This window comes from Oculina patagonica, chromosome 11 (genome assembly GCF_052425735.1).
Source record: "Oculina patagonica isolate OP01 chromosome 11, crgOcupat, whole genome shotgun sequence".
Taxonomy (NCBI): domain Eukaryota; kingdom Metazoa; phylum Cnidaria; class Anthozoa; order Scleractinia; family Oculinidae; genus Oculina; species Oculina patagonica.
In genome coordinates this window covers 10,830,893-10,902,981 of record NC_135768.1, presented here as the reverse complement: position 1 = coordinate 10,902,981, position 72,089 = coordinate 10,830,893, and the positions used below count along the sequence as shown (strand labels likewise).

Below are 72,089 nucleotides of genomic sequence, written 5' to 3'. Positions count from 1 at the left end.
TGACACTATGTTCAAGTCAAGTCTGACAGTGGGTTCAAAATGCACCATGCATAGAAACACATATGTATGCATCAAGTTAAACAAATTATTTTGTTATATTGAAAAGAAACCAATCTTGCTATGAAGACTAATAACACAACAAAAATTAAGTTAAACAGTGATCTAAAATTGTATTCCCAACACTAACAGTGCACATTAATATAATGCCGAGACTCTTACGTAACTGCCATACAGAATTTCTTAAGCCCCATTTACACGGCAGAAAATTTGTGACACGGCTCGGATAAAATTGGTACGCGTACCAGAAAAAATGGTTCGGCATGGATGAATTTTGTCATGTAAACACTTTTCCTTACCCATGCCGAACCAAAATTTTACCCGTGCTCAGACCTAGTCGCGAGGTAGTCTGAACGTGGATAAAATTGGTACACATTCTTGAAAATCTAACCCGTCTCGAATAAAATGTGTAGTGTAAACTATTAGCTGCGCTGAACCAACTCTTTTCTTACATTACTTCATTCGATAAATTTGCAGAAATTCCACTCGGCGGTGTGTTAGACATGTATTTTATGAAAAACAGTTGCCAAGAAAATCACATGAACATTCATGGAAGAACTAGCATGACTTTCAGCAGGCTTCTCTGGTTACTTTCTCCTGAGTTCGTGTTCGTTAGTGTCCAGAGTCAAAAGCTAAAAATAATACTACCTTGGAAGAGCATGATGTAAGGAGTTGAACCAAATAATGTGAGAAGAATAAAATAATAATAATTTTTATACATTGTAGTCACTAGCTGTCTACTCATTGGCTAAGAGCCTACAGCTAATTCTGGGAATCTGCGCAACCCCGCACAACCTATTCACTAATTCACTAATCTGTACGTTGCGTGCGCAATGCATGATTTCCAAGAGCAATGTGTCAGGCATCTGGCGGTGAAGGAAATTCATAGTTGGTCGATTCACTTCTTCAATCGAGAAATAGTTTGACCAAAGTTCAAAAATTGCTGACAATAAAGTCTCGGAAAACACAAAATGACTAACAAAAACTGGGAAGGAACTATTCCACGATTTAGTAGGACGACCAGCTGGAATTAGCACAAGTGCTAGTTTTGAAACTGGTTGTAATCGTTTGTCATTACTTCCTTTTCCAGAAAAACAATGAATAATAAAACAATTATTAGATTCGGTTTGTGTGATATTCGGAATAATCAAGGTCTCTGTAAGTGTTATCAGCCTCAGCCTTCGGCTTCGGCTGATAACACTTACCTCAAACTTGATTATTCTGGATATCACAAAAACTTCATCCAATAATTTATTGTTTATAATCGTCGTCATTAATAGGAGAGGAACAAGCCATCACTGCTGCCATCTGAACAAGAACCATACATGTATATACTTTCACCCTTTTCTAGTCTTCTGGGAAAAAGATGAAAAGATGCACGACTCATCACAGGCAGCCCAAGCTCTCTGTAAGATTACCTTTGGATGTGACTCTTGCTTCTGAGTGGTGTTGTGTTACAAAGGTTCCATTTATAATTTTGTCCAAAATAGCTCATCCGCCCCGGGTATTTATACACATATTCCTCAACATTACACAAATAAGTAAAAAAAAAAACATGTATATTTTGTGAATAAAATTGACTGATTCTTTGTTCCTTTGATTCGTTGTTTGCCAGCTTCTCAGGTTGATCCAACGCGTTTTCGGCGAGTTATCGTTATTTAGGTGTCGACCTGAGAAGCTAGCAAACAACAAAGAATGGCACAAAGAATCGGGGTAAGTCAATTTTATTCACAAAATATACATGCTTTTTTTACTTTTAAAGCAAAACCGTTGTTTCCCATGTACAAACTGTTATAAATCAAATCTTTGTAACACAACACCGCTCATAAGCAAGAGTCACGTCCAAAGGTAATCTGATAGAAGGCTTGGGCTGCCTGTGGACTCATGTGACGTTTAAATGAAATAGTGGCATGCGCACTTAGGAAGAATCGCAAACGCTGGACAAGGTTTTGAGCCTTTTACCCGCACCAAAACATTATTTAATGCAGCTTAGCACGGTAGATATCATAGTCTCTTCGAGATACCGACTTTTTTGCATGAAGTATGAATCAAAGGTTTATTCTGTGCATTGTTCTTCACACTTATCATTACAGTTGCTTTGTAGTGTAGTTTAACAATTTCCTATCTTCACAGAGGAAATGCAGCCATATAATTTTGTCCAAAATGACTCATCCGCCCCGGGTATTTATACACATATTCCTCAACATTACACAAATAAACAGTGCAAATTTCACCGAGATCTGACAATTCCATACTTTAAAATTGCAAGGACCTTTTCAGGCAGTCGATTACGACACCCAAATTAGCAAATGAAACAGCAAAATATGCGTTCGACGTTTTGTTTTTGCGACAACATATTTGAATTGTTATAGGTAGACCGCTGTTCAATGTGTTTAAGGCCGTATCATTACGATTGCTCCACAAAAAAATATGGATATTTCTGACTACTGTCAGAGAAAACATTGCGGCGTAAACAAATCGATACACTCGCGCTGCGTTTTGTCTGGGCTCTGCGAGGGTCGGATATTACGACAGCTTATTCGTGGGCTTACGAAGGATTAAACAAAAGCCATATACCTTATTATAGAAAATTAACGCTTCATGAAATTAACGCGAATTTTTAAAGTTGTGCTAATTTTTGTTAACGTTAATTTCCGCGCCGTTAATTAAGTGGAGCGTTAATTTCCGCGACCTTAATTTCCATCATTTTGGCCCCAATTTTTCGATACAGTCCAGACGTTCTTATCTCCTAGGAAAAAGCATCATTTCATCAGGGTGGACGCTCGAAGGGGTCAGATTCCTTCGCGTAACCCATAAGTTTTGTGTTAAGTATCACGAACATTGTTTCCGTCTCGGATTATACGCCTAGTGTTGAAATAAACTTGTTCTTGTTGTCTCAAATAGTGGTGTACATTGCGCTAATTTCCTTCATTTTGAAATGTTACCCTCTCTTTTGCGTTAATTTCCTTTATTGGGAAGTAATTTTTCCTTCGATTCACCTTAATTTAACCCTTTCACCACCACTGGCCGGTAAACCGGCCAAAAGTAAAAGTCCGTGTAACCCCAGTGGCCGGTAAACCGGCCAAACAAAACGCCTGGAAACGATCTCTTTTGTTTTGGGAAAAACTGGGCACTACTTTCCATATTTGGAAAACTAATTTATACAAATGAAAGCACATGTTTTGAAAACAAAATTGCGGTCTGTTTTCACGAGCTGACGGATGAAGAAAGCATTGTAAAACGAAGAAGAAAACTTCCAGCGCGATTTTTTTCGCCATTTTCAGCAACAACCGAAAGTGAAGACAATACTCAAGAGCAAATTTAACCGTGAATTTCAAAAGTTAAAGTCAAATATCTTCAAAATAGTTCGATCGATTACTAGTGAAGATGTGTAAGACATTTCAAGCGAACTGTAGACCGTAAACAACAAGAAATTCACCTGAATGTGACAGGGATGCTCTCAAACGACTTTTACATAATGCGGTAAGAGTTGTGCAGCATTTTCACTGTTTTTTGTAAATGTTTTGAATGAAATAAATATAACTGTTTTAATGTATTTGTTAGCTGTGAAATTATCTTTGCAGTGATGTATTTTTTAGTTAGATACGATGTCTGTAGTACGCGCTAGCTTCGTTTGAAAAATTTGTGCACCATTCCTTCCTGAGAAATCGCCATTTTCTAAATGGCCAGTGTTAGGGGCACTTTTCTGTCAAAACGTGCGGTGGTAAAAGGGTTAAGTCGCGTTAATTTCAAATACCTTAATTTACACAAGCGTTAATTTCCTATAATAAGGTATACAGTGAATGCTTTCGAATTATATTCGAAGATGAAATACAAAAGAATTTTGCTGTCTTTGACTGAAATTTCACTTGCGTTAGTTACGCAATCTATTGTTAGTGCGACGCTTTTTATAGATTGCCTTTCAGACACACGTGCGTTGAGATAAGAAAGCTGACATGTCACTTTTAAAATTGTTATAGAACGTTTGCAAATTTGACAAGTCACGTTTTTTCTATGAGATTGCAAGTGATAACCCACAGCGGAAAGTAATCCCTTGAGAAGTTAAAATATTCCCTTGAGAAATTAAAGCAGTCTCTTGAGAGTTTACAAGAATGTGGTTCGAGATGAACAACTTGCCCTAAATTCTTCTTTTCTTGCTTGTAAACAAGCAAAAAAGTCGAAAAAAGGTTGTGTAAACAGGGCATCAGTGCTATTTTTTTGGTATGTGTACCAATTTTATGCGAGCCATGCCACAAATTTTTTGCCGTGTAAATGGGGCTTTAGTGTTCAAGTTTAAAAAGGACTCACAAGTCATAATAATCAGTTTTACTTTCTAAAATGTGACACAAGCTAGTAACCCTGAAAATTGTGTGAATGTGATCCTCTCAGTCTTACTTTGAAAAGCTTTTAAAAAGCTTATTCTCAATTTGTTTTAAAATCAGTGTAAAATGTAACTTTTCCGTTTTGGAACAATACCAAGAACATGTTCTTTTCCAGGGTCTCCATATTGCAAATTAAATGCATAGAATACTGCAAGCAGTGTAATAAGAGATGAAGTAAACACCGACTGTTTTGCCTGTGACTTGCACTCACAAAGGACATCCTTATCACAAAAATCTGGGCTGTTCCCGACCTCTTTCTTGTAAATGGCTCTTCTTCCATGTTAAACCCGGGCCAAACGAGGATGGGAGTTGATAAGAGTTCAAACTCTCGCTCTCATTTGACATGGAACTCTCATGCACTTTCATCCCAAGCGCAGCAAACAAAAGTACCCAATAATAAGAGTACCATTAGTCACCACCTTCCACCCCATGAACCAGGACGCCTGCAAAATCATTTCAGGAAACTTCAAGATCCTTCACGATGATAGCACGACCACCAATATCTTCAGAAAACCACCATTGATGGCTTTCAGACGTGCCAAGAATCTGAAGGACTTGTTAGTCAGAAGCAGTCTACCGCAGGACCCACCAAACCATCCAACGGGTACATTTCCCTGCAACAGGACCGTTTGCCGCACATGCCCCCATGGTAACTCATCTAACACAATTTCAACACTCAAGGGGCACGTTAACATCACAGGTCACTTCACCTGTACAACGGAGAACGTAGTATACTGTGTATCATGCGAGAGATGTCCATCGACCGTCTACATTGGGGAGACCGGGCGCAGGATGGCAGACCGTTTCAGGGAACACCGCAGGGATGTGATCAACGGCAGGAATGACCTTCCTGTACCAGCACACTTTAACCAGCCGGATCACTCCCTGCAGGATATGATGGTCGCTGTCCTGAAAGCAGGCCTGACAAACCAACAGTACCGCAAGAAACAGGAGATGAGATACATCTTCCAACACGGAACTCTGGCTCCGAGTGGACTTAATCAAGATTTTAGCTTTACGTGAATTGACTTCTTTGTATTATCGTGCGCTCTCGCGCGCGCGGAAACGTGCGCGAGCATTTATTTAAATGCGCGTGTGATACAACAAACTTTTTAACGGCTAAATAGTTTTGTCCCCCTGAAGAAGGCAGCATTGCCGAAACGTCGGGAATAGTTTTTTTTTTTGACTACAGCGTAGTATTTACATTTTTTTTCATTTATATACCCAATAATAAGGGTGGGCCGATACTCGATACCAAATATTCGATACACCGATATTTTGACAATTTTGAAAAGTATCGATACTTTCGAAAAATATCGCACTTTCGATACGTTTTCGATACTGCACACGTGACCTGAGCCTGCAGTCATCTGGTCAGCACGTGAGGTTTGAAAATGCGATTTTGCTCAAAGAAATATTGATGTTCTTGTCAATATTTGAATTTTTCTTGCCTTGACTTGATGTCCACACATTGCTGATGCAACAGTGAACCGAAAAGACCAAAATCAGCATTCTTGGCTAACATTTATAACGCCAGGTCTGTCCTTTGTATGGTCACGTGACAAACCAATGACGTCAGGACGGAAATGACGTCATAATATCGATATCGATATCGATATCGAGAAAAAAGGCAAGTATCGTATCGATATCGTATCGTTTTGAAAAACCTGTATCGGCCCATCCTTACCCAATATTTCTTTCGAGCAGCGCTTTTGTTAAATCTAACCAGTGACGTTATTGGTTGTGATTTCGCGGGTCTCCTCGGCCAATAAGAAGCGTTGTAATATTCGCTTGTTTGTTTTTCGAATTTTTTGCTTGTTTACAAGCGAAAGTAGGGGAATAGCAGTTATGTTGGGCAAAATTCACATTCTTGTTAACTCTCAAGGGACTGTTTTAATTTCTCAAGGGACTGTTTTAATTTCTCAAGGGATTACTTTCCGCTGTGTGTGATCACTTGCGATCTCGTGGAAAAAACGTGACTTGTCACATTTACAAACGTTATATAACAATTTTAAAAGTGACAGAATGTCAGCTTTCTTATCTCAACGCACGTGTGTCTGAAAGGCGATCTATAAAAAGCGTCGGACAAACAATGGATTGCGTAACTAACGCTAAAACACGAATAAATAATTACTAGCACTTACATCGTTTAAAAATTACAAACGTCAAAAATAAACCATACCAAAAAACTCGCTCTTTTCAAAGATATTGTTGAAGTTAAAACAAATGCAAGAGATGGGGGCTTCTTTTTAGATTCAACTTCTTTTCTTCTATTTAATCTTTTCCCCTTCATGCTAATAATTCACTACTCTACAACTAAATACAATGACCTCAAACTAACCAAACCGTCTCCAATATAGTTAAGGCTGGCACTGCACAATACCTTCACAGGTGTCCTTTGCAATAAAATTCGTACTCGCGTTGTTTTCAAATAAATTACTACAGTTAACTATATATTATCTCAATAAAAAGGTAAAGATTTTGTTCAGTGATTTTAAATAAAATGAAAAACATTGCGCAATATGTTAAACCACTACTGTGATCCTAAAATAACGAAAACCTGTCAAACCGGTTATAACAGCCAGGATAAAAATAGAACACTCACAATTTAATTAAATCCACCGCATTTTATTTATAAGTGTATGACGTCACACCAGTTAATGTATTCTTTCGCAAATGAATGAGATTCCTCCGCAAAAAAGTGAAGTAACCGGTGCCTAATATACTACTTAGTTCAGAACATGATTCTAATGATAACTTTCAACATTTTAATATCAATTATTTTTATTTGTCATCAGATTACCTAAGAAAAAGGAACAACAAACAGGTAAGCCGTTAAGCCGTCGCAATGGAGACAGATTAAAAGCTTGAAATCCATCTGTGTTTGCAGGCTTGTTCTTCGCGGGCCCTAGTCATGGAATAAATTATTTAAAAGTTTACTTAATAGAGTTTTTGACAAACTGTGATCTGTTTGGAAACAAGTTGAAACACTGTCTTGAGTAGTAAATTGTTTGAAACTAGTGTTGTGATTGTCTGGGTGAGGTTAGTTATGACAGAGTCCCCTTTACTTTTTTTTTTCGTGATTCGCAATTTTAAGATCTTTTCATGTGCGTGAGAACGCAATTTTTAATAACTACTTTTTTAGCGAAAGGTCATTCCTCCGAAATATAACTGACAATAGATTTCCGCTCAAACTTTGCCTACTGGTTATTTATCCTAAGAGAACTTTTTTTTTTTAAATAAAAAGGAAGGGTCCCGGTATTCTTTCAGTTGGAGCAGGAAGACTTTGATTATACCCTATAATTCTTTACAATATCAGCAATTATATTACATTTCAGTTAATTATTTTTTTTTTCTACAACAGAAATTTGTTCATATTCATTTTAAAGAAAGAAGGTGATTGCTAGACTCAGAGAAATTAAAAACAAAATTATAGGTGCCTGTACTCGTTTACGAGGAAACGACTATTTATCTCTCTTGCGAGCCAAGCTGTATAAAAAAGGCGCCATTTTCTTATTGTGTGCGCGCTAATCACGCATAAAATTATGCGCAGTATGGGATGCGCAATGCAATACATACACCTTATTCGATCGTTTTACATATAATACGTGCGGATATTTTGCGAGTTGGGTAGTAGCAAGTAGCAATGTCCGTTCGTATTATATGTTAAATGATCGAATAAGGGATTTCTTATTCCACTAATTTTTCCACTTTGTTTGGGCCAGTATTCTGTAAGTTTGTCCGCCTGTATTTTTGCCCTGTTCTATTGTGTAATAACGTGGCATATTAAGCGCGTTCTTTTGCCCTAATAATGGTAAAATGGCGCAATAGTGGAATAATAAAGAGGAATTACCTTAAACCCCCGTGAAGAAGAGTTGAATTAGACGTGAATCGTGAATCATCTTCCTTTCTTTAGGCCCGCAGCCCTAATCTTGACAGTGACCAGCGGATTGCGTGTTACGCGTGCGCGCCACGTTTATAAAGGCTATCTGCATACCGGAAGTTGAAAATTTTGTTCTTCCACTAAGAGCGATCGGAATGCAAAAAATGTGTCAATCACGACAGTTTGTCGTAACACCGGAAGAGAAAAATCTTGTTTCCAAGAGCGATAAGAATGCGAAAAATCCGCAGTTTGTCACATTAGATCGAGGATTCTGTCTTGCAGACATTACGTTTTGCAGACGTTGTTTTATAGGTGTTGCTTTTTAGAAGATCTGCTGAGTTGCTCGAAAGTTGCTTCAAAAGATCCAAAACGCTGCTTCTAATCAAGATAATTTCTTTAAATGTATGCTTATTTCCCTTTGATGGTTAGAGTTCTAAACAAAGCAAAGATTTCTAAGCAGTTTTATGCAATTTTACAGCAAAATAAATATCTTAATAACATATCGAGGGGAAAATTTGTAAAATGATGACGTCATGTTTGCTGAAGAGTTTTTGTAATGTTTTAATGCAGAATGAGCCGAAAGTTGAAACGTCTTCAGACGTTTCTCGAAAATCTTCGTAAAACTTCGTAAATCTTCGGAATCGTTCGTTGGCCTTTGAACAACACTGGGATAATCTTCAAAGATGTTCGGTCTTAAAATTGCTCAAAATGCAAACAGTTGTTTGAGAGGAAAAAAGTTGCTCGAAGGGGAAAAAGTTGCTCGAAGGGGAAAAAGTTGCTCGAAACATGAAAAGTTGCCAAAAAGTTGCCGAGCAACTTGTGGAAAACCTTAGATTAACTTCGATTCCTGTACACAAAATTTTAGGAAAATCTGTAAGAGCGTTTTAGAGTAAAGCCTAAAGAATCTCTCGTCAGTACACTCTGTAACAATAGATCATTGCATTGGCCAATATCCTCTGACAATGAAGATTCGCAACAGCTTTTCATCATGTTAAAGGCCCCCCCGGGGGGGGGGTACTCCCTATAATGGCCTATACGGGGAGGCTCCGCCCGCAAGGGGTACCTTTTTCAGGCTTAAGGTATTTGAAAGGGCAGGGATTTTACAAGATTTATTTGGTATACGAAAGGGTATGGAAATCTGTCATTTAGGTATTTAAAAGGGCTTTTAATTAAAATATTTCGAACAGACGCAATTTACGGCTTAAAAAAGGCCCCCGGAAACAAAAAACAAATCAAAAGCAGATACGAGGACGTGAAAATGGAAAAAAAATATTGACTGTAGACCACTGTAGTCTTGACACTGACAGGTTTTTAAAATTGAATGTCTTGTACCTTTTTCCGGTCCACCATTACAAAAACTGTTAAAACTGTTCAGCGGTTCAATACCATTTCATATATGACCGTAACCGAAACTAAACTGAGAACTACCAAAGTACTCAAAATAGCTACAGGTCAGCTAATCTCTCCACAACATTGAGTGACGATCTATAAATACTTCTTTCAATGAAACAGTCTATAAACAGGGTCTGGAAAGTGCATAAACACTGTAAAAACTTTATGACAACAGAAAATCGCATTCAAAAATATCCTCAGACAATGAAACAACGATTAAATCGAACAATAGCACAAACTGTGAAAAAATACATACCTTTACTTCGCAAAAAGGTAGATGACAAGCGACGCGTGGCATTAAACAAATTATACACTGTAGTCTCAAAACACCATCAAAATTGCCTGCCTTGTATCTTTTCTTTTGTTCAAAATTTCCCTTCGAGTAATGAGTGATGACCTAAAAATACTTCTTTCAATAAAAAAAAAATAACACTTAAAATAACACTTATTATAACATAGACGGCAAAATTACTGAATGCTGATTGGCTGAGGCAGAGGGCATTTTCCCTTAATTTTGGTATTTGCCCCGGGCAAAATTACATGATCCTGATTGGAAAAACAGGAAAATTGCTCGTTTCTCATTGGCTGAACAAGACGGCGGGATTTTGAGCAGAATTTTCAAACACAACACTCACTTGTACATAGATCTTTTCGAAATTGGACTTCAGTTTCCGAAGATAAATGAAATGGAAACAGAGTGATAGCTTGAAACGAAGATCCGAAAGCTGAAAAAGAAGATTATTACAGTTGAAAACGGTAAAAAAATTGCATCAGACACTTGCGAGTGTGCGACGATTCAAACTCATTCATAGCGGCCGGCAACTGCCATCTCTGCTTCACTTTTGTCATCTCCTTGTAATAAAGACTCATCACCAGCAACCCAGGATATAAAGAAGGACATATATAGTTTGTTCTGTGAAAGAAGGTCACATTTACCGGACAAATTACTTCTACAAGTTTGAAAAATCTCCTATTTCGAAAATCCCCTATTTTGAAAAATTGGCCGTCCTTAACTTTGAACGGCCGCCTGAATATAAAAGGTTGATGGACATTGTCCTTATATTCTATTTAAATATGTTTATTTTCATTTTTCTGGTTGATCAAGGGGGGTGGCTAGCCACCCAATCCACCCCCCCTGGATCCGCCCCTGTATTCTCTTCCGAACGTCAAGATTTGCTCGATTATGAGGAACGTTTTCGTTTCGCAAGCCAAATTAAGCTTCGCGCTGTACAGTTTTCTTATTAGCATCGACAATTTTCAGAACATTTTGCCCTCTATGTCAAGATCACATGTTTCCTCGTAAAATTAAGGATAAATATCACTTTTGTTTTCAGAAGTTTAGAAATTGCCCTCGTCGCTTCGCGACTCTGGCAATTTCTACAACTTCTGAAAACACGCATGATATTAATCCTTAATTTTACTCGGCCCCATGCGATTACCTATACAAAAATCAGAACTGCTAATGCATTCCTTTCGAACGACGTCTGCTTCACCCACAGCGAAAAGTAATCCTTTGGGAAATTAAAATATTCCCTTGAGAAATTAAAGCAGTCCTTTGAGAGTTTACTACTATTCGGTAAGAGAGTGACAAGCTTGTCCTCATATCATCTATTTTATTTGTAAACAAGCAAATAGCCAAAAAACCCTCTATCAAATTATGGCTCATAGAACTGGCTATCTAAATATTTCATCCATTTAGTGATAAAATAAATTGTTCAATTTTTCACGACGTTTAAATGTGATAGTCGGAATCAGCTATTGACCCGGCTATTGAAAGCTTTAAGTTACAATAGATTTTAAATTTGCTAATTTAATTTGTTCAAGGGGTTCCGTTTTCAAAGCGCTAAAAAAGTGGTCGACGTTTTGTCGTATTCGATCACACTAAACATTTATAGAGCATTTTCTAAGAAGGGCTGAAACTACGTGGATTGATCGTGCAGAAAAGCCGCTCAACACAAGAAAATTAGGGATTTAAAAAAATCGCTGACTTGTTTTTGTTGCTTACATATTAAACTAACTCCTCTGAAAATTTGAGGGCAATTAAATAAAATCGCTTAAAGTTTTAGCCCTTTTAAAGATTCCTTATCAAGAGAAAAATGCTACCAAAGAAAAAACAATCTGTCGCTTTGCAAACAAACACCACCAACAAGCTGCCCACAAACACGTTCTCAGATAACCGGGCAATAAGTGCTTGGCTTGTTTTTGTCCCGTCGTCACCTGGAGGAAATTTTCACGCAATTCTATCTTCACTCAAAGCCTCAAATTTCTGCTAGAAGTGCAAGGACGAAATTCAGGTTTGGGGAATTCAATTTTAGCGGGCGACCGAATTCGACGCGACGAGCTTACAAAGGTCTACAAAGCCATACATGAGCCGGGCTGGCTCGGTTTGCCGAGATGACTTTCAGCTCGGTATTACATGAGCCCCGACATGAGCCCGGTTAGCCGGGCTGGCCCGGTTTGCCGAGATGACTTTCAGCCTGGTTTTAGCCGACGAATGATCTTAATCACCTTTTCCCGGCAATTTGGTGGTTAATGTTTTGCACTTATGCATCTGGATGGGTTACGTTACCTCTACATCCCATTTTAGAAGGAGTAGCATTGATTTTTTTCGTCGGATATTGTGCTCGGAAGAGAAATTTAATGCTGGCCTGCTTAGCCGGGCTGGCCCGGTGAACGCGATTACATGGACAATTTTCAGCCCACCTAGCCGAGATCCCGGCAACGCGATACCGGGATCTAGGCCTACTCTGGGACCCAAAGTCGCTGTAACTTTGGGCGACTGGGATCTCGGCTAACCGGGCTGGCCCGGTTGTCAATGTTATCGCGAAATCGATTTTTGTTGCGTTTAACAGACATGTAATCAGGCCCTTGATCAAACGTTTTCATCAAGTATCGCTTTGGGTGTTTATTCTCGACCTACAAAAGTTTAGATTGTTGTGTGATAATTACATGCAAGTCTGCAGATGTCGAAAAAGATGTCACGTAGGCTCTGCGGTTGAACGACTAAAAAGGTTGTGTTGAAAAAATACGTTTTTGTGGATAACTCACACACATTTCAAGTTTATAAAATAATTTTTTTTTGAAAAATGGATATAAACTGGAAATCTTCCATTTGGCTTGAAAAAAAATATCTTGGAAAAAAATCACCCCTTGAAGGTATACAGTAACCTTAACACATTGGTCTTAGGGCCAAAAACATCACAGCTTAACTGACCAATTTAATAGCTTCAGTGAGCCAAGTTCATTTCATGTGTCACTTGATAATTCAGTTTCTTTTAACTGCAAAGAGTTTAAAAAACTATTATATTATTGGCTCCGATGATGACTTCCGCTCAGGTTGTCAAAACTCTAGCCACTGAGAAGAGTTCTTTTCAGAACTTCTTTACCTGGACAATAATACTAAAAACAAATTACTGTCTTAAGTGTTAAAAACATACATGTAGGGATGGTGAATGGTCCTCCCAAAAAATGCATTTCTCAAAGAATCTTAGCCAAATTTCAGAGAACTTAACGTCTCAATTTTTCTGAAACACCTTCTCAGTGTCTCAATCTCTTTTGCAAGACAAAAATGTTCTGTAGCGCAGCCACAGAAAAGATATCAATCTCCCACAGTCTCACAGGGTTTTGACTTAACCAAAATTTCAACCTTGGTTACTAAAATTCTAGCTAAGACTACATTTCACCAGACTCGTACCCAGTCGTTACTCTTTTTTCGTTTTGGCTACGTTCGAAGAGGATGATGGGAAGGACGTAGAAAGAGTAAGTTCGTCCTTCCCTTGATGCCTTGCGCGCCGCTCAAAAAGCAAGAGAAGCGACTGGGTACGAGTCTGACATTTCACTAAGTTAAGATGAATAACAACCATTTTTTCAGGTATTGTCATTCAAGAAAATCATATTGGAAATCTTTGCCTCTTAACCATTCAAAATAAGAAAAGAAGTCATATTGCTCCAATCCACCCTTTTGCTTTGCCATAAAATAGCCCTTCGCTTCCAAAAACTTGCAAATGGTAACTCTGTTTGAAATCGCCCTATAATGCATCGCAAACCCTTGAGCATTGATTTCGTCATGTATGCATATGGTTATGTCTCTTGAAGTGCATGGCAATTAATGATCCTTTATACATTAGCTACATAGTTTTTTGTCACAAAATCTTTTGTTTCAGTTTTTGGTACAGTTTTTTAGTTGTAAATCAGTAAGATGGTAAATTTTGAGCTTGGTTATAAATAATAAAGATGTTTTTTCAACAATGACACGAGCATGGGACCGAGCTCAAAATTTATCATCTTTTTTATGGACCACACACTTGACGATTTCGACATTTCTGATCCTAGCAGTATGCAGGACGCATGTCACATATCAACCAAGTAAATGGCCCAGCAGACCACGAGTCTCTCGTAGCTCAGCTTGTTAGAGCATCCAACCGGTATCTGGGAGGCCATGGGTTCGATTCCTGCCGGGGACTCAGAATTTTTCTTTGTCCCATGCTCGTGTTATTGTTGAAAAATACATTTTAAAAGCAACTTTCTACACACATTGGCATATAACTAATTATGCAATTTATCATCGGGCAACTCTTCAAAACTTCCGTTTGGGCTAGTAAAATAAAATGACACATTGCCCAAAGGACAAGCTGAGTTTTTTATTTTCATCTCACCCTGGTAATTTAGAACACATTTCCAAACACTATCACAGCTATGACTTCTTTTGTTTTAACTTCTTGAATTATTAATGTGTTTGAAAATATGATTTATCTCACGCATGAAGTTAAATGTACTTTCTTTTTTTTGCAGCTTGCATTTCTCCTTTCGCATACGTGGATAAAAAACAAAGGGCCAGTAAAAAGGTGACAGTAAACAAGGAAACTTAGAAACTTATGCACAATAAATTAACACAGTCATTTAGATGCTTACAAAATTTTTATCTTCAGCTCCAATTTTATTCCTGAATGTTAAGTTTAAGTATTGACCTGGTTATAGATTAATGTCATGTTCAACTAATTTTGGTTCTAGCAAACTAATATTTTTTGTGAAAGATGTGCTGTGTTACTGAGGGATCGTTGTGACTCAACCTAGGAATTGGACACTCTGAAACAATAATTATGCGGGTTGCGCGAAGCGCAAAGGAAAACTAAACCGCCTGTAGCCACATCATTGTTCATGCTCTACCGCCAACTTTTTTGATTGACATGAAAGACTGAGAAAGGACCAATCGCAGAACGCTTACTTTATTGGCGCAGAAAAACGTTTCAGTACTGCAAAACAGTCAGTCGTCTCCTTTGACCTAGTTCAGTTTGTTTTGGCCTATTTCTATTTGCAAGATACTTCTTAGGCTTCAAAATTTTCGCTCTGAAAGGACAAGGTCTGATAAACATTCTGTAAAAAAGTGTAGATTACTTGCATTTAATTGATGCCGGTCCGGCTAATAATAAATACTGTTCCAAGATGTGATCTTATCACGGATGACATATTTAACTTGGCCTGGCTTCACCAAAGGCTGTTGTAGCTTTACTTCAAGAAAGTAACTAAAAGTAAAGTAAAGTAAAAGCCGCTCGATGAAAATAAACCGACGTTTCGGGGAAACCCCTTCATCAGTGTAAATATGATGTCTTCAAAGGACGCTTGATCGTAAACAGAGCGTGAGATTGCGCGCGCGCGCGCTTAACGCACATTGACAAAAATTTAAACGAACATCAGAATATTTTTGTCTGAGAATACAAATGTGAATTTATAATTTCAAGTCAATGTTCATGCCATTGGGGGCTAGGGTCTTGTACGTGAAGAACATCTTCATCTCCTCTTTTCGTCTTTGGGCCGCCGATCCAACAACTTGCTTATTAACAGATACTGACATGTCGTGGATGGAATTGTGGCTCCCTTGGGGAAAATGTTCGTCCACGGGGAATCCACCATTGTGGTACCGTTGGTTGTTGTGGTAACCTTCAACTGAGCGGAGGTGCTCGCCGAAGCTGTCTGCAAGCCTACGACCAGTCTCTCCGATGTACATTGCTTTACAACGGCAGCATGTGATGGTGTAATTGACTCCGGTCGTAGTGCAGGTTGTTGATGTTTTGAGTTTGTCCGATGAATGCACATGTCCGGCATCTAGGTCGCTGACAGGGAAAGGTCCCGGCTTGGTCCTGTTGAGGGTTTGAGGAGAAGGTGCTATGAACCAGGATGTCTTGAAGGTCCGGGGCGTGGTCGTGAAGGTGTTCTTTGTTCGAGGGTTGTCGGTCAGGATACTAAAGTTCTTAAATAAAATCTTCTTGACTTCCTGGTTCTTTGGATGGTAGGTTAGTATCATGCGGGTCTTTTCTGATTTCTCCTCAGATGTTTGGTTTCTTGAATGCTGTAGTGCGCTCTGACGGTCGATGTCTGCGGCCTCTCTTTGCCCGGCTTCCCCTACTTCACTAGGGTAGCCTCTCGCCTTGAAGAAAGATTCCATCTCATTGGACTTGGTGTTGTAGTCCTACTGGTCGGAACAGATGCGGCGCAGGCGAAGAAATTGGCTGTAAGGGATTGCGTTTTTACAGCCAGGCAGATGGGACGACCCATAGTTGCTCAAGGTAGTTGTGGGTGTCGGTAGACTTATTGTGGATTGATGTTGTTATTTTGTCATCAGTGATGGATAGGTGAAGGTCCAGGAAATGAATCGATGTTTCACTGATTTCGAAGGACGAAGACCCGCATGATACTAACCTACCATCCAAAGAACCAGGAAGTCAAGAAGATTTTATTTAAGATCTTTAGTATCCTGACCGACGACCCTTGAACAAAGAACACCTTCACGACCACGCCCATGTGCGTTTACCGGCGGGATACTAACCTTCAAGACATCCTGGTTCATAGCACCTTCTCCTCAAACCCTCAACAGGACCAAGCCGGGACCTTTCCCTGTCAGCGACCTAGATGCCGGACATGTGCATTCACCGGAAAAAACTCAAAACATCAACCACGCGAACGGAGTTGTGCACCCGAAAGGACACCACACCTGCACTACGGCCGGAGTCATTTACACCATCACATGCTGCCGTTGTCAAGCAATGTACATCGGAGAGACTGGTCGTAGGCTTGCAGACAGGTTCGGCGAGCACCTCCGCTCAGTTGAAGGTTACCACAACAACCAACGGTACCACAATGGTGGATTCCTCGTGGCCGAACATTTTCACCAAGGGAGCCACAATTCCATCCACGACATGTCAGTATCTGTTAATAAGGAAGTTGCTGGATCGGCGGCTCAAAGACGAAAGGAGGAGATGAGGATGATCTTCACTTACAAGACCCTAATGGCATGAACATTATCTTGAAATTCTAAATTCACATTTGTATTCTCAGACAAAAATATTCTGATGTTCATTTAAATTTTTGTCAATGTGCGCTAAGCGCGCAATCTCGCGCTCTGTTTATTTTTAAACGCACGCAAGACATTTAACGTACGATCAAGCGTTCCTTTTAAGACATCATATTTACACTGATGATGGGGTTTCTCCGAAGCGTCTGTTTTTTTTTTGAAAAAAACTGTCTTTGCACTCCAAAAACACTTATTCGAACATTGATAACTATATATAATATTGTAACTATTGAGTGCTACGCAGCAAAACTCTTTTTATGTCGCAAAATAAACCGCCTGTTCTGCAGGCTAATTAAGCGTTGCATACATGACCATTGCCTTCATGATAAAATAATATGCACCATTATTTGATGTTTCATTCAAAAGTTACAAGGATAAGAACAATCGTGTGTAACAAAAATGCAGAAGTCCTTTAAATAAGGCATATGAATACGTCCCTTAATTTTTGTGCGACTTTAAAAAAAAACAAGGATACCGTAAAAATCCGATTAAACTGGGAATAATTTGATAGGATAGGCTGTTGTGTCTGGAACTTGACTTTACCCTGGCAACGGCATTTTGACAGGCATGTTTTCCCAAATTTGTAATTTTTGTGTTCCTATAATAAAAAATTTACCTTAATGCTATTATTTTCACCTTTTTAGAGTTTTATTACTTTATTACTTATTAAGGATTTTGAGTACTTTTCAGTTATTTTGAGCGGTTTTCTGACGTTTCGGAAAAATTTTGAAATCCAAGATGGCAGATCCAAGATGGCTCTTGATGTAATCATCGCACGTAACATATTTTAAAAGATAGATTTTTGGACATACGATATATCCTCTAAGTTTCATTGTGATTGCTCGGATAATCTGGAAGTTACGGTCTGAAAAGATCCAAAAAGCCCGGTCTGAATAGGGATTAATAAATTTTTCAATCTGTATTTGCAGGAGTTAGCAGCTCCCCCGAAAAAAAAAAGATCTGCGTTTGTTATTAACTCGTTACGCATTTCGAGCCTGGACAAGAGGTCAACAACAGGTAAATAAGAATTTTCAATTACCTAAACCGCTGTTCTCATTGACTTCTTGGGACAATTGCTGTTTTTCCATTTGAAACATGAAAATATTTACGAATTCCCCCTCTCCCTTTACAATTTAATATTGACTGTAGTGAGAACATAATGCTTTCCATTGCAACATTGTTTTGGGGAAAAGATACAATCTTTATTTCTTAATTTTCATAACAAATTGTCAAGTTATTATTGTTGAGGTGTCCCAAGACTGTATTTTTTACTCCCACCTCTTGCCCCTTTTCGTAGCTGTTCTTGCTCCTCTTTGTCCCATATCTATTATGAAATACAATGCAATGTTGGGAAATTTTACTCGTTTTCTCTCAGTTTTTCTCCACCTTAGGGATCCCGCTTCCCTCCCTCTCTCCTCCCCCATCCCGCCTCATTTCGTCCGGGCTCCTGCCCTCTGTCCCCCTCCACTATTAATTTTATGACACTTGATTTTACCTTCTCTTTTCTGCGATATGAAATTTTTGCCATTTGAAAAAAAATGATGTCACAAAATTTTTCATGTTATAAGGTACACGTACTGTAATGTGTATGTTTTACATTCAACATAAGCAGAGGGAATCCAAAAAGCAATAATTTATATTCAGTTTTAATTTTGTACTATATACAGCATTGTCCACCTCTGTATCATAAAACCAATAAAGCAGTAACAATTGCTGGATTTCAGATCCAGACAGGGGATTATGCCTTGTTGGACTAACTACTTCTTATAACTAAGATTGAAATGAATATACTGAAATCACAAAGGAGAGTTCATCATTCTAGCATAAGATCGAAGAAAGGCACCTTACGAGGAGGACCTACCAATGCAAATGTTGCAGTTTGTTTTTGATCTTAGTTAATTTCTTTTTTTTTAACTAGTCTTTTTTTCTAACTAGTTGATTTGTTTATACTAGGTAAATAATAGGGTTAGGGTATGGGTTGGAGTCATATATCTAAAAAAAGTAGGGGCTAATCACCCAACGTTTCCAACATGGCAAAGTGGGTGGGGCAAGAGGTTGAGAGTTCAAATCTAGTGCAGGTTAGTAAAAAGAAGAAAAAATAAATGATAGTACAAAGGGGAGGGGGATAATAGCAGATAGTAGGGGAGCGGGGGTTAGTAAGGATGGTGGGGGGGTTAAGAGACAGCAAGGGAGGGAAGGTTTTTTTACTTTTTATACATATTAACCTAGTATAAAAAAACTAGTGAGATAAAAAAGCTAACTAGTTAAAATCAAAAAAATGAACTGAGATAAAAAATTAACTGCTACACAAACACCAACACTCCAAATTCCAATTTGATTAAAACGCAAGTACAAGAAGGTTTTAAGATGGTTCCACCCAACATTCGAGCAATTCAGGCAAAATTAAAGTGACCAAAAAGACCTTTTAGCATGGTATAAGTTTAAGTACACTCACAGATACCTGCCAAAAATTTAGCACTCAAGCTGACCCCGCAAGAGATAAATGGATTCGAAATTATCTTTATTTCAGTTAAAACGGACGTTTCACGCCAGTTCAAAACAAATGGCGCCCGTTTTAAACATTTTTACAAGGTTTGACTTTAATTTTCTCGAGAATGCTTTAGAACTTAATCACGGGATCACTAAGACAAATTAATTTCGATAAGATCTTTTAAATTGTATACAAAATGTTACCGTACTATGAGTAGATTTTTGGTACTTAAATTTTGGACTCGTTGCTTGAACTTTCAGCGGAATCCGTCTTAATGGCTATTACGTGTTTAGTGGCTAAATAAAACTGACAAATCATTTTACATTTCAAAGCCTTTTATTATTTTTGTATTTGGTTGACAATTCTCTGTGATTTTTTTTGAAGGTTTATTGCAACCATGGCTGGAACATGAGGTAGGAGAAGAGATTCCATTTTATTGTTAGCGTTTTTAGACAAAAAATTACTATTTAGAGAGGAAGCTGCTTTTCATGCGGGTCCTCAATCCAGGTTGAATTGGAATTTGAAAAAGTTGTTTTTTTGTGGAGGGAGAAAACCAAAGAACCTGGAGAAAAACCCTCGGAGCAAGGACGAGAACCAACAACAAACTGACAACCCACTCGTATGACGCTGGTTCCGGGAATCAAACTCGGGCCACATCGGTCGGAGGCGAGCGCTCTTGTCACTGTGCCACCACCCTCCTGAGTGATCAGTATCCATTTTCTCCTTAAAACAATTATCAGAGTACATCATCACAAGCTAACAGTGCTGGTTTCTACAGGGTTTGCATGGGTCATGATAAACCTAGAATCTCATTTTCGAGGGCTGGAAAGCGATAGACTTTAAGTGCTGTCCAGTGATGTTGATTGTACAAATTAAGGTTGGCAGTATTGTCTTTTGTGAAAACAAAGTAAAACTTTGTACCAGAAATTAAGAAAATGTTTTAAGAATTTTCAAGAAAATGGTCAAATTTAGGCCATGGAAAACGTCATAGTCCATTTTGCAGATACGGCAGCCATATTGATCTTGCCCCCAGGGCATCCTATAGTGGTTATTGATATGATTTATTCTTTTATTTATTGCGATAATTCTGCAATTACCATGATAATAATAATAACACATATTATAGGATGTTGTGGGGGCAGAATTAACATGGCCACCGTATCTGCGAAATGGACTATGGAAAGTCAATGGACTTTCAAAGCTGAAAGGAGTATGAACCCTTTTTCTGTTAGGTAGTCCAGTCCACGTTGCAAGATAAACATAAACACAGCTCACCAACAGCAAAACCACAACACACAGTCACAAAGTCGCTTGAATTTTAATACTCAAGAGTCGTGCAAGCTGCTTTCCTGTACTCTAGGGAATAGTTAACAGGGGGAAATGGTTAAAAAGCCCGGCAAACATCGAAGGAACAAACAAAGAGGCCAAGATTTAGGTTCAAAGGTCCATGAGATAGCACATCTTTTGTTGTGCCAAGACACTTTGCATGAGTTACGTAATCGGAAGTTTTTATTGGTTAGTTGCACGAACACACGTAACCCCCTATTCTATTTTGTCAGGTTTTGTGCACCCTTAACCCCCAAAATAGCGAATAATAACCTATAACAAAGAACTTTGTCGGGCTTCATAACCATTTCCATCTATTACCTTATTGTTACTTATTTTCGCGGGTACTTAATTTCGCGAAAATGCAACAGGAATATTTCGCGAGACTTAATTTTCGCGATTTGGCCAAAAATACGTAATTAGTATAAAAAAATACAATAGAAATCGTTTAGAATTAATTTTCGCGGGTCTTTAATTTCGCGATTTTTTGAAAATCGCGAAAATCGCGAAAATTAAGTCCCGCGAAAATAAGTAACAATAAGGCAACTATGTCTAGGGTAACTAAAAGTTCAATCTTGTGACACCCCCACTCAGTTTTGATTAACCGGCTTCTGCACTCTTTTTTATTTTTAATCATAACATTAGTGACTGGCGCGATTAGTTTTGCGCCGTTTGCTTTTTAGGTTTACGACCCGCGCTCTCCGTTTTGTATTTGAATATTACGCTGGTGTGTACTGTCGTGAATTGTAATAAACGTCGTGAATTGTAATACCTGTCGTAAATTGTAATAACAGTTGTCGTGAATTGTAATACCTGTCGTAAATTGTAATAACAATTGTCGTGATTTGTAATAACGCACCTATCGCAAATTGTAATAACACATTGCCGTATTTTGTAATACTCCGAGCTGTCGTAAATTGTAATAACGCATTGTCGTGTTTTGTAATAATCCTTTTATATGAGAATTAGCAATCATACAGAAATCTGGTTTTCGTTTTCTATAACTGGGGAAAAACAGTTAAAGATTTCGTGGTGTAAATTTATTCCTGCTTTGTATCGTCATGAGAGTTATTCAACATTATTAACTACTCACCGGAACTGCGACAAATTTGCAGCAAAGCACGTTGTAAGGGAACGTGAAGTTACATTTGTTATTCCTCCAGTCGGTTTTTAACAAGTCATTGGTCTTCATTTTTGTGAGGGAAAAACCATCTAAAATATTTTCATGATATTTAGCTTGTCTTTTAAGTGTTGAGCCACTCCACCCTTTATCTCCCTTCGTGTCGTCTGACCGACTTAAATTTTCACGTTAAAAAAAGTAAAACGAGCTATGAGGAAGATAATGACGTAGTCAAACACAACAATTAACGGCATTTCTTAACACTCAAAAAGTATGGCGGTTCTTCTTTCTTTTCTCCGTGTTTTCGTTTGATTTTTACAACCACATCGACCTTGTCTTCCTCAAATTTATGCCGTCATTTGATTTTTTCAGGCTCCACGGCATGATGTTGTGGTATCAGACCACCATTGTATTCCGACTCCTCCATTTTCACTGAAGTGATGTAAAAAATTTTGTTTGGATGGCTTTTTTATTTTATTTTGGCTGAGTTGTCCGGTGAATATCCCTTTTAATAAATCATCGGCGGAGAAAGGTTGAAGCCAGATAACTAAAAATAAATGTTAAAGGTAAAAACTAAGAAACAGCGAAGTTAACCTTTCACACTCCGTGCCAACACTCCTGAGAGTGAGGGGCTGGGCAATGCAATTAAGTACTAATAAGGTACCATTTCTACCCTTTTATTTAGAAAAAAAAAACAGCTGTGAACTTGAATTTTTTTTGTATTTTCTTTCTTTTATCAAAATAATGCACAATTAAAAAAAAAAAAAAATTGCCGGAGCCTCTCACTAATTCCCTCGATGTACGTCGCCAGAGTTTAGGGGGTCCCTCTTGGACTGGCACTAGTTACGAGCGCGAAATATTATGTTTTCAATGTAGTTTTTCTCGTTCCAACAAATTCACATAAAGCATTACCAAACGATCACAAAGGGCCTGCCAGGCTGTCATTAGAAACTGCTCTAGATCTGAAGTTAAGAATAGAGTGTGATAATACTGCTTATTACAAAACACGACAATGTGTTATTACAATTTACGACAGCTCGGAGTATTACAAATTACGGCAATGTGTTATTACAATTTGCGATAGGTGCATTATTACAATTCACGACAACTGTTATTACAATTTGCGACAGGTATTACAATTCACGACAACTGTTATTACAATTTACGACAGGTATTACAATTCACGACGTTATTACAATTTACGACAGTACACTGGTGACTCACACACTCCGTTTCGTGTTATATTATTACGTTACTTTGTAACTCGCGCACAATCTTTTGTGTGTGATCGTTACGTACTGTATTTTGTGTTCCATTATTACATGAGTGACTCGCGACTTCTGTTTTGTATTTAATTAATTTAAAACTATAACACAATTGTCGCATGTCGCAGATAAAGTTTGTTTGTTTCACGAATTTTGTCATAGTTTTGATCAATTGGTAACAGGACTTGTTAATATGTGTAAAAAAATCATAGTTTACAAGAGCCGTTGAGTACTGAAACTCACAAGACGTTTTCATCCAAAGAGGTGAGAAAAACTTGCAGTATTTTTGACAAATCAGTTCCAAACAAGTCAAAGCTGATGCTTTCCGCTTCCAGGCCAAGAAAATGACTTGAAAAACAATTGTAAGCATAGGAACACCTTTAAATACGATCAACATTTAATTCTCCTTCTGCTGCAACATGAAAACTAAGGCTAAAAACAGGAAGTTGCTGTTTACGGCTGTTTTATTAGCATAAATCATGCCTTTTCTTCATCCTCCCCCTGCCGCTGCTTTACTTAAATAAAGGCAACTACTACTACTACTACTTGCAGCTAGACGGGCATGGTGTGAAATCGGGCCGCTGCTGCACTCGGGGAGATTGTGGCTGCTTTTCACCAAAAAGTGACACGAGTGCTTTTTCACCTGCAGCAACAACGTAAGATACAGCCGAATGGCAGCTGAACGTGTTATCTTGCTCTCTTAAGTATGGTGCATTGTCAAATTTCTTCAGCGCCGTTGCCTTGCCAACTCCATACAGGCGCGAAGTGGTTTGCATCCGGTCATGGCGTGAAGCAACAAGAGATTCCTGAAAACTTCCCTACCCAGCTGATCTTTGACATTCTTTATATGCCAAACTCGTGCCTCTCTCGCGTTTGCCTTTGGCTCTGTTCTAAAATAGAGATCACAGCCATCTTCACAGCCGTCCCCTACAAGAACCGTGGTCTTCATTGGGGCAGACTCTACGGCAGTTTTTACTTTAAGTAAATCAGCGTCACCATCGGAGTGGTGGAACCTGCATTCTGTAGGCAGCATCACCAGAAAGCGTTGCTTGTTCTTTGGGTTAGAGAAAGTTATCTTTCTTCACCGTGACAGGCGTGCTTTCTGTAAAGGTGACAGTTGCTTAAATAAGATTCTTAAATCTATAAAAATACGCAAAGCGCGTAGACAGCGTCTTCGCGGTTGCCTATCCAGTTGGAGGTATTTAGCGTAGAAATTTGTCTTCCGCTAGCAAAGTTAAAATGAAAAAAAAGAATTTTTATTAATTAAGCTAGAAGAAACGTGGAAGAAACGTGGATGTTATGTGCTAAGGTCATGCGGTGAAAAAAAATCCATTATGACCTGAGTAGTGATCCCAAATTGGGTTTCAACTCAGTGCACGAAAAACCGATATTCCACTCATCGCTTCATAACTTAGACATCTCTGAATAAAAAACGTTTCTAAAATAAAAAAAATTATCCGAGCAATAAATTTATGCACTTTGATTTTGGCAAGTATAGAACCAAGCTTTAACAAAAAAAAAAAAAACAAGAAATCCAAAAAGTCACACTTACGCAATCAGCCTAGACGCTTCCGAGTACCACATAACAAAGCTGTCAATAGAATAGAGATTTGTTTTGGGGAAAAAAGCGCTTTTTATACATCTATCATTGTCTTGATGTCTTTTGCACGTTCCGATCTGCCTAAATATTCAGAAAAAAAGATTTTCGACTATGGATGAAACAGAAAAGTGTTTTTTTGTAAAAAAAAAAAAAAAACGAGGGCGGGATCGTAACATTAAGAGAAAAGGGAAGCGTGGAAATAAAGGGACGAACACAGAGCTTCACGTAATTGGACTAAACTATCAAGAAAATACGGAAAATTCATTCTCTCTCTGCTAGCCCATGCTGCATGTGGTATTAAACTCATGCGACACAGCAGATAGTACAGGCAGCCTCGTTTCCATGCTGCATTATACACGGTTCTAAAAAAACCCGTTTTTGTCACCTTCCCCTGCTCAGATTTCAGAGACGTTTTAATATTTTTAAGTTTTCATATTGTAATGCGCTTTTGCTCATTTATATGTTAAAAAGCTCAATATAAATTCATAAATTATTATTATTATTATTATCATTATTATTATTATTATTATTATGTTATAGAGGACATGTTTCTGAATTAAGGAGGTACAAGTATGATGAAAGTAACGGGAACCTAGCATGAAATATCAGTGGTATCTGAGGGCGAGAGACTACTGACATTTCACTCGCCAACGGAATCCAATTTACTTGGATTGTTATTATTCCTGTAGCGCGTTAAACATTATTATATTTAAGTTTCAAAAATCGGCGTTTAGTTAAAAAAGTAAAGAAGACAAACCAACCCAAATTAGCTAGAATGAACTTTCAAATCTGTATGCGACTTAATGTAATTCCTGATTGTAAGTTTCTTGAAAGCAATTGCCTGATATGGTAACGAAATAAAGTGCAACACTAGTCGTCGAGTTGGGAATAAACTGGTAATATAGACAGTACTTTCTTGTAAATTGTGGTGTTTATTTTTTAATTCGCAGCTGGCGGATGATGCGGAGATGCAGATACCAACTCTAAAGGTAAACTGTCTGGCTGACTGACTGACTGACTGACTGACTGACTGAATGATTGACTGACAATCTGTCCGTCTTTATCTTTCTGTTAGCCTCTGTCTGCCATCAGTCCACCTGTCTGTCTGTCTGTCTGTCTGCTTTTTTTTTATCTATTTGTAACTATCAATGAACCATTCGAATTTTTTCTCCTTTTCTTTCTTTGTTACTTCCAGGCCAAGATTTCTTTACTCAAAAGAGCGTGTAAAGAAAAGGACGAACTTGTGGACAAACTGAGCGAAGAAATCCGAGAGTTACGTCATTACATCGCAACGTCAGCTCTCGACGATATGTCGAAGATCCGAAGCTACGGTTACTCACCGGAAAACTTCGTAGAACTCTCACCGGAAAACTTGGTAGAACTCTCGGCTGAGAGGGAGCAAGAGCGAAAGATAGCTAAACGAGACCCGAAGGTTTGTGAAAGATTAGAACTAGTCCGTTAAGTGTTTTTAAGCTCTAAACGAACTCATTTTCAATACTCTGATGAAGGTGGACAGAGGCCACCGAAAATTTAGTGTTTAATAATCTCAGATCGGATGAATCATTCTACTGAAATGATTACTTTCGACCTGTGCCCTCAAAAGTCGTCGTTCCATGTTGTTTCTCGTACACAAGTGTACACTGCTTTGGGTGTTAACTATTTTGCCCCTGGTTTGTTATGTTTTAGGGCTTAGTTGAAGAAAGGTTACAAAGCAGGTTAGAAAAGCAATCCCCGCGACGCTCACCCAAAGTAAGTTGTAATCATAGTTACTGACTATGTTGTATTGGAACACTTTTTTGTGTCATACATGTTATGCAAGCCGCGGTTATTTTCCTAACAGTTTTTCCTCTCTTTGTTTTAAGTCATTTGAGCCTTCACCTCCGGGAACCAAAAAAGCCAAGCGCTTTTTCGCGTTGGTTGATTATGACCCTTACAAGTCGCCTGCCTTTGAGCACCCCGAATTGGGGCTCAAACTCAAGGAAGGGGACATCCTGACGGTGTTTCGCGACATGGACATCAATGGTTACTTCGAGGCGGACGTGAACGGCGTACGAGGTCTGGTTCCTAGTCTGTATGTGACGGAGGTTGAGGACGAAAATGACTCGGATCTTGCTCTCGAGGAGTATTTATCAAGGTCCACTTAAAAGATGTTCCTGCTGCTTCGCGTTGTTTGATTACGACCCTTACAAGTCGCCTGCCTGTGAGCACCCCGAATTGGAGCTTAAACTCAAGGAAGGGGACTTCCTGACGGTGTTCGGTGACATGGACATCAATGGTTACTTCGAGGCGGACGTGAACGGCGTACGAGGTCTGGTTCTTAGTCTGTATGTGACTGAGGTTGAGGACGATAACACAGGGCGAAACGACACTTTTAAGGTTTCTTAAAGGAAACTTAAAGATACAGTAAAGAATCATTTCCTGAACCTTTAAGTTGATCTTAAATTTCTTAAATGTTCCTTTTCTTAATCTTTAAGTGGATCACTTAAATCTCGTAATGAACCATTTAAGTGTCTTTTACGAAATGTACTTAAAGACGCATTTGTTTTAAGAAACTTTAAGTGATAAATTAAAGGAATTATATGGAGTCTTTAAGATGCTTGGACGCATTAAATGTGAATAAAAGGTTAAGAAAAGATTGCCTTTAAGTGACTTAAAGTGTTTCACATAAAGGACCAGTTAAGACTGCTTTAAGAAATTTTAAGTGGCAGCTTAATGAACTGGAAAGGAATCTTTAGGATAATTTGCCACATTAAATGTCACTTAAATGTAATGGAAAGATAACATTTAAGTTAAAGAGACTTTAAGTGGCAGCTTAAAGAACAGGAAAGGAATCTTTAAGATACTATGCCCCATTAAATGCCTCTTAAATGTAATTGAAAGGTAACCTTTAAGTTAATTTAAATGTTTCACTTAAAGGACCAGTATAGATATCAGTCTTTCGGATATGATGACATATTAAATGTCCATTTCATGACAGGGAAAGATAACCTTTTACTGAGGTATTTGAATGTGTTGTACATCATCATTAATGTACATCTGAATGTTGGTAATAACATTTTAGAGTACATTCCATAAGCAATGAATGTGCAAGTTAACATCAAGGGACTTTGCTTTCAAGGACCTTCTTAGCATTATGTTCACTAACACAATTCGTGTAAGATTTCAAAGTAATAAAATAGTTTATTGTCTCTGTAATTCTTTTAATACAAACCTACATCAATAACTAAGGTGTTGACAGGTCTACAATGTACGTTTGTTGTGTTTACAAAACAATAACAGTAACAATTATCTCCATAAACTGTGGGAAATTCTTGATAAAGATAAATTCAATATATATTGAAACTACATGTATGTGTTCACTCGAATACTGATGGGTGACCCTGTCTGGCAGAAATAAATACTTCTGTCAAATATAATAATTCCGCTTTTCCAATTTAGCTCTATCAAATAGTAATATATTTAGTGTCCTAAATTGTTAGAAAATATACCAATGTAACTGTTCCAATCATTTTCAATAAAGAGATATTATAATATTTGTATACATGCATGTTGAAAATTGTTTAATTTTAGTCTAGATATCAAAGCTTTAAGGTTCCTAGTCAGCCTCTGCCATCAATGACATCGAATTTAAAATTTATAAAAATTGTATGGTGAAGTGAAGCCTTATTGCATTGCTATAAGTTGTGTTGTTGGGAGTCTAATTATCTTTAGCAATTTTTTGGTTACTCCTTTTGTTTAGACATACTCCCAGAAAAATATACTATTATACAGGAATTCTAGCATGCAAACAAAAACAAAGGTGTGGCTGACTAGGGTCCTTTAACGAACACCTCAACATGTGAGCACGGTCTTTTTATTATTCATTGTGTCACATTGTGCATAGCAATTCAGATTTCAGAATTACTGGTGTCACGTTACCTCAACTCTATAAGGCAGACACCTCTCTAAGACAGACAGTTGAGGCCGGTCCAGACAGTGTGCATCTTAGAGAGAGCTGACTGTATAACATAACTGTTCTAATTGTTAACATCTAGGCTCCTTTGATTAATAATGGAAGTTTCCGATCTTTTAATTTTAGATATTTTTCACTGAAGTTTTAAGTGATATCAAGTATCACGCGAGTTTAGGCATAATATTTTTGCGGTAATTAGACAGACGGAGGAATAGATCAGTTTTACTAGCAAAATTAATTGGGAAATCTGCACTTCGAAATCAGTACCAACAATCAATGACAAAAGTGTTGACACATAATCAATTTAGGCCCTATTTTATTGTTATTTGAACTAATTTTATCCTTTTACCCCACTTTCCCAACCCCTTTCCCCCAATCAATGTTGAAGTCTGTTTTAAGTAGCTCTTTGCTACAATTTTACAACATTAGATGCGGGGAAGGGGGGTTATTTAGCAGACAGTCATAAAATTTAAAAACTAGTGGTAAAACCAGCGGTGCGAAGTCAATGTGTCAACTCACTTTTGTCAAAGATTGTCTGAGGTCTATTTGCGTGAAAATAAAGGATATCCGTTACCTATCTTAGCTCTAACTGGGCTATTTTTAGAAAGCATGCTAAATGTGTGGCGTAAGAGTATTTTTGATTATTTGGAGTAAAAAATAATGTGTTTTGTTGAGAAAAAAAAGACAAAACGGGTTCAGAACCTGTCCATGGTTCTTAGCACGTGGCTCTCTCGGGTCGTATTATTCATTTTCTTGTTTAAGAGCGTTAAGCGGGGTTTCTGCAATGATACTCGAGTTGACTATGTCCGTATCAGTGTTACAAAGCAGCCGGGTAATTTTTGAAAAAAAAAGCAGCAATACAAGTTCTCCAGAGGGCGAAACCAAATTCCTGGGCGATTGAGATTAATGTTTAACAAGATCCATGATATCCTTAGGCAAGAAAATACTTCCATTTTTCGCTGAAATTCCCCAAGACTAGAGATAAATGATTTTTTGTAAAAAATATCTCGCTAGAATGCCACAAAATTGGCGAAAATGTGTAAATTTGGACGATTAACCACGATTAACTATCGGTCTAAAAAAGAATATTAATTAGGAATGTTCTTTGTTTAATGATGGTTAATCGTTGTTAATCGTGAAAATTCAAAAGATAGACACCTTTTGGCCTTGCTGAAGGCTGTTTATAGTAGAAAAGGGGAAAATGAACACTTTCGTATCTTAAGTCAGCTTTCCTCAAACTCATTAATAATTCATGAATTGTCAAACCAATCAGGATACGCCAATTTGGTCAGGTGCGTTTGGTTTGAAAACCCGATGAAGCACTGGACAGAGGCCTTTCCACGATAGTTTGATGAAATATCAAACTCTAGAGTTTGATAAAACGTCAAACCCTTGTGATGCGGGGTTATCCTAATTGAAATATACAAACTGAGTGTCAATGTGACATTTGCAGCTAGCCGATATACATTTTTAAATTTTAAATTTTTAACTCTTAACTGCAATTTTTATCTTTCACCTACTTTTATGATAAAATTTTATATTCTATTGTAATTTATTGATTTATTTATTTATTAATGTATGTAGTACGATTCTTCAGTTTTTCTTCTTCTTAGAATTTAAGTGTAAATATTTTAACTTTAAATAGCTTAGATATATAATAATGTAAATAGTGTCCACAATTAGTTTTTTTAAGCTAAATACTTCAGACACTTTAATAAAGTATTTCATTCATTCATTCATTCAACTGAATAGACAAGCTTCTGTTTCACGGGTTAAGTAGAATCGCTCTAAAATTTACGTTTACAGTGCTAGTGCAATTCAGAAACATTCCTGAACATCTCGTAGCGATCGACCACCGTTCTTATTCCCAACCGAGTTTTTGGTGAACGAACTTTGTGAGCCAATATTTTAAAGACAGACCGTCCAGGTTCTCCAACTTCTCTTCAAGACTTTGCACGCGGTGAACATTATAATCCTTGAACACACTTCCCGGGTCAAGTAAAGAAGCTTCAAGGGATTTTTGCTCGCGCGCTGTTTGGCAAGTTCGATTCTCAAAACCTCAACGGCTCACTTGTCCACTATGCTTTGACTGTGAAAGCAAGACATTTTCTTGCAAATTTTTGGGCGGCCGAAACCGGCGAAATTCATCCTGAGCTAACCCGTCCACGTTACAAAACCAACAGGACGCCACTGCATGCAAATTGTGGCGGCTTGAAGTAAACAAGCTTAGGGCCTGTTTACATGATTCCGGAATGACTTTCATTCTGGAACGAAACTCGTTCCGGAATGAAGTTCGTTCTGCGTTTACATGACAGAGTCGACTGGTTCAACCAAAGGCATTTTCACGTGCGCAGTGTTTGCGCGAGATCAAAACAAGATGGCGCCTGTTTCGCGCAAACATGTTTTTGTGCCCATTAATGGCCGTATCTTCAATTTTGACGAGTAATTTGACCATAGAGCTGCTTCTTTGGGCTAAACAGTAAAAGCTATTACGTTTTTTCGCTCTGAATTCAAACTGTGGAGTCCGTATGCGGTTTCATGAGTTGCGATTTCATCTCGGAACGAATTTCGTTCTGTGTTTACATGATACCAGAATGAAATGTCATTCCAGAACGAAACTTTCATTCCGGAATGAAAACCGGAATGAACTCATTCCGGAATGACTTGACTTTCGTCTCGGTATCATGTAAACAGATACAGAGAAATGTATGGGGATGGAATGAACTCGTTCCGGAATGAAAGTCATTCCGGAATCATGTAAACAGGCCCAGTTGTGAGAAACATGGAACTTACATAATCATCACAAACTATGCGCTAATTAACCAAAAGATAGCAACAATTCAATGTTTTCTTGAATAATATCCTTTGTTTGCAAAATAAGGCCCCGATTGCAAACTGTGCGCTTATTATACAAAAGAAATAAAAAGTTAAGTTTTCGGGAATAATATATTTTGTTTGCAATTAGGCGCCGATTGAGAAGCCGTTTCAAAAACTCGTGCTTCGTGTTTCATCGGAGTTTCCAAACACTCGAAAACAATAAATACACTCGTGTTTGGAAACCCCGATGAAACACGCGCACTCGTTTTTCAGTGAAATATTACGTGAAAGAAGAAAAACACCAAATTAGCATACAAACACTCCTAAAATACTCTTGCCAAGTCCCTAGATAGTTCATACCGACAAGAGAATATTTTTCCGCTAATTTTTCAAAAACGCGGAAAAATCAATTTCGAGTGCTTTTCAAAATGGCAGGAGTTCAAAGAAATCAACTGCCTTCAGTTCATGACGAAGACTTTGTAAATGCAGTCGAAGAAGACTTTCAATGCTCAATATGTCATTTGCCGTTAAGGGAGCCTGTTCAAACGAGATGTGGCCACAGATTTTGCAAAGAATGCCTCGAGAAACATTTCACAAGGTGCGATTTATGTAGAAGCTTGTAGCATATAAACATCAAAAGGATAAACTGCAGCTTAAATTCAGCAGCTAAGTCAGTATCCTGCGTCAGTCTACCAATTATGACCATAAAACTTCCTTGTGGAAGTTTTCAATCAGCAAATGAGTTGCAAGGCAGGAAAATATTGATGGTGTCTGTGATTCGGCATGATACCAAATCAGCGTTCGCTCAATCTTGTCCGTTGAGCAGAATTTGGAAATCATGTTTTCGAAACAGTCAAAGAATAACACAAAGATTCGGTGCTAGACTTTCACAACTTTGAAACGGGGTTGATTCGTATTCCTGAAGAGCGAATACACAAAACAAAGAATAACAAAGCTTAATTATGTTAAGATGATTGCTTAACATATTTTTTTTAACTACTGCATTAATTATTTTGATAGAATAGAATGTAGTGACCCCTTGAAAGGCTTAAAGACATGAGACCACTTGATGCAAATTAAAAAGCAAACGGTTACTATCTCTGATAAATCAATGGGGGGGGGGGGGGGGGGGGAATTTGTGGAAAGAAGAAGGCCGGGTGGAAATATCCCGTGCCAGTCATAGTTTCATAAATATAATATAACAGTATTGCTGACCGTATTATCTCTATTATCTCTTTTTTTATTTGTAATAACAATAATTTATAATATTTATTAATATGTGTTAAATGCAATAAAATATATTTATAAGTTTAATTAACCCTTTCACTCCTAAACGCGCATTCAGGCGCTATTTGGAGGTGCAGTCATTGATTCACTTGTGACGTCATTAATAAGCACGTCAGTGGAATTTCGTGATAAGAATCTGATAGAGCTTGAATCGACCTTTCTACAGGACTGTTCATTTTGAATATCAGTTGCATTCTGACAGAGCTAATCAAAGAAAAACAAAATCCATTTTTGGTGCAAAATCGTTGTTAAAGAGGCCAGTACACCTGTAATTGGTCAAGGTCCCCTTTTCAGGGTTTTCCATTGATAATGTCAAAACTTTTTTGGCCAAAAGATAGGATATGAAGAGTAGAAAGTAACGAGAATAAGAAAGCGAGAAAAAAAGGAAGCAAAAGGGGCAAAAAAAAAAAATTTGGAACCGTTCAGCAAAAAAAAAAAAAAAAAAGAAACAAATTTCGGCTTATGCGCATGCACCAAAGTAAAATATTCTACATTTTTACACAGAATCTTTATGAAAATGTTGCTGAAGTGTGAAAAAGTGCTTCTTTAGCAAAGTTGAGGTAAATTCCAGACCATAGCACCAAAATTTCAGTTTAGCGGCTAAAAAAACGCGTTTTTTGAGGAAAATGTGGGGGTCAAAGGGTTAATAATATTATAATTAATGTATTTGTATAATTAATTTCACAAAAACAGTTTTTAATAATTTAAAAAAAGAAGAAGCAATATTTAATCTCAGAGGACCAGACAGAATAGACAATTGTTGTAATTCAGTAGTTCCAGAAAATATCCATATCCACCCAATGGATGTTCATTGGAAATTCCGAGGGAATGGGAGGTCTCAAAAGACAAAATGTTTAAAGGAACGTATAACGCTTAACTGGAATTTTCACCAGGGTTGGGGATTTAAATTATTATAATAAATTATATTTACTGAAACAACACAATGCATTCAAGGTATCTTTGAAAACCCATAAGTCATTTTATTTAATTTCTTTTTAAAATATACTTCAACAGGCAAGAAGTTCAAGACCAAAACCAGGTGAGTGTTTTTTATAAAACATTTTCATAATAATAGCCTGCAGATTAATGTCAGTTGTCTCCTAAAATGTCAGTCGATTTTCTTGCCCGGCCTTAATTGTGCTGAGGGAGAGTTTATAACTGACATTTCAGGCTTGTTAATTTAAAAATCAGCATCCATTGGAAGTAGAACTAGCCTGAAAATAATTACAAAGTATTGTATAATTTCAGAGTGTTTGTTTTAGTCTGCAATATAAAGGGCTTGATTACCTTCATTGTTATATTAGTCTTGGAAAGTAAAATCTGTTCTGCCTTTCTTTGTGCTTCTGAGCTCAGTCTGTGGAGCAAATTTCGTCGCTCGCTACCTCTCGGAACGAGTTAACTCATTGGTTCTTAAAACAATAGATAACAGGTGACAACAATGCCCCTAGCCCTGAATAACAATAGAGGTAGTGTTTACAGCGGGCGAATGAAAATAGAGCTTCCAGAGAGGTAGTGTCTTACAGCAAATTTCTAGTACAAGCTACCTTGATACAACTATTCAGAGAAGGCTTTTTAGCGTAAAGTTATAATATATTGTACATTTGGTTCCATTTTAGGATGTCTTCCCTGACAAAGCAACAGAAAGGAAGATTATATCTTTCGCCATCAAATGTCCGAGTAAAGGTTGTGAGTGGACTGGTGAACTGAGTAACAAGGAGGTAAAAACTGAAACACATTAATTAAGCTAATGACAAAGAGGGTCTATAAATTATACTCGCGGTTTGCAGTTTCAGCTAATTTTGAATGTCAGTTTGCGGGTATACACCTAATTGCAAAAACGTTGTCATAGAAAAAAGGAAAAAGAAAAAAGGTAAATAGGAATTAATTAGCGTAGTTTCATAACTGATAGCATTTAAAGAAAACTCACGAGTTTTTATCGGCACACTTTTAGTCCACTTTTTTATGCTGTAACAAGATAAATTGATTTATTCGTATTTGAGGCATTTTGAGGCCATTTGTACAAATAAATTTCATGGATGCGCTTAATTAATTCCTATTTGACTTTTTCCTTTTTCCTTTTTTCTATGACAACCTTATTGCAATTAGGTGTATATACAGTCCGACCCCTATTAAGCGGCCACCCTCGGGACTTTGAAAAGTGGCCGCTAAAAAGAGGTACAATAAAATAATTATTTTCTTAGAAAAACGTTAATCATAAAATACCCTTTGAGACGCAAGTAAGTAGACTGATGATGTCTAAAAAGATGAGAAGGAAACAGAGCAAAATACGTTTTCTTATACCGTGGAAACTAATCTCGGTTAACGTGTTAAGCCTATGCGTACCTTTTACGGCCGAACTGGAATTCAATTCTGTAACAAGGTGCGATAACTTATCCCAGCATTTTGGTTTGGTTTTATAATTTATATAATATATATTTTAATGGTTGTCTTTAATTGAAAGTTTTGTTCAAATGATACCTTTGCGCGTTAATTTTAAACCTACACCAGATATTTATTTAACAGATTTTTTATTTAAAAATATTGAAGATCCGATACCAGGATTCATTGTAAGAAGGTAAAAAGCGTTCTCTGGTAAAAATATTTTAAAAATTATTAGCTTCCGACAGCCAGACTGCTGTCTTCGACGGATAAAAATGAAGTGATAAAATGGACCTAAAAATTTAAATATGACTAGCGAACCGCATAAATTAAAAAGTTAAAAGTATGTGTAAAAGAATGTTAAACGGAATGCTAAAAGTGTATAAATTATTGTTTGTTTAAAAGAATGTTATATTGTCCTGGCAGAGGGCACGAATTGTTGTCGGCCTCGACCGTTTTTGCCGTGTGCCACGATTCAAGTGTCTTTCTAATGCGATTGTTTCCCTTGTCAATTATCTCCGCGTTTTCAAAGTCGATGGCGTGATCAAGAGTCCAGGCATGTTTTGCTACATTGGAGCCTTTTGCGCATTGTTTAGTATTCCTGATGTGTCCTTTTCGCCGTGTGCTGAACGATCTTTTTGTCTCGCCGATGTAACTCCAGGGACAAGACGCACAAGGGATTTTGTAAACAACATTGCACTGGTCGTCGATCCGAGGTAGAAACTTGGGAACAGGGAACTCTTGTTGTAGTGTCTTGATTGGTTTGTTGGTTACTCGGATATCGTGACTTTTGAGAATTCTTGTAAGAGGTTCGGTAATGCCTTTGATGTAAGGAAGGACCGCGAAACTCTGACTATTCATTGGATCAGCCCAACTGAAGAACATCCCAACCAGTTCTTCAGGTGAAGGTGTTGGGGGGTTCGAAGATTTCTTTCTTATGATATCAGCTGTGACTTAAAGTCACAGCTGAGTTTCGCGGTCCTTCTTGGCAACCACGATAAGTCATCATGATGCCTTGCTAAAATTAAATTGAGTTCGAGTAATTTTGGTTATGTTATCTGTAATATCGCCCAAAACATTGATGTTTGTTTCTATCTATTAAGTAAGCGCTCGACATCTCATTTATTTTATATTCGCGGCTTCCTGAGCGAATATGTTAAAATATGGAAATTAAAAACGCAAGAATTTTCTGCAAACACACCGAGGTATTGAGGTATTGCGATTACTTTAAACTCGACGTCAGGAAAATTGTGTACCCCGTGGCGTGTGTACTGTACAAGTAATGTTCTTTTTTGCTTTTCACTATTTGAAAAGTGTATTGCATTCACGTTGTACATTGTAATAAAACGCCCCATGTTGATTTCACGGTGCAAACGTTTTGTTAATCGTGGGCGCATTCAGGCATTGTGAAACAAAATGTCTCTTACGCAAAGCGTCTGACCTTATCACCGAGAGGTGGCTCAGAAACAGTTAAGATAAACATACCGCCTTATTTCTGATTCGAATTTTGCTCTGGTTTTGACAGACATCGCTAGGGCCTAGACAATAGATTTCTTAGAAGAATAGAACGAAATCAGATGTTTATAAAGCTAGGGATAGGTCAACCTCGTCCCCAGGCGCTTTTCCCTTCAGAGCGGGAGGGGCGGGAAAAGCGGGAAAAGCTCTGAAGGGAATAGCGCCCTGGTGACGAGGTTGAGAGATAGGTTTCATTGAGGATCATGTTTCGAAAAAAAAAGAAGCTGACGGTAACGCAGATTTTATGTTTTCAAACGAATCTATATTTAATTTGACGCAAGTAAAATTTCAGAAGAAAAATAAGCGATACGAAAATAGAACGACGTGGCGTCATCAAAACGTCGTTCTCTTTTCCTATTGCTTATTTTTCTTCTCAAATGTTTCACAAAGCAAGTAAAATTCAGTCTTTTATTCACTGTCTCGCTTTAAATTTGTTCTGGATGTTTTTCACGGTTTGTCATCAATTTTTTTCCTATAGAAAAAAGGTTTCGCTGCACTGCTTTGTAACGTAGTGTTTCGTTTTGAGGAAAGTTTACAAGACAAACTCTCCCTGAAATTTCTCGTGAAGGAAGGGCCAGATCAACATAAGAGAAAGTCTATAATTATAACACCAATTCTCCTTATAAAACTAAAATACTTGTGTACTGTAAGAAATATTTCACTCCTAAACTTGAAGGTAAAATGGTTAAAACATTTGATTCTCTCAATTTGCAGGAAAGAGAGATCACACAGACTGAGCATGGTGCAGACCAAGGCTTTCATGACGTCATCAGCCCAGTACCAAGCTCCGTTGAGGAGACTATCACTCCGCGCGTCGGTTACCTTGAAGACAGCGGCTTGGAGTTTGAGCTATCAGAATCTCCTCGAGTTTCTTACATTCCGGTTAAAAGTTCGGATTTCGAGGGTAAAGATGACTTCATGGACTATTCAGGGATAGTGGGTGAATCTTTAGGGATGCCTTCTTATCATGAAAATGCTCGTGACTCGGATGAACTTATTTCTGAACCAAAACGAATGTCCTCTCGAAGGGACCTGGCCTTTTACATGGATGACATCGACCAGCGTATTTAAGATCTTCGTAGCAAACCCTCTTCAGTGCCGTCAGTTCCTTCATCCTGTGTAGAATCGCCTGTCCCTGTCGAGGAAACCACGTTGATGTTGGAATCGGAGCCTAGCGAGTTGGGTGGGATGTATCTGGAGCAGGAACCCGCACATTCGTCCGTCAGAAGGCCGACTGGTTTGGGGTCCACCAAGCCTCTTGACTTAACAACTAAGGCCCCTCCTCAGGTACCTCCCAAACCCAAAAGGATACTTTTAAAGAAGCGTCAACCAGGACCATTGAACCAACAAATGGTCGTGTATGCGCCACCACCGTTGACGCCACAGTTGTCACGTGATGAGAAAGACGGTGTCATTCCACCACGGGGAATTGTTCAAGAACGAATCGCTTTATTTAATCGTGGCGAAATAGACGCATTGAACGAGAAGATTGGGTTCCTAGGAAGACAGCTTAAGGTAAGAACGTAACACACATTTTAAGCAATCACAATAGTCCATTTCGCAGATACGGCAGCCATATTGATTTTGCCCCCAGGGCATCCTATAATGGTTATTGATATGATTTATTATTTTATTGTTATAATTCTGCAATAACCATCATAAAAACTCTATTAAATATTATAGGATGCCTTTGGGGTAGAATCAACATGGCCACTGTATCTCCGAAATGGACTATGGCGTAGATACCGCTATAAATGAACTCGTAGGAATGCTTCCAGCCGCTTGTTAGAGCGGGAAAAGTATTGCACCTGATTGGCTGAGAGAACAGCTTGCCTATCCTGATTGGTTTGAGCCAATGACGAACGAAACTAAAGCAAGCGCATATTAAAACCCAAAATTTATCGTGTTAACATGACTGCGCCAAACAGATCTGTTGTACACAAGTCATTTCTTTCTTTCTTTTCTCTGCTCTTCTTCTACAGCTTGAAAGAAAAGATCGTGAGATGAAAATTCTGGTAAGCGCTAACGTTTCTTTTTTCGAGGGCGGCGCTTATTTAAAAACTGGACGCCGCGAACAATCTAATCTGGAAGAAATTTTTACAGTAACTTAAAGAATGGACTTTTAATTGTCAGTCTTCGTCTCTTGCGCTTGCTGTCCCGACAAAGTTCACGGCCTTCACAATGTTAATAGAACCACGTGTTGTAAGATGGGCGAGCGATAAAATATAACAAATTTGAACTGCGAAACATCGCTTTTGACGAAAAGAAATTTCCAAGGCTGTCTAAGAGTTGCTTTGTAGCGCTATTTTTAGTTATACGGAAATCCTGGAATAAGCACCGCATCGAGACTGCGGCGCTTATTCGGGGCGGGGCTTATTAACGTTTTCGTCCCAAATGTGGCGCTTGTTCGGGGGCGGTGCTTATTCGGGGGCGGCGCTTATTCGAGTAAATACGGTATTGATTTTGGTATCGCTGTGCCCTGTATCATGGTAATACCTCCTAGCTGGTGTTTTTCTTTTTTCGCATCACCTTTCGTCTTAAAAATGTATTGATATTGTAACGAAAAATTCAATTTAGGTCATTCTAGTAAAGGATTAGAAATATGTCATCTTTGTATGTTCTCTTCCATTTAGAACGAAGACGTTCCGTTCTTAGAACAAGAGGTAATGTAAGAATAGAGGTTTTTTTGTCAGATGGTTATTAAATATGAATGTTCTTGTACTTGCGTCTGTTGCGTTATAAATCAATTATTTGGTCCTTAAACAGTTTTGGTTCGACAGTATTATTAATTATTAATTATATCCAACAGAATCAAAAGAAAGAGAGAGAGCTTCTCACGAAGGTACGCTATTAGTTTTGTTTTTAAAGTTTTTTTTTCTATTGTTGTTTTTCTTTTACTAGTAGTTTTCTGACGCTTAACAGGGACTGGCTAGGATGAATTTTGAGCTGAGTGAACGGGTTAACAGCTACCAACACCTTAACCCTCTGTTGCTTCTGTGCATTTGTTTGTTTGTTTGTCGGTTTAAGTTGTTGATCGTTGGATTAAATTCTTGAAGGTCAAGAAAAAGTCAGGGGATTTTCCTTTGTGCCAGGGAAATTTACATTTTGAAGAAAAGTCAGGGAAAATTGAGACGATAACGCCTCTGATTTAATAAAACAGATGGTTGGAAGAAACATTTCAGGTCAATGTGATCTCAGCTATGCTATTCTTTTGAAAACGGAGGCTGGAGGCCGCTACTATATCTGGCATTTTTTATTTATTTTGTCTGTAGTAACCATGGGTTAAATGCAAACACCAGTGGGAATATAATAACGTAGTTCCAACAACATCAACCTTTAATATACTCTTACACTTACACAAATAGATTAATACAGGCAGGAAATTAAATAAAGTAAGAGTACTGGCTGCCTGGAATAACCATAGAGGCTAGTGGAGCCAGGCAACCAGTTGACATCTATAACTGACTTGATTTGATTTTTCATTGTATCTCTAGTTGGCTGAAGTAGAACAAGAAAGAAATGAGATGCAGACCCGACTCGCCAAAGCTACACAAGAACGAAACTCGCTTGAGAACCAAGTAGCAGAATTGCAGGAACTAGTAAGGTATGGGGCTTGCGTTGATTTATAAGATTAGTTCCTGCCTGGTGTAATTTAAACAAGTGAGATATATATCTTTCACTTGTGAACCAATGCCTCTTCTCGATCTTATTTCAACTTTGTTACTGTCACTAGTTATGAAAAAAAATCACACTTGATGAATGTTGGGTCAGCTTAAGAAACTTCAAATGTTCTGATCAAACCATCCCAGTTCAACAAAGTTTGAGTTTTTCCCAAAATAAGCAAGAAGTGTGATCACTCACAAGTATACTGCACAAGTAAAATACGCTGTAATAATATCTAATTAATATCTTCTTTTTCAAGAAAATGTTATAGGAATGTGTGTCAGATCTGCCGCGTAGCATATTGAAAGAAAAAAATAAAAGCAACTTGGTGAATATAATTTTTAATTTCTACGCAGGTATCAAGAAGAATTTTATTCTTTTCGAATTGAGGAGGTACAAGTATGATAAAAGTAACGGGATCCTAGCATGAAAAATCAGTGGTATCTGAGGGCATACATACATATATACACATACATACATAGCTTTTTGCGCAAGTAAGGCGAGAGACTACTGACATTTCACTCCCCAACGGAATCCAATTTACTTGGTTGGTTATTATTCCTGTAGCGCGTTAAACCCTATTTTATACCATGCCATAGAAAATACAGCCAATCAGAATACAGGAAATCCGTTGTATATTCAACGGTATTCAACTCAACCTTCCCATCGTACGCTGCGATTGTATTCTCGACGAAATTTAGTAAGCGTATTTTCTATGGCATGGTATAAAATAGTTACACAACACTTCCTCGTGGTATACTATGGAATATCCCACTTGTCACTTGTATTTTCTCGTATACACCCTCGCCTAAAGGCTCGTGTGTATACCGAGAAAATACAAGTGACTCGTGGGATATTCCATAGTATACCACTCGAAAGCGTTGCATAACTAGTATACATTTAAGTTTCAAAAATCGGCGTTTAGTTAAAAAAGTAAAGAAGACAAACCAACCCAAACTTTCAAATCTGTATGCGACTTAACGGTAATTCCTGATTGTAAGTTTCTCGTAAGCAATTGCCTGATATGGTAACGAAATAAAGTGCAACACTAGTCGTCAAGTTGAGAATAAACTGGTAATATAGACAGTGTTTTCTTGTAAATTGTGGTGTTTATTTTTTAATTCGCAGCCAGTGGATGATGCGGAGATGCCGATGTCAACTCTTAAGGTAAACTGTCTGGCTGGCTGACTGACTGATTGACTGACAATCTGTCCGTCTTTATCTTTCTGTTAGCCTCTGTCTGCCATCAGTCCACCTGTCTGTCTGTCTGCTTTTTTATCTATTTGTAACTATAAATGAACCATTCGAATTTTTCCTTCTTTTCTTTCTTTGCTACTTCCAGGCCAAGATCTCGTTACTCAAAAGAGCGTGCAAAGAAAAGGACGAACTTGTAGACAAACTGTGCGAAGAAATTCGAGAGCTACGTCATTTCATCGCAACTTCAGCTCTGGACGATATGTCGAAGATCCGAAGCTACGGTTACTCACCGGAAAACTTCGTAGAACTCTCGGCTCAGAGGGAGCAAGAGCGAGACCCGGAGGTTTGTGAAAGATTAGAACTAGTCCGTTTAGTGTTTTTAAGCTGTTAAAAAAATTGCTATATTTAGAGAGGAAGCCACATCAGCGCTAGCTGGTTTTCATGCGGGTCCTCTGTCCAGGTCGAATTGGAATTTGGAAATGTTGGTTTTTCTGGAGGGAGGAAAACCGGAGAACCCTGAGAAAAACCAAGCAACAAGCAGTTAACATGATTACTTTCGACCTGTGCCCTCAAAAGTCGTCGTTCCATGTTGTTTTTCGTACATTCGAGTGTACACTGCTTTGGGTGTTAACTATTTTGCCCCTGGTTTGTTATGTTTTAGGACTCAGTTGAAGAAAGCTTACAAAGCAGGTTAGAAAAGCAATGATCCCCGCGACGCTCACCCAAAGTAAGTTGTAATCATAGTTACTTGAACTATGTTGTAGTGGAACACTTTTTTGTGTCATACATGTTATGCAAGCCGCGGTTATTTTCCTAACAGTTTTTCCTCTCTTTGTTTTAAGTCGTTTGAGCCTTCACCTCCGGTTTGATTACGACCCTTACAAGTCGCCTGCCTGTGAGCACCCCGAATTGGAGCTCAAACTCAAGGAAGGAAACTTCCTGACGGTGTTCGGTGACATGGACATCAATGGTTACTTCGAGGCGGACGTGAACGGCGTACGAGGTCTGGTTCCTAGTCTTTATATGACGGAGGTTGAGGACGATAATGACTCGGATCTTGCACTCGAGGAGCATTTATCAAGGTCCACTTAAAAGATGTTCCTGTTGCTTCAGACCCCTTGAAAGATGTTCCTTCGCACAAAGCCAGTGAACTTTTTTTGTTAAACTTGGGAAATCTCACTTTTCAGTTATGAGCTTTCAAATGTAGATTACTGAAGCTCTTAAGAAAGTTTGCGAAGCAACAACGCTATCGCGTTCTTGTCGATATTTTTCTCCAGCATTCATTTCTTGAAAACAAGACGCGCCGGTGACTGAAATCGTCTGGCGACGCACAGCACAGCGAAAAAATTGACGTCATAGAGAGAGTTTTGTAACCTCGATTTTTACCGCGCGCATGTTTGAACGAGCACTATAGCTAACCGCGGTTTTCCAAATTAAAGAGCAGATTTATTTAGCTACAGATAGTGGGTATCATTAAACCCCTATTCAAAATAAAATGTGTTCATGTCTTCAGTTGTTTAGTATTGAGATGATATTCTTAACCAAATTCTTGAATCTATTTGGTTCTCAGCTAGATAGAAAGGAAGGAATAATGTTTTCTTGGGAAACTGTAACTTAAGCATTCAAAAAATATTAAAATATTAACAAGGCGAACAGTTTTGTACTTAATTTTTATTGATTCTATAACTTAGAAATCCAGTCAGAAAATATCGGATTATCAAATCTAACTTAACTCTAGCTTAGGGTGACTTCTTTTCTAAATTATTTAGTTTCTTTTGTTTTATGTCCGTAAGAATCGGAGACAGTGCCAAAAAATAAATCAATATATACTAGTTATGCAACGCTTTCGAGTGGTATACTATGAAATATCCCACGAGTCACTTGTATTTTCTCGGTATACACACGAGCCTTTAGGCGAGTATGTATACGAAGAAAATACAAGTGACAAGTGGGATATTCCATAGTATACCACGAGAAAGTGTTGTGTAACTATTTTATACCATGCCATAGAAAATACGCTCACTTAATTTCATCGAGAATAAGATCGCAGCGCACGATGGGAAGGTTGGGTTGAATATCGTCGAATATACAACGGTTTTCCTGTAGTATGATTGGCTGTATTTTCTATGGCATGGTATAAATAACAATAAACTTCAAGCAGCTTAAAACCGGGCAGTTAATGTTTGGCCACTTTTTTCCGTTTTTTGGCTAGAAAGGCACATCACCGCACTGTAAAAAATCTAAAAATCTAAGTCGTGTTTGCGTGAGTCACGGAATATGCGTGAGCTGAATTACGCATGCAAACATTCATTTTGTTCCGAAACTTAAATAAAACACACTCAAACCGCTTGAAAGGTATAAATTGATTTCGGTAAAAATTAAAGAAGCTTAAAAACCAAGTTCTTGAAGTTAAACTGCTATTTTGCTCGAATAACACGGCTATCAGCGAAAAGAAGTCACGTGATACCTGACTGCATGTTTTAGCAGGTAATTTCCCTGGCACGATGACGTGTCACAGCTGTACTGTCGTAAATTGTTATATCGTCGTGAATTGTAATACCTGTCATAAATTGTATAACAGTTGTCGTGAATTGTAATAATGCACCTATCGCAAATTGTAATAACACATTGTCGTGTTTTGTAGTAAGCAGTATTATCACACTCTATTCTTAACTTCAGATCTAGAGCAGTTTCTAATGGCAGCCTGGCAGGCCATTTTTGATCGTTTGGTAATGCTTTAATGGTGAATTTGTTGAAACGAGAAAAACTACATTGGAAAAAATAATATTTCGCGCCCGTAACTAGTGCCAGTCCAAGAAGGACCCCCCTAAACTCTGGCGACGTACAGCGAAGGGAATTAGTGAGAGGCTCCGGCAATTTTTTTTTCCAAAAATGTGCATTATTTTGATAAAAGAAAGAAAATACAAAACAAAATTCAGGTTCACAGCTAGTTTTTTTCTAAATAAAAGGGTAGAAATGGTACCTTATTACTCTCTTGTTATTACTTAATTGCATTGCCCAGCCTCTCACTCTCAGGAAGGTTAGCACGGAATGTGAAAGGTCAACTTCCCTGTTTGTTTAGTTTTTACCTTTTTAACATTTATTTTTAGTTATCTGGCTTCAACCTTTCTCCGCCGATGCTATTATAAAAGGGGATATTCACCGGACAATTCTTTCAGCCAAAATAAAATAAAAAAGCCATCCAAACAAAATTATTTAATTAAACATCACTGTGAAAATAGGAGTTCGGAGTTACAATGGGTGGTCTGATACCACAGCATCATTGCCGTGGAGCCTGAAAACAACCACGGTGGGCACAGAATAGCTCAAAATCGCTCGCCATTCGTGTGACTAATCGCCATATTGGACGAGGTCTATTTTCGGCAGACTGGGTACGAATTTAGCGGAGCCGGAAATGACGTTTTTTAGCCCTTCCCAGAGGGCCCTATGAGGTCGGAAACTCAATGCAAGGAAGCCATCTTTGAAGTAGAAGAAAAGAGCTTTTATTTGGTACCAAATAAAGGTAGGTTTCTCTGTTTTTGTAGACATCACGGCTTTGATATTCTAGCCGCTTCGTGTCCCAGTGCTTCTGAAATGAAAAGTGCCTTTTTTCGGCTCCATTCATTTCCGTCAGTTTCTGCTAAAACCTTTTGATTTTGCCATCATAGCATTAAGAGTAGGTTAAATTTCGATCGTATGTTTTTAGTTTTTTAAGAAAGAAGCGTGCGCCTTCAGGGTTACTCGTGTTTAACGGTGTAATTTTGCGATTACCTTCGAACAGATATCAACTGTTCTAGAGACCAACTGGCCTGGCGTTTACCTACCTCCAGCTTTCTGGGTGTTTCTGCTAGTGAGAAAATGACACGAGAAGTATCCAAAGTTCAAACGCAGTACTTTTCTACAATTTAACTTGATTTTGTTTATCAGGTAAGCTCAATCTAATGTCTATTTACTATATAAACACCAGTGAAATACCAGGTGAGCTTTCGCGCAAAAAATTGATATCTTCACACGTGAACATGCGGAGATAACCGTTACTATGGTTACATAATAAATCGCTCTTTTCCAAGTTTATATAATAAATAGAATATTACTTGGCTGCTTAGAGACATGAAATTTCTCTTTGAGTTGAGTGTTGAAAAATATTCCACTTGTTCGCTTCCCTAATTAACTCATGACATATTTTTCAGCACTCAAAGAGAAATTTTGTATCTTCGCACAGCCATGTTATAGTGAATATTTTTTTTAAATATATCTTGTTTGCTGTGTTTATGAAATTTTGTTTTTATAAGCACAAGTACAACAGTACACACACGATACCATAAACTACTGTTTATGAATAATCAATAAAGGTTATAGTACTGTAGTAGCCTTGAAATTTCTTTCCGGCAGGCTAAAAAAATGCAATTGCTTAAATTGCTCACACACTGAGAATCACATCATTTATTTCATCATTATCCACAGTTCACATATATGTCTTTCGTATATTCACTATGTCAGTACCAATACTCTCAAGTATATCAAAAGGGACCAAAAGAACATTCAGTTGTGTTAATCAAAATTCCATAAATCATTTTCAATAACAGGCATAGACTGATTGTTTAGATTTCTGTTGGCAATCAAAAACAATAGATTGTCATATTGTTGCACCTCTTCTATGTTAGCTAGATATGGCCTAATCAGTTTTTAAAGGTTATGTTTTGCTCTTTATAGCCTTCTATAATTACACCATTGTGATTGCTTAACACTTTTTTTCTATATGCATATAATGATATATAATTAACCCCACTACATTAGAAATGTGCCATTTTGATTCTTACTTTTTTTTACTTTTCTGCATCTAGGAATTGACTGGGGAACCAAGCCAGGGTCACATCTACTGGAAGCTTGTTATTTATATTAAACAGCATAATTTAACTGACGAGCCACTCTATGGGTACCCATGATATTTCCCTTTGCTTTTCTCGTGAAATGTGGTCAAATGCCAAAATTCAGAAATTGCAAATATTTTCTGTAGTGTTTACAAGCTTTGATGGTTTTATATCAGAGTTTTCAATTTGATCAAGCAAATTTTGGTCAATTTCAGCTCTTCGCTTCAATCTTGAGATCTTTGATTTCTTCAGAAATACCGTAGAATTCCGGTTATAAGCCCTGTGTGGGCTTATAAGCGAAGGGGCTTATATTCGGGTGGGCTTATAAGCGGAAGGAAAACAACGTTTCGAAACAAGCCTCGAGAGTGTTGATCGAAATACGTTTTTAAGTTTAAAACGCACAAAAAAGCAACATTTAGCCCTGTTCAGTACTGTCATCCGGTAGAGGGGGCTTATATCCGGGGGGGCTTATAACCGGATGTATTTTTTTGTTTCCAGGTTGATAGGCCTATAACCGGGGGGCTTATAAGCGGGGGGGCTTATAACCGGAATTTTACGGTACCCATAAAGAGGCTCACCACTTATCTTTCAAGTGAGCAAGTATTTTTTAACAGCAACATAGTGAATGTTTAAGCTGTCAACATATCAGATATTTTTGGTTTGGTTTATTAGACAACAGCTGTGTTAAAAATATAAGCTGTTACCGGTAATCACTTAGCACAAAAATAGATTACAGTGAATGTGTATGGCTCAGGAATGGGGCTGTTGAATCTTAGCTTAATAAACTCAAAATAGTTAATGAGACAGCAGCTTCATTTGCATCTTAGCTTAATAAGCTCAAGATATTAGTTTAGACAGAAGCTCTATTTGAATCTTAGCTGAATAAGCTCAAGATATTTATTAAGACAGAAGTTCTTTTTGGATCTTAGCCTAGCTCAGGATATTTATTAAGACAGTAATGTATTATTTTAATCTTAGCTTAGCTCAAGATATTATTAAGACATCAACTCTATTTTTAATTGTTGATGTACTTTGAATATATTTTTAGCTTAGCATTATAGAATATAGAATGGCTATTCTTCAATTTTTGCTTAGTATTTCTTATGGTAAAAAAGGAAAGTCTGTGTCATAGCCAAGTGGCCCATTGCTTAGTATTTCTTATGACATACAGTGAATGTGAACACAGGTCAGATATTTTGAGCTTGTTATATATATATATTTCTCAACAACATATTGATGTATGTGAAAGATAATATTTAAGGTTAAAAGCTGTTTCAGCACTTTAAGAAAAAATGGTTAACAAATATAAATTGAATTTTATCTTGTCTTGTATTGATTATTTATAATTATGGGGAAATGGGGTATGACTATTTTGTTATACCCACCCACAATGTCTGTTACGAAGTGCTTCTGAAGGCTTAAGCCGGGTTCTCAAAACCCCTTTAAAAACATTAAAAAGATACAAAACAATTCTTTATTCTGATGTTGTTAACCCCTAAAGGTGGGTGTAAATATTTTTAGATTTTGGTATTTGTTAGGGATACTGCAATAACAACTATGGTTAGAATTATTCTAGCCATCGTTTTAGAATTTAAAGGCAGAGCTTTCATTTCTCTGACTATGGTATATATGTTGTTTAACTGACAAGCATTCTTGACCCCTTCATTTGGGAGACCCCTCACTCCCACAGTTGTCAAAACAGTATGGTATTTTCATAACTTTAATAATTGTCATCTCAGCTAAACTACCCACTTCTTACTTGTAATTATTTATTTGTTTGCAGAAAAACACTACAAAGTAAAACCGTGCGAACAAAATGCCGCTATTTACACAAGATTTGGTGAACACCGTGATGATAAGGGGTTATGCACAACTGCAACTCATAAAAAACATGTTGTCCTCAGCATAAGCTTAAGTACATACTCTCCAAAGTGAAAAGTTAGGGATAGTTTGCCTTTACTTAATTTGTAAAGAAACTTCCAGTTCTTCTTTTCGGATGCCAGGACGGATACTCTACTGCCCGATTTTTTTCCTGTCAAAGTCCGCTTGAGGTATTTGTTGACAACATATAAACGCTCTGTTACACCAGAAAGGAGAGAAAAAAGCTGCTAAACTGTCCGTAATGTAGTGAAAGAAATTGTTTCTGCCTTTTGAGTTTTAGCAAAGGACACAAATGGGGACAGAAAACCCATTTTTAGCTTTAGCCACTCTTATTATTACGGGAAAAAACTTTTGAAATATCATCCATTTCACGAACTTCATCCACACAGAGAGCCGCCATTTTGAAATCAGGCGCCAATACCGCGCGTAACCGCTGAACAAAATGAATGGCGAACTTGAGCGATTTTGAGTCATTCTGTGCCCACCGTGAACAAGAACTGGTCACAAAATCAATATGACGGCAATAAATATTGAGGAAGACAAGGTCGATGGGGTTGTAAAAATCAAACGAAAACACGGAAAAAAGAAAGAAGAACCGCCATTACTACTATTGACTGTTAAGAAATGCCGTTAATCTGTTGTGTTTGACTACGTCATTATCTTCCTCATAGCTCGTTTTACTTGTTTTAACGTGAAAATTTAAGAAAATGTGTTTGTAATACCGGTCTGGTCGATCTGGCTTGTAAAATAGATTTCGCTCATTTCTTCTCGTGTGTGTTGCAAGACTTTCATGTACTTATACTAAAAACACAATTCACTTGACCGGATCATTAATTTTTTTCGAGTTTTTAGGATTTTCAGTTCACCCGAACGAGCGCTTGTAACGACCACTGTCAAGGCTTAAATTTACCACAACTTTGAAAATTAATTAAAAAAAGAACTAACACCTTCTGTACCAAACAAACACGACAGGTAGTTATATAATGGCTTTTTAATTTATCACACGGGCCAACTTTCACGAACATTGAGCTCGAATCAAGCCAGCAGCTAAACATTAAGGACATCCCTATCACACACCTTGACGAAACACCTGAAAACGGCTCAGATTCAAACTTTATTTTTGAAAAAGTGAGGCGGTCTACTAAAATCAAACCAACGCAGCCGAAAAGTAGATGTAATAGAAAATGTTCATAAAACCGGTATCGTCTTAATGAAATATTTACAGCTGTGCAAACTTGCCCAATTTCAAAGATCTTCATGTTTGCAGCCATTTTGAGGAACTCGTCAGGACGAGGAGTTTCATCAACTGGCCTCGCAGACATACCTAAAACCATCAGAAATAAATAAAAAATATATATAAATGCATTGCAGTTCAATTGAAAGAGAATAAATCGTGTTTAAAAAGGGAAGCTTGACTTACATTTTGATTGTTACGGACGTACGTTTGTTACTATTCGAATTTCGCTCGATGATTCCACTTAAAATAACAATATTTGACATACAAACTTCGACTTGATGTAGCCTATGAATCGGCTCAAGGCAGTAACTTCGTGCTTTTACTTCCTTGATGGCGTACAGCAAAGATTTTCCATCGCAAAACGTTGAACACACCCCTCTGTAACAGACCTGGTGACACCTGATTTTCCACCAGGTTTTCAACACAAAATCGACCAGGGAAGTCAAAAATCCACCAGGTTGATTTTTTTTTTCACAGCGGAGGTCGATGATTTATTAAATCATTTATACACACAAAAAATCTGTGACCCAATATGCAATTAACTGAGCGGGGCAATCGTACACAACTTTCCGCACCGATGTCGTTTTTATCACATTGTATGTAAACAAATGAAGTAACGTACACTTTGTATTCTGCTCTTACACGAAGAAAAGAGGCAAAGGAAAAACAGGATGGAATAAAGCCATCGGACTAAATTTCTTGTATAAGAACTCCTTTAAGCATTACCGCCACTAGTTCCGCAATGGGTCAAATTTTGCAAATCATTGTCACTGTCAGATTGCACTTGGACTTGAAGCAGTCGCCGGGCTTATATTCCTTAAATCCTCTGAAATTCCCGCAAGTCTTTGCCCATCAGAGCATCATAAACGGCACGCAATGCATGCACAAGCGATGACGAACAGGAGAACAAATTCCGCCAACCGCCTAATGATATAAGTCGATGAACTGACGCCACCGCCTTAAAATGATTAAACTTCCATTAGATGCAAGTTACTGTTCCAGTTCTTTGCAGCCAGTAGGCATAACTTAAAACGACGGATGCAATCGAGTAAACGCCGGAGGTGTTAGCTACTGGGGGTCCAGGGGCAAGCCACCCCGGGAAATTTTGAAAGATTAGACAGCCCGAGATCACATTTCGTGGGTTATGAAGAGAGTTTCATACGCAACCAGGCAGCTTAAAATATTACTTCTAGAACTTTTTAGTTAAGGCGATTCCACTGAAATAGAAGGAGTATTAAAAATTTTCTGTAAGTTGGTCCAGGTTACTATTATGTTATGAGCATTAAAAAAAAATGAAATAAAAAATGGGGGTCACCGCGCTAGTTTTTGTGTAAAATGGATGGGCATTATAGTAAATATACTACCCACAAGGTATATTAGGAACCCTAGACTGTCCACAGCCTCTCGAAAACCACCCCTTTGCTTCTTTCGTTTTGCGCTGGTCTCCAGTTCTCTCGCCGTTCTCACCGCGCGCTCATCGATCGAAAACACACAAAAAAATAGAGGGCTGTGAACAGTCTATAGGAACCCCAGTAATCCGAATGGGGAACTATTGTTTCTAGAAAAAAAATCAATACTGCATTTAAGTATTAGTCTAGCTCAACAAAATAGACTTTGATCTTATATCAAAAACTATTTTTTATTGTACAGGAATCGAAGATTGCAGGGGAGAGGGGCGGGAAGCGAGTGAAGCGAGCGAAAGAAAAATAGAAAACTTATGCGCAGCAAGGATGCGCAATGCAATTCGGTGGAATTCACCATTCTTAGTTCCTTATTTTTGGAAGGGGAACGTGCTTTACCAGGCAACCAACCTTGTGCTTGACGGATTACACCCGCCGAAATAAATCAAGGGAATTTTCCGTTTCTGGAGAAACGGAAAATTCAATATTTCCAAAGATGTCTACAGCCCCTCGATTTTTCAACACAAGAAAGCAAACAAAGCGAGCGGGCGCGCACACAGAACACTGCGAGAGAGTCTGTCCACAGCCCTCTATTTTTTCGAGTTTTTTCGATCGATGAGCGCGCGGTGAGAACGGCGAGAAATCTGGACGCCAGCGCAAAACGGAAGAAGCAAGGGGGTAGGGGGCGGGGGGGGGGGGGGGAAAGAATTAAACTGTGTCGTCCGTCTACCGTTACAAATGCAAATTGTTCAAAAAGTGGCTCGTTGAATCAAAATAAGAAAACCGTCTGCTTATATCTTTTACAGGTCGAATGAATTGTCTATTTTTTCGGATTTAGCGAGCGATGAAATACGTGTTAATGACTGCTGTCCTTAAGCTAGGCATCATTAGTCTCATGCAGGTGAAAGCAACATAAAGTACTATTTACACTGTACTTACAATTTGAGGCAACTTAATTAAAATTTAGCGTAATACGCCACTTGAATGATCTTGAATGTACTTGAATTACTTGCGTATTTTTTTACATCACATTATGCCGGCGGGCTGCAAAAATAACACGATATTTACAGCATCAAACGCCGCTTAATCGACGGGAAAAAGCCACTTAATACTAACCAAGAATTATATCGGTCAAGCTGGTTATCCTCTGCGTAGTTATTCTATAAAACGCTGTAGATAGCCGGGTCGAAAATACTTCCATACATTCGCTTTGGGCCACGCGCGCTGTTCAAATCGCTCTGAATCATTCACAAGCTCGTATTACATACAATAAAGGAAACAGATGTGTTTTGTCTCTTCAGTGACGTGCATGACAACAGAACAAGCGACAAAAACAATAGAAAAAGTTAACAATTACTTTTTGCTATTTACATCAAGTTATAATCAATTATTAAATTATCTTTTTGCCGCGCGTCGTTTGGTTGATTTCAGAAAGATTTTTATTGATTTTTCTGGTTGATTTTTCCTGACCAGGTTCTTCGACCAAAATTCTTCACCGGGGAGAAATAAAATTGACCAGGGATTTTTTGGGTAATCACCAGGGACCAGGGAGGTCAAAATTGCACCAGAGAGGGCAAAATAACCCACCAGGTCGGGTTTCACCAGGTCTGTTACAGAGGGGTGTTTGAACGTCGAAGAAACAGCCGAAGAAACGACCTGTCGGTCACTACTTCATGTATGAGGCACTATACGGTACACATACGGTACACGACGGTACTCCATACAATCATGTTGTATTACAATTTATGACAGCTATTACAATTTACGACGACGTTTATTACAATTCACGACAGTACACACGGCCCGTGCCTTGACACATTCTTGCTGGGCTTGCAATTTTCGTTTCCATTCCCAAAATAAACTCAAAACAAAAAGTGGAAATATCCAGAAAACAATATTTAGCACGTTCCGAGTAAATTGTACGACTTGCACTCGCTCCGAGCCAAACGCTTGAATAACACACAAAAACTATTTTACACAAACAGAGCGCAGCGTATTCGTAAATATTTTTAAAATAGGTGAATGATTATTTATAGCTACAGGCGGGCGATCGCGTATCGGAGGTGGAAAAGGAATTATTGAAACTGACTTATTCGTAATTCCCTCACATTTTCACGACTTATTCATTATTCATTTTTAGATTTTTCTTGTTATTCATTATTCCCTATTGCCTAAATTAAGCTACCGTTCATTTTTTATGGTGTAGGGGTGGGATTTGATCAGGCAGTGCCTGTTAGATATAATGGCCCTCCCTCATCATCAGATGAGCTCCAACCTTCTTGGGTGCTTCCGAGCCCAACAAGTACTAGTACTCAGTCTCCTCTCGTTTTGGTACGCCTGTGAATATTTCTGGCATTTCGAACGGTTCGACAATGAAGATCAATGAAGGACATTAGGTAGAATCAGAAGCATATCACCTAGAAGCGTCCAACTTCCCTTATGGCTTTTAGTCATGTCGCTTAGCGCAAATTTTTGGAGAAATCGTTACACGGTTGATAAAAGCACCAAACTTTGCAGAATGATTCTTTAAATAGCGTTAAATAATTTTATCCGTGGCTCCACCTGAATTTTTTCCTGCAATTTGCAAAATTTGCTTAACATTTTGACCACGTACAAACTCTCAAGCACCGCTACCACGCCATTTTGAATTGATGCAATGAAAGTTGGACAGAAGGAAATATTTCTCTACTCCGTAAGTAATTTGCAATTTTATGCCTAAATGTTGCAAAAATATATATAAATTGAAGACATTGCTAAAGTTTTCGCTAACATTTTAATTTTTAGATGCAGTATTCTAAAATGTTTATTATGGTAATTATGCGCTTGTAGTTTGTAACTGCCGAGGGATGCGGAATATGCTTAATTAAAGAAGCCTTGAAGAAACGAGATTACACAGAGAACGCTCAAATTTTGGTCAAGGCAGCTTCAATAATAAGAAAATACATTTTCAGCCACGAGGCATATAAATTTAATGGATCGTTTCCAGAAAATAGTCAAGAAGCGTCGTTACCATCTAGCCTCAAAACCTCAATATTCTTAATTTTTAATGGAGACGGTTTGAAAAAGCAAGATAAGCACGAGTCCCAAGCATGCCTTACCGTTGGCCAGCCTATTGTCTACAACACTAAGAAAAAAATCAAAGGAATCCGATACAGAAACAAGGCACTTATAGGAGCGTGAACTGCCTCTGCCTGTCTACTGATTGACTTGAACATACATAGATTGACGAGATTGAAGCGGATCATCCAGTATTTACACCAGCTGGGAATTTCTATTTCCTATGACAGGGTCACACAGCTTGAAGAGTGGATTGCAGAAGCCATGTGCGAGCACTTTGACGAAGACGGAGTTGTATCCCCTGCCTGCCTGCAAAAGTTCTGTTCACTGTTGGTGCCTTAGACAACCTTCAAAAATCTCTTTTCATGGTACCGGCATCAGTCTCCTCCAGTTTCCAACGGAGAACCAACCGGGTAAAAGTATACCACCAGTTATGATTCCCCCATCTGTACCTAGAAAGCTCTCTGCCATTGTTTCACGCTATGTCTGGTTGTAACACCACATCCAGTTTTAGGAGAAAGGGCAGGCATTTAAAGAGGAAACAGAAACACTTGCTTATTTAGCCTCCCATCCGATTGAGTCCCTTGATGCAGACTGTGAGCACTTCCGAAAAACTGAACGGCTGGTTATCGTTTATGACAAAGAGAGTTCGTCTTTGTCCCTTAGCCAAACTAGGCTTTAACTTTTCTGTCTTAAGAACGTTCACTGAGAAGATGCCACCGACGGCCAATGCTTTGCTTTAACGCACAAGACGGGCGTTCAATCAAGGACACTTGTACTGACGCTGAGCAAAATATTCCTTCACCGGACTTTATTTTAGCAGAACATTTCAACGATTTCTACACCTTATCGAATTTCACTCTCCTTATATTTTTCATGTTTTATGTTATTTTTTGGATCAAAGGAGTGGCTAGCCACCCAATCCAACGCCACTAGATCCACCTCTGTCTAGGATATTACAGTTAATTTTTTAAGCCTTAAGCCGCCGCATTTTTTTCTTTTGTAAGTAAAAACGACTGCGTGGGATGCTAGGGTAAGGGATCCTGAAAATCGCGTGGTTTTCTCTTCAATTTGCCTTATGGGTAATAACTATCTGGTACTCTAATATATGGCTGTACAAAATAACGACGGACACCCTCTGAAAAATCTAATTGACCGCTTACGAAAGGGAACATTGCTGAACAGCTTTTATGAATTTATGCAAATGAGCTAAGAACGCTCTTGTTTAAATTTCAAGAAAAATAAAAAATTTCGGACGGAGCTACGGATAAACTTAAAACAAGTATCAAAAAGAGGCTGCATACAAAAATTGGGGCTTTTATCACAAAATCTAATCGATCGCTTACGAAAGGACATTGCGGAACAGCTTTTATAAATATATGCAAATGAGCTAAAAACGTTCTTGTTTAAATTTCAAGAAAAAATAAAATAATTCGGATGGAGCCACGGATAAACTTAAATAAGGTATAGAAAGGAGGCCGCATGCAAAAATTGGTGCTTTTATCACGCCGGTAACGATTATTACGCTATCCGACCTGACTATTTGGAACAATGCTGGGGATTATTCGCAACCAATCAGAAACGCGGATTTTTTTTGCCCTTATATGGAATCGTGTGTAGCTCCAAAAAAATGGCGGCCGCTACGGGAAAACCCACATAAAGTCAAAGAAAATGGTCTGAAAAGCAACGATTTAGGCGATTCTGGCGGTTTGCGAAGCTGGAAAGTCTAAGGCATTTTAAGATGTATCCGAAATGATCTGCAGGGAGGTCAGGGATGCGTTTGAGGTTTAATTTGGAGCATTATCTGCGAATTGGAAATTTGTCAACTCGAGTCGAATACTGCAGACATGCATAATTTCCGTTCATTGATTCATTGAAGAATTGAAGCGCACATAAGCTTACAAGTTTTTTTAATCCATTTTCCGAGAAAGTAAAAGGAAACTCAGGCAGGTATTCAAGGTTACAGGTAAGGTGTTATGAGTTTGTGCAGCAGTGATGTAGGTCATCTTCGAGCTGAACCGTACTCGTTCACGTTTTGTTACCTACATGAAGAGTTCGTTCAGAGTTAGTACAGTGTTTATAGTTGAGGTACATCAACATGTACGTTGAAGAGGACGATACTTCTCTTTTAAAACTAGGTTTTGTCGCCATTCGTATTAAGATGAATGAGGGTATACAAAATTGTGCACTCGCTTTTGAAGGCGAAGTAGAGTTTCAAAAGAATCCTGTGCACAAAGATCAGCGCTGTTTATATCAAGGAAAATTGGTTTAGCAATTCGTGCTTGTATATATAGAACGAAGCATTTAAATCTGTAAAAAGCGTCACTAATTTTTAAATAAACATCACGACAGCAATTGAAAATACATGTAGTTTTTTGTGTGAAAATAATTTCTTCAAGCTTTACCCTTACTCTTTTTTTAATTCAAACTGATTCTTGAACATTCTCAACAGAATTAGCCTGTAATTTCATTTGAAGAAATAAAAAAATATCTCCTACTATTTTGCCATTCCAATATTGGTCCAGTATCTTCCATGAATAATTGTTTTAAAATAAATTTCAAACAAGAGTATAAAGCAATATTTATAATGCTTCTTTTATATTATAAATGTGTGTCATTTTAACTTTTATATTTATGTACTCCTCTTGAATTCTGTAGCTTTCTCAAAGTACTGGCATTAATTATTATCTCCTTGTAGCAAATGCCAGTTTAACATGTGGGAATACCCAGTCAAAAAAGCTTGATTAATAGTTTATAAGCCCAGAAGAGTGTTACAGCACAGATTCAAAGACAATTAATCAAAATCCCCAAATATAATTTTCAGCTGCTCAAAAATTGTCATGTTTGACAATCTTGGAGATGGGGTGGTATTAATTAATAGAATGGGGATGCCAAACTAAGGGGGGCTTTGTAGCTGAGCATTTACAGTAAACAACAGAATTAATTTGCTTTTGCTAAATAACATCTAAACCATAACAGGACTTGTATAACAGACTTTTGTGGTGAGGTTTACAATGTCAGAGGTAAGGAGTTTGTAAGATCACTGAAATGCTTAGAGGAGCTAGCACATTGAGCATAAAACCCAGGAGAGACAAGTGATGCTGAGGATTGCTTTTATAGGAATGAGTATAAATTAATTCATGTACTGCCATAATAAAGCTGCCATAATCTACTGCCATAATAAAGCTAGCCAATACTTCATACATAGGAAACAAGAAGCGCTTATCTGGTAAGGGGGCATCACTGGTGTATGAAGCCTTTTATTAATTTCTTATGACAAAGAGCACAAATTAAAAATGTAATTACTTTTAATTAATCCACATTCTTTTGTGCAGTCATTATCCAAACACAATTTTAGTCCGGTTGACTTATGATTGGAAATCTGCACAAAAGTATATGAATTAATTAAAAGTGATCACAATTTTGGGCTCTCTTGCAGCCAAAGCAAGTGCATTGTATAATTACTTCTGTTTGACATCCATGAGATTTGAGGAAATAACCAACAATGATTTGTAAACAAATTTCCCCTAATATTGAACAAAAGCTAGTACTAAAAAGCCTAGGAAAACATTTTGATCCTGGATTGTAACAGCAGCACCATTTTTAGATTTCCTTTTTTCCATTTTACACCAGCCTTCATTAATGTATAAATTAAACAAATGTATCAGAGTTATGAAAAAAACTGCACTTTTTACCATATTGTTTTGTTTCCATGACTTACCTAACAACATTATTATAGTCACTAGAAAAGCTGTTGATATATTTGAAAAACAATGCTTTATTTATTCACTGTGATACTTCTGTATTACAATATTGCAGTTAAATTTTCACTACATGCAGCACTAAAAATACATGAAACAGTCTGCATGTTTTACAGTTTATATATAATAACCCACCTCTTTGTCAGTTACTGCCTCTTTTTTCTTTGCATGTGTGTGGTCCATAAATTTATGTTACTCGAGTTCCATAATGTAAAAGAATACTCAAATATAAATGGGTGTGCCATTATCTGGTGCCAACAAGTTCAGGCTTTCTGAAGGGGGTTTGCTTACAGGCTATAGTGGACGTATATATTTTACATCCCTGGAATTACCTATAAATTCTGATAAGTCAAAGAGTTGATAACACAGCTTAAATGCAATATTAATGACTTAACGGCTTTCGGTAACTGGAATTGGATTTGGTTCAGTCTTGCACAAAGATTTAGAAAAAAACTTATTACAACATGCATATATATACTGAACCCATCTGCTATGAAAAAAATGGCTGGACACAGCCAAGTTTGGTTCAAGTTTAGTGTAAACAATTTACAACTACAATGAAAGCAATCTTACCATTAAGACTAGACTTTTAAGCCACTCCAACGCTTATCAATCTATTTTGCACATTTCCTTGAAATGTGACATAAATTCATCTAGACATTTCCAGCATATTTCCAATCTGATCTAATTTGAGTAAATATATTTGTCTTTATGGCCTATCATATTTGTAATTATTATTGGAATCAACTTAAGAATTAATCGAAATTAAAAGGCATCGCTTAGGGCCATTCCAAAAAAAATTTACACCCCCCCGTTGACGAATTTTTCTTAAGAGGTCTAAAATATGTCGGCACGTTTGATTCTTTCTGAGGGGGTAAGTAAAAAATGAGCAAAAAGTGGTCTTTTTTCTGATGGGGTTAAGAAAAATCGGGTTTTTCTGAGAGGGGCATCATGTCGGCACTTTGATCTTTTTTTCTTAGGGGGTAAATTTTGACTTACCTCGTCAACAGGGGGGGTGTGGATATAAAATGGAATGGCCCTTACTGTCAGTTCTTTCAAACGGAAAACCCCACGTTCAGGCTGTAATGAGGTCGCTGGAGCTTCAAGGCCTGGAATATGAGTGAGAACTGTAATAAGAGAGGTAGCATCTTGCCCAAATGCATCGTTCAGCGAGGTGTCACGATTAGAACTTTGATGACATATCATCCATTTGCGGAAACATGAAGCGATACGGGAACGATACCTGTGTTACAACTTGGTCGGGATCCTTCCGGATAAATCGTGTAGGAATACAGAGCAGTGTCTATCACCGAACGCCATGAATTTGGATGAAGATGTGGAGCTTTCGATCGATGCTATAAATTAAATCTCGTCACTCGCTGTACGGTCTCGTCTGTTGGGCATGTTTGAAGCATCGTAGTTCTTGGACTCTCGAGGATTCTCTTTCAATATTTACAGAGTTCATTGCTATTGGCCTGGGTGAGGTCGTTGTCTGTGGTCGAGGTGCAATACATCGGGATTTTTGAACAAGAAAATGCTGCGGAGTGAATTTAAATTAAGCGTATACATGCATGTCTGCACATACATACATTATATAGTATTCGACTCGAGTTCCAATTCGCAGATAATGCTCCAGTTAAACCTCAAATGCATCCCTGACCTCCCTGCAGATCATTTCAAATATATCTTCAAATGCCTTAGACTTTCCAGCTTAGCAAACCGCCAGAATCGCCTAAATCATTGCTTTTGAGACCATCTTCTTGACTTTATATGGGTTTTCCCATAGCGGCCGCCATTTTTTTGGAGCTACACGCCATTCCATATAAGGGCAAAAAAAAATCCGCGTTTCTGATTGGTTGCGAATAATCCCCAGCATTGTTCCAAAGCCATAAGGGAAGTTGGACGCTTCTAGGTGATATGCTTCTGGTAGAATGTACCGTTGAAGTTAACTAGAATCACACAATTTGTTGCAAAATATACCACGCAAATCTACAAATGGTGGACCTTCTACCCAAAGGACCATATTGTATGTGAATAGTCTCTTAATTTATTTATTTTAATATATGTTTTCACAATAAGCGGACCTCCAAGGCACGTGGGGGGGGGGGGGGGTGCGGACGGACCCATCGCACCCCTCCTCCCTACGGGCCTGGGCACGGCCTGACTTCATCAGGGAATGAACAACTTAATAAAAATCATTACAATTTAAACAACCAAGACTAAAGATGATAAGATTACAATTCAAAAATAACCGTTGAAATAGAACCAACGGAAAAACAAAATAAGATTATAATAACAAGATAAGGTAAAACAAACGGTGATACTCTAAGTACATAATATGCTGTATTAAATTTCTTCTCTTAGGTTTGACCTCTCTCGATAAGATACGCTTCCCTAGCTTTGCGTATAGCGTCACGGGATGAATGTATTAGTTCTAGTGGATAAGTTCTATGTCGTTAGGCGAATAGTCGTCGGAAAGAAAATGGTCTGAGACCGCAGTTGGTCTGGAGGTGGGGGTGGGTCTGTCTACTGGTCGTCGGTGTTCGTTAAAGCGGTGTTTAAGTCGTCTTTTAGTTTCTCTTATATATTGTTTGTTACAACGTCGACAGTGTACCATGTAGATGAGGTTTTTGGAGTCACAGTCGATATGATTAGGGATGGGTCTAGTCTCTCCAATAGCAGAAAAAGTGAAGTTGGTACGGGCGTCGGTAATGTAGGGGCAAGTAACACAGCGGACTTTGCCGCATCTTAAGGATCCCTTGGATACGTTGGTTTGTGTGACAGTCCGTAATTTAGATCTAACTAATATGTCACTAAGGTTGTCAGTCCGTCGAAAAGCAACGTGGTGACGAAGATAGAATACTGAAATGTTTTTGTATGATAGATGATATAGAACGAATGGCAGGGTTGTATGTGATAACAAGAGGTACGCGACTGGATTGGTCAGGTGTGGTCTGATTGGGATTGAGTGCTTCGTTGCGTGTTATAGTGTAGTGTGAACGCGCTGGATCTCATGTTTGAGGAAAGAGAGATTGTAGCCACGGTCGTTAAGGTATTTGATAAGTTCGTTGGTCCGTAATGTGAAAGTTTCGTCAGAGGAACATATACGTCGTAATCTGAGGGCGAGACTGAATGGAATGGCTCGTTTGGTGTGTAAGGGGTGACATGATGAGTGAAGGAGGTACTGATGTTTGTCTGTAGGTTTAGTATAGAGATCTGTCTCAACTTTACCTAACTGGTTAAGCGAGACCTTGACGTCAAGAAAAGAGATAGAGGTGGATGAATGGTGCGAAGTGAATTTGATAGTGGGATGAAGGTTGTTGAGGTAAGAGATGAAGTTAAATAGATCGTTTTCCGTGTGAGTCCATATCATGAAAATGTCGTCAATGTATCGCCACCAAGTATGTGGCTGGTGTGGCGCATGCGTGAGTGCGTTTGTCTCGAATTTGGCGAGGAACAGATTAGCGTACGATGGAGCCATGCGTGTACCCATGACTGTGCCGTGTTTCTGGAGATAGAGCTTAACAAGTAAAAATGAACCATAAAAACGAACGACATTTGTGAGTCGTCATGACGCCATTATCGAGTTCACAAGAAAACCCGAAACATCGTTCTTTTTTCTATCGTTTATTTTTATATCTAAACCTTTGCTTATAGCTTAACAAACCAACATAAATTGTTTGGATCGAGATATTAGCTTTGGTAAACCTAGTTTGTATCTCGAAGATCAACAAATTTGAGAAGGTAATAAATGGTCCAACCAGATAAATTATCTTGATCGACTTGATGAGTTATATTGCAAAAGCAGAATCTAGAAAATGTTCAGAAGGCCGCCCGTTTTGAAATTAAAGTGGCTCATACAAACATGACACGAAAACGGTCTTATAAGTACTGCTAAGCTTGCAGTAGAATTTTAGTCTCCTGAAGCCGGATTCAAGTATTGTTGTGGGCTAGTTTTATAACAAAAAGCTATTGATATTAAAACGATAGCCTATTGTTAAGAAACAATGCTTTAGGATAGCTTCGTGAATCCTGTCCCTGTATCGCCAGTTAACAGAATTCAGATTTCTAATTCGACATCAAATTCTCAAACTTACAATGACCTGAAACACCAGGGGTCGTACGCCTGTGATACAAACCCAGACAAAAGTGCTTGGAACACCTCGTTTAACAAAAATAACGCGATAACTCGTCACGGACGCCATGAATAGAGATCCTCCTTCCCTCCTTTAGGGGTCATGAATGGTCCCTCAAAATGTCGCCGTGCTCGCAATGCTCGCAAAATTTTAGTGGGTGCTCGTTTGCTCGTGCTCGCACATTTTTACAAGTGCTCGCACGCTCGGTTTTCAGTGGTGTAACTTTTTGAAAAGTGCTCGTTGCTCGCAAGGCTAACTTTTGTCGGTGCTCGTGCTCGCACGAGCACCGAGAAGAAAGACGCTTTGCTCGCATGCTCGCAAATTCTCGCAAAGACCATTTGATACCCCTTCCTTTGCAATGTTGCAAAAATAGGCAGCAACTGGAGGCATTGTTTTGTTGATGTCTGGAAAGGGAGAGAGGGGCAATTACTAGATATTTTCGTGTTTCATGTGGGAAAAAATAGTACGTAAGTGTCCCAAGAATTTTGTCGAGGATTGTACTTACAGCATCGTCGTTACTTACGGAATGGACACCGAACTTAATATTTCGATCATTTATGGCGTGACAATAATCAACTTTCGAGAGTTAAAAATAAAACTCTCGGTACAACCACCCAATTACGAAATGATAAAGGTGGCTAATGCAACTGACCTGCTTCTGGAAGCTCCACAGTTTGCGATCATGCTCCAGTGCTGTTGTTACACTGCTTTGCTGGTTAAAATGCAAATTATTGAAGTAGTAGTCAGGCGAGTAGACGAGCGTCACGCCAACGTCGCTGGGGACCCGGGACGAGGCTGCCGTCACGCGATCGGTAGTCTCCTGGAAGATAAAGATCAAGGATAAGAGATCAAGGAAAAAGGTTCGATCTGTCAATTAACAGTAGAAGTTACAACTGTAATTTAGTGCTATAAGTTTTAAGTCAAGTTTAAAAAAGTTAAAAGGCTATAAGTACAAATAAAAACCAACGTTTTCGACTAAAAATGCCCTGATGATGACTTTTTAGTCGAAAACGTTCGGTTTTTATTTGTATATATTAGAGCCTTTTTACTTTTTTTTTAAACATTTTACCTCTTAGCGAACATTATGTTGAACATTAAGTCAAGCTAAGATTAGTTTAACAGCAGTTGTATTAATCTTCCAAACTATTGGTAAAGTAACGTAATACCAGCTGTCACGGCCATTTGGACCGAAAGGAGCGCAAACAATTCCCATGATACTTTGCGATCCGAGTATCAGCTTGATCTGAGCTCCTGACCATTCCGGAAGTACTTCGACTGTATTATACTACTGGCCTACTCGGACATTTTCGCTACAAATCGATCTCTCTTGTCGGCTGAATCACTTTAAACAAGTTATGTAATACAACTGAAGCGCATCTCGCGTCGAAAGTTCTCGGTATACATGGCGGTTGTATCGGTGGGCAGAGAGGTAAGACAGCCATTTGTTATAGTTGATGCACAAAATTTAAATTTAGGTTTCTCGGTGATCGTACACTTCTTTTGGCTCTACAAGAGAGCGATGAACCTGAACGAAAGGTGTACATTGCAGTGTGCTTAGCGCTGTACACAGGCAGCAGTGTGCTTAAATAGTTGTTCTTAATTTTATACTTGTCTGTTGACACGTCTGGGAACTATGTCAGCGATCTACATCAGGAATTGCTAACAACTTGATTATTCAGTACTTCGAACGATTCGATGTAATGATTTAAAACGTCTATAGGTCTTTTAAAAGCAGCAGTATTTCGGTCATTCTATAAAGTTGCTTTTTGTAACTTATACATTGATTTCAAAACCGTGTTGTGATAATATTGGCTTAGTTGCCAACAATCGAGTCATTATGTAAATTATCAACAGTCGTCAAACAGTCACGCAAGAAAGAGACAAATTCCGTGATTTTGCTCTCAATCAGTTATTTTTTTCTACATGTAATTGATTTTGTTCTAAATTGAAGTTGTTGTGTAACGTCAACGGGGAAGCAGGTTTTGGGGTATTATCGAAATAGTTTGGTTTCTAGCTTGCTCTACGAGAGGCTGGTGAATATATTTTAAAGAACACCCCCGGCGAGTGTTTGCTCGACAACTCGGCGAATTTTCTGAATTTTTGCCTCAAATTTTCAAAGTGATTTTGCACATAAAAAAGGTAAGTTAGCAAAAGAAAATCTTTAAGCATAACGGTTTAAGAAACACAAAACAAGCTCCACATTCGTTATATACAAACATCAACATATCTTAGCATACCGTTACGAAATAAACTACTAACAATACAAAGTCACGCTGCAGACAACGGTAGGGGTATTTTAAGATAATCATACATGTCTTTTCCAGTCCAAATATGGTAATAGTATATTTTCTTTTGCCCTTCTCTACAAAGGGTGTATTGATCTGTTAACAACAAACAGCAGCTAAAGTGAATGAAAATTAAATCAAACAATGTTATGTTTTGATTATTTTTTCTCGTTTTGAACATTAGATGAATATATCTGCCTATATTTTTTCACGTACTGTCATTAGATATAGCTAATAAATATCTTATCTTCTCGCCATCATTTAGACAAAGGAAACATCAATTTGGAAAAGAGTGTTCGTCGTGATCTGCAAGTAACTTTCTACAAATAATAATCTGCTCATGTGCATTACCTTCTGACAGTGATTTTTGCTGCAAATAATATTCTACTTTTCCGAGAAAATTGCAGTTCCTTTTCTAGAGCCTTCAAACAACGATTTAAAATTTCTGCCTGGCCTCTGCCTGACCACACACAAGCTTAGTGATCGAATGATAAAACGCTTATTGGAAAGAAATATCGCAAAATATCGTGATTTGTCAGTGTCTCGAAGATCGCGTGCGCGGTATTTAGCTCAGCCTCGTACAATAATCTTTATTCCTTTATTCCTTTATTTTATTTTTATTCCTTTCAGTTTATCTTGATCCAATATCAAGAAGAAAAGTAGAGAGGCAATGGAGAGTGTGTTTGTAAGGGTTCCCACAGACTTAAAAGGTTATGTCATCGGAAAGGGTGGATGTAAGAAAAATGAAATAATGCAGTGGTCTGGAGCAATAATCAGGTCACTGAGCAGAGAAGAGGAAGGGTTTACAGTCAGTGGTGATCCAGAGCAGATTGCATACGCTACCACGCTTATATTAGACACAGTGGTAAGTTGTCAATCATCGACAGATTGCCATCATTGTGACAATTTTTAAATGATAAATAATTCCCCTTAACCCTTGGACATTTATAAGTGTAAAGTCATACTCTTACCTCTGTACATTACAACGGTGAATGCGAAATTTGTATAATCCTGCAGCTTAAAACACGGTGGTCATGACGGCAACATCAACAATCGCGCTGTGACAAACAGTTCTCATATCAATGGCCTTTTTTTATGCTAGAGACATTAAAGCCGTCTGAGGCGTTAAAGTTGTCTCGAGACGACATTAATGTCTAGTATAAAAACGGTAAATAACACAGACGCCTTTAACGTCTGATAGCTTTAACGTCTTTTCGTAAGAGCGTCTGAACGACGTTCTTAACGGACAGCTTTATCGTCTCTAGCATAAAAACGGCCAATATGTCTTTATACTAGTTATGCAACGCTTACGAGTGGTATACTTAACAATTATTCCATAAGCCCGCGTTGGATACGAGGTGGTAAATAGCCAACGAGGCGCGAAGCGCCGAGTTGGCTATAACGACTCGTATCCAACAAGCGCGAATGGAATAATTGTTTTATTAAATTCTTCTCAACTTTAAATCGACTGGACATTTCATTTTGATGTAAACGAAGTGATAGTATGAGGAGGCGCGGGAAAATTTCTGACGCGTTGTTCACTTCTTGAGTTGAATGAAACATACGAGGAAAGCGAGCCAGAGAGTTTTCTTTCCAAGATTTTCCTCGAACAATCCCCTCTAAAGTCGTCTAAATATCCTGGAAATTGTGACAACAGTTAATATTTACGAGAAGATCCGAAGCAAAAGCTTTTCTGGAAACTACAAGTCTTGTGCAAGTCGAACGAAGCAAGTGTTTACATTGTACTAATCTTTACGGCTCCACGGCTGTCATCAAGACTGCTATATTATTTGAAGCGAAATTCAGCTTAAAGTGGAACAGGTTTGTTAAAGTATAAAAGGACAAAACCAAGATTGAAAGGTAACAAACTTTACGGAAGTGCTGAGCCTAGTTTTATGACGTACACTGAATGAAACTGTGTCAGTTTGCCGTTCTTTCGTAAATTATTTGCTGCTTTTCTACTTTATTGACTCGCTCTTGTTGTGTGTTTACAAGTATTATTAATTAAACTTTTCGCATCAATCCTTTTGTTTTGCGTAGTTAATTTTACTATGGCATTTCTGTGGTTGTGGTAGGCACCGCTGATTATTTCTTGTTCATAAAGTTCGCCAAATTTGCTGCCACCATTTTTCCGATGGAACTGTCGCTTCCCGGAGAAAAATTTTAGCTTGGCAAAAGTAACGCAATCATTTTCCAAATAAGGTCAAACTAAGGTATACGAGCTGACAACCGGGATTGAGTGAACCAATCAGAATGCTAGAAATGCAATATCCGTGGCTGAAAATTTAATAATATGGAATATCCCACGAGTCAAAAGGCGAGTGTGTATGCCAAGAAAATACAAGTGACGAGTGGGATATTCCATATTATACCACGAGAAAGTGTTGTGTAACTATTTTATACCATGCCATAGAAAATACGCTTACTAAATTTCGTCGAGAATACAGTCGCAGCGCACTATGGGAAGGTTGGATTGAATACCGTCGAATATACAACGGCTTTCCTGTATTCTGATTGGCTGTATTTTCTATGGCATGGTATAAATAGGAATAAACAACTCGGCGGAAAATTTAAGCATCCCGATGAGTTGCAAAAAAAAAAAAAAAAAAAAATACAACACCTCGGGATGGGGGCATCCACCTCCTTGTGTGTCCGAGGCCGAGGGTTGAGATATTTGTTTTTGAAGGTAGGTATGTTGATCATAAGAATAGGATGGGATTTTTTAGTATATAGAATGAAATTCTACTAACTATTACTGTAAAAGCAAGATCTGTAACAAGACCCCTACGAATTAAATTTTAAAATCTAGAGTACGTGTGGGGACCAGAATTCTGGCCAAAGAGCCACTTTGCAGCTGCATATCAGAGCTGAAACATCTCAAACATGAAAAATGATTATAATTTATTTAAACACCGATTTGTTGACTTTTAGATAGCATCTATTTTAAAATAAATTAGCCCATCATTAGCTGCTCCAAGAGCGTTCCCACGACCTTTTGGGCAATTTGTTTCTGGTTTCTATTTTCCACTACTGTATTAGACTATCTCCATCCCACTGCAGGATGAAGCCCACTTTTCGCTTCCGCCAATTTGGTCTTTCCTGCACATAACGCAACCACCTAAGTCCCTGAAATTACATTATCATTTTTCCATCTTACTGAAGGGCGACCTTTATTTACAATATCGAATGCGTTTTAGAGTGGTTGGTCGCATTGTGGTGCCATAAACATTGACAGTCAATTTTGTTTTTAATAATATCATGATTAAATTTTAGCTTTTCCTGCATTTTAAATGTACGTTGACTTTTACAGGAGGAGGCAAGAATTAATAAGTGGGAACTAGTAGAGATTCCAGATGAATATAAAGGAAGAGTTATTGGAAAGTCTGGAGGTAGACTCGATGAAATAAGCAAACAGACGGGAGTGAGCTTTACTCGCAAAGGAGGGGAAGTGTATATAACGTATGGTACAGAACAACAAAGGCAGCATGCAAGAGTAAACATCGGAGATATAGTGGTATGTATGTGTTAGTTCATTCCAATGCACATGCGGCACATGTCCGCAAACCACTTCAGTAGTATCCATAAACTGGCTCACTGCCAAAAGCTTAAGACATCCACAAGCCCTAAGCAGTGCAATTCGAGAAGTCTAAATAAATCATCCCTTTTCTTAGGTGTTAAAAGCTCTTATAAAGCAATCGTGGAGTCGATTTGTGGGTTTGCGGTAAGCGGTATCACCATTTCCACGATCCCATTAATCGACTTTCTCTCGTCCATAAGAACTGGAACAGTTGACCAATATTCCACAAGCTTTTTATCCAAATTAATCTATAACGGTATTTTTGCTTCCCGTCCACCCATCAACCAAGCATTTTTAATGTGCTACAAATGTTCTAATGAAAATGCAATAACTGCAAAAACTGAACTTTACTGAACATTTCTTTGTGACATCTGCAGTTATAATTAATCCTTTACACCTTTTTAAACTTAAAGTTGTCATTGTTTTTTTGAGAATCAGATAGCTTTCGTCTTTTAATCAGACATTAACAAATTGTTAGAAGCGACAACAAGAAGGAAAGGCAATTAGTTTAAGGTCATTGCCCTGTATTGCATTGCGCATCCTTACTACGCAGGATTTTACGCATAATTAGCGCGCGCACATAAATAAAATGGCGGCTATTTTCTATGCGGCTTATTCCGTGAGAGAAATAAACCGTCAATTTTTCGTTAACGGCTATGAAAACAGATCAATTTCTGTGTTCGAAAAATAAATCATTATCACTGGAAACGTGTACTTTGCTAGTACTTGCACGTATGGTATATACAAGGTCTTCCTGCTCCTAAACGAATATGGTAACCCCACTTATTTATTTACCAGTAGGCAAAAGTTGGTTGAAAATCTATGTTCAGTTCTATTTTGGAGCAATGACCTTAACTCCATGTGTTTGTTTATTGCAGGCTACAGCTAGGCTAAGAGGCGTAGAAAATGAGTTTTTCAGAGCTCGTTGCTACATCGATGGCCGTTATCTTCCTGAGAACTGTAAACTTAAACTTGAGAAGGTGCCAGAAGAAGACCACGTCTCGCTTCCTGGACCACTTGCACAGTTTAGACTGAAACCAGTCGAAGAAGAAGGAACAAAGGTCAGATGATCTGATTCAAATATTTCTAAGAATTTTTTTTTTTTCAAAGAGCTACTAGTTTTAGAAAAAAAAATATTGAAATAACAATACAGTTGTAAATGGTAAATTTTAAGCTCGGTAATAAATAATGAAGATGAAGTGTTCAACATGACTCGAGCATGGGAGAAAGAAAAATTCAGAGTCCCCGACGGGAATCGAACCCATGGCCTCCCAGATACCGGTTGGGCGCTCTAACCAACTGAGCTACAAGAGACTCGTTGTGAGCTGGGCCATTTTTACTAGGTTGATAAGTGACTCGCGTCCTGCATACTGCTAGGATCAGCAATGTCGAATTCATCAAGTTTGTAGTAAATAATAAAGATGGTAAATTTTAAGCTCGGTAATAAATAATGAAGATGAAGTGTTCAACATGACTCGAGCATGGGACAAACATTTGATAAGGGTTTTAAATAATCTGTTGTTATAAACAGTTGTTATTAAAAAGGTTGCATGACTATTCACAACCCACAACAAGTGAATGAAGAAAAGTGACACGTTTATCCACGACCGCGTGTACTTTTTCTTGTCTGGTTTTGTTTCGTTTGTTAAATTTCCGCTTTCAATTGAGTCTTCTATCCTAATAATGAAAAAAAAAAAATTCACAATGCTCGTTTTTGAATGGGCGCGCGGAAAAAATTTAGTGGTAAACAATAAAAACGATATAGTGCTTCTGTCTCGGAACTATGGGTCTGATACAATTAGTTGCCCGTTGGAAATCATAGCATATTAGTCCTCGAAGCTTTGCTTGTTAAATATTTATTTTAAGAACATCAAATTTCCGCGGGGGAACTATCAGCCCATAGTTCCTCGTCAGGAACACTCTGTTGTTTAAATAAAAAAGGAAAACAGTAGCAAACGAATTGTATAACTGGCTCGAATAGTGTAACTGTGCATGGATTGTGCGATAGAATAAAAAAATGGTGGTATAACCAATATGTCCCAATAAGGAAATAAATTTGGATAGATATCACATATAACGCAACACATTATCGGCTCGCTTTCTAGCCGTTTTGGAAGTCCTGTTAAATCCTACATGTACTCCCGCCGCCAAAAAACAGCTGAAAATCATCTGTTGTCACATTTATTTTGGTTGAAACTTAAGCTTATTAATAATATTAAACGAGAAAGTCAGGTGTCACAGAGTGGTTAACAGTAGGGTCCTCTATTAAGATTAAAACATGTAAAGGTCTGGGGAAAATAGCGATAAAACTAAAACAAAATGCTAATTTTTAAAAGACTATGATATAGAACTGAAAGATATACTACTCGATTATTTTATGGTTTGAAATATAACAAGTCATTGTGACGAGTTTATCATTTACATCTTAGAAACAATTGAAGTACTTGTCGTTTTTCAGCTATAGTATAAAATCATATTGTGTTTTTGTCTGACAGGACTCTAACAGCAACTGGAGTCATCCCAACTACCAGCCAGATCTCGAGAATGAAGCTTTGGACTCGCTACGTAAGATTAAGTACGAAATGAATACAACAGAGTTTCCAAAGGCGGACATGTGGTGTCATTTAGGAACCTCCATTGTTCGAGGACCCGATGATGGTAATTTTTATTTTCCTCCTCCTCCTCCTCCTCCTCCTCCTCCTCCTCCTCCTCCTCCTCATAAACCTCTTCCTCTTCCTCCTTTCAATCTTCTCCTTCATCTTTTCCTTCTCCGTCTTTTTCCTTCTGTTTTTCATTGTCCTTCTCCTCTTCCTCCTTTTCCGTTTTCATCTCATTCTACCTTTCCCTCTACTTTTCTATCGACTCCTCTTCCTCCTCCTTCCTCCTCTTCCCTTTGGCTCTTTCTCCTGCTCTACTTCCCCTTACACTTTCTATTAACTGCTTTCTGGGGACCTTTATTGGTGGCTCAGTAACGTTTGTGTTAATTATTTTGGGCTAACTTTGGGAGGTGCGGTGGCATACTGGATCGAGCGGTTCGAGTCCTGGCGGGAGTCATTGTGTTGTGTTCTTGGGCAAGACACTTAACTCTCACAATGCCTCTCTTCACCAAGGTGTATTAATGGGTATCGGCAAATTTACTGCTGGTGGTAGCCCTGCAATGGACTTGCATCAAATCCAGGGGGGAGTAGAAATGTTTCTAGTCGCTTCATGCTACGGAAACCGGGATACGCTCCGGCCTGATTGGCCACTAGGATCGTATGCAGTCTTTACCTTCACCTTACCTTTTAATTTTGTTATTTTTTCCTAGGGAGCGTTCACGAGGAAACGTTGAGCATCGATGAAGCAACAGAAAAGTTGCAATCGGATGATGGAGGAAGGCACTGGAGAGTGACATTTAGAGAGCGAGTGGATCTCCAAGAGGATATATTCGAACTAAATGGTTACCAAAAGACGTCTGAGGATAATGCATACATTGCTAGATATGACTTGACTTATCTGACGCCTTGTTTTTATCGACTAAGGTGTAAGGTAGGGTTGGGAGTTAATGACTGAGAGCCCCATCCTCGGAGACCGAGGGGCAGTTAGTGGGGGTGAAGGAAACGCGAAACGTCAAGAAAAAAATATAGAAATTAGCAAAGAAAAGTTGGAGCGATTGAAAGGTGCCCCTGGGGAAAGAGTCCTACCAGGCCAGTTCCAAAAAACTCTCTGAATACTGCCTCCTTCCCTTTGTATTATTCTGCCCAATCGGCGGCCTGCAGGTCTACAGTCCTCACAACAGTTTGTAGCACTTTCCAGCTCTCAGGCTTTGATTGGTCAGTACTACAAAAATTTATCAGTTACCACAACCAAAATGGTATCAAACAATACCCAATCATTGATAACGGTAAAACCTGTAAAAACACCCTCAATTTTAGCGTTAAGTGCTTATACCTCAAAAACGAGTCCGGTGACCCCCATTTTTTTCTTATTTAATAATGATCAGCATGTCAAGATACAACTTTTTGCGAAGTCAAAAAAATTTCTCAGGAGCAGTTTTAGAGCCACCTTAAATTTACCCTTCTCGAAGCTGAGATATTTACATGACTTGTTACATTACTTGTTTCCTCTCTTCTTTTAATCTACCTGCATGATCATATTGTTCGCAAAACCGTTTTATTTGGCCAAACATTACAATGGGAGGGGAAAGATATATGGCGAGATGGTGTAGATA

At 38.1% G+C, this 72,089-nt stretch overlaps 3 protein-coding genes and 1 long non-coding RNA gene across 5 annotated transcripts in view; all 4 read left to right on the top strand.

Annotated features, from left to right (window-relative positions):
* Positions 1-18,053: 18,053 nt before the first annotated feature.
* On the top strand, positions 18,054-27,008 carry LOC144630836 (uncharacterized). The gene is made up of 6 exons (XM_078489192.1): positions 18,054-18,079; positions 19,938-19,966; positions 25,815-25,853; positions 26,060-26,296; positions 26,551-26,613; positions 26,727-27,008. Exons 3-6 carry the CDS (start codon positions 25,833-25,835, stop codon positions 27,006-27,008), a joined length of 603 nt encoding a protein of 200 aa, XP_078345318.1. The 5' UTR covers positions 18,054-18,079; positions 19,938-19,966; positions 25,815-25,832.
* Positions 27,009-32,061: 5,053 nt separating this feature from the next.
* LOC144629629 (uncharacterized) lies at positions 32,062-40,924 on the top strand. The gene is made up of 10 exons (XM_078487862.1): positions 32,062-32,231; positions 33,935-33,959; positions 34,537-34,638; positions 37,529-37,877; positions 37,938-38,329; positions 38,797-38,829; positions 39,448-39,477; positions 39,624-39,656; positions 40,309-40,418; positions 40,834-40,924. Exons 1-10 carry the CDS (start codon positions 32,062-32,064, stop codon positions 40,880-40,882), a joined length of 1,293 nt encoding a protein of 430 aa, XP_078343988.1. The 3' UTR covers positions 40,883-40,924.
* Positions 40,925-45,013: 4,089 nt separating this feature from the next.
* Positions 45,014-47,865, top strand: LOC144630280 (uncharacterized). Its single transcript, XR_013566496.1, has 3 exons — positions 45,014-45,197; positions 45,456-45,601; positions 46,519-47,865. It is a non-coding gene; the product is annotated as an uncharacterized LOC144630280 (long non-coding RNA).
* A 15,385-nt stretch (positions 47,866-63,250) lies between these two features.
* Positions 63,251-72,089, top strand: part of LOC144630191 (uncharacterized) — a 38,429-nt gene continuing 29,590 nt past the window's right edge. For both annotated transcript variants that reach the window (XM_078488507.1, XM_078488506.1), the window contains exons 1-6: positions 63,251-63,446; positions 64,933-65,167; positions 67,613-67,816; positions 68,758-68,940; positions 70,375-70,537; positions 71,187-71,407. In XM_078488507.1, coding sequence (XP_078344633.1) covers positions 64,973-65,167; positions 67,613-67,816; positions 68,758-68,940; positions 70,375-70,537; positions 71,187-71,407 — 966 coding nt within the window. In that variant the 5' untranslated portion in view covers positions 63,251-63,446; positions 64,933-64,972. The remainder of the gene's footprint in view (positions 63,447-64,932; positions 65,168-67,612; positions 67,817-68,757; positions 68,941-70,374; positions 70,538-71,186; positions 71,408-72,089) is intronic.

Coding starts and splice junctions, on each gene's coding strand:
- LOC144629629 (XM_078487862.1), top strand. CDS start 32,062: ATGGCAGGAGTTCAAAGAAATCAACTGCCTTCAGTTCATGACGAAGAC. Junction 37,878..37,937: donor CATGGATGACATCGACCAGC/GTATTTAAGATC, acceptor CATCCTGTGTAG/AATCGCCTGTCCCTGTCGAG. Junction 38,830..39,447: donor ATCGTGAGATGAAAATTCTG/GTAAGCGCTAAC, acceptor TCTTCCATTTAG/AACGAAGACGTTCCGTTCTT.
- LOC144630836 (XM_078489192.1), top strand. CDS start 25,833: ATGCAGATACCAACTCTAAAG. Junction 25,854..26,059: donor TGCAGATACCAACTCTAAAG/GTAAACTGTCTG, acceptor TGTTACTTCCAG/GCCAAGATTTCTTTACTCAA. Junction 26,297..26,550: donor TAGCTAAACGAGACCCGAAG/GTTTGTGAAAGA, acceptor GTTATGTTTTAG/GGCTTAGTTGAAGAAAGGTT.